Raw genomic sequence first — 72,089 nt, forward strand, 5'->3', positions numbered from 1 at the left:
CTAAGTTCCCTTCCGGGTACATAAATTTCTAGCCTGGGGTTTATAGAGAGGGTTTTCTCTTGTCGATGCCCTCAGTTTCCGAGGGTGGTTTAAACTAAAATGTTTTAAGTTGCTATCACATTTTCTGTTAAATTAATTCTAGCCTTAACAAGCGGATGATATTTGTCACATGTAGGCTTGTAAGAACCGAGTAATTGGTCGCCTTTGGTTTATTAGATATTTTGGAAGAAAAACTTGCTTTGCTATTGTGAGGAAATGGGGAGCTATATCATTTACTATATGATTTATGACTTATGCTCTGAGTAATCTTCGATTTAATATATATGCACTCCTTATTTTGTCTGGAATTTCCGTCTGGAGATCTGTATGCTAAATCGTTTGTCTAGAAATGGCTACTCTTTGATTGTGTATGATAAGATGGAAATTTCATCCCTGCTTACATGATAAGGGTTTGATATTGTGTATATAATCTTCTGAAAAGAAAATAGTTGTTATATAAAGGAAGGTCATTTTCGCTTACTTCCTTCTTGGTTTTCTTTTCCGCATGTCCTAATATATTTAGACAGATATGTAATCTTGTTTTTTTTCAATAGTTCTTGTTTTTACTGCATTTACTGGGTCGACACCTAAACAAATGCCTCTGTTTTATTTTACCCTGGGTTCAGTTTTTTTGCAATATTTACCGAAAGGTTTAGGCACACTATGATATTTGTAGTTTCACTATTGCCACATTGGAAAATTCGACGACAATTTCATTAAGTGTATGTACTATTAATGAGTAAAACATACCGAGGTTCTGACTATGTTTACTGCAATTTTCTATTTGACATAAAGGTTCTTTATCTCTTATCTACAAACTTGGAGGTGACAATGCTATATGCACAAGTAAAAGTGAAGGTCCTACCTGTTGTCACTGCTCATCTGGCAAGAGACACCAAGGGTTCCAAGCCAGACTTCTATAGGGTCAGAAGAAGCTTAATTATTTGATGGAAGAAGAGCAAAGTTATTCTAAGAGAGAGCTACTCCACTGTAGTAATGAAGAAAACAACATGTAATGCTAAACCACACCATAACCTAACTAACCATCTAAACAGCTATGCTAAATAGAATTGCTAAATCAACACTAACCTAATGCTGCTATCTGAGTTGCAGAGGTAAAGAGCATTAAACTAAACTAAGCTGTAAGCAAAGGATCTAAAATAAATCTATTTTCAAGCGGAAGAGCAGTCGGAGATCGAAATTGGTGAAAGGAGGGCGTAAGGATGCAGTAGTGCATAGGGACTGTTGGATCGATCAACGAACAGAAGATGGACAGAGAAGATCTTATCGTGGGGGCTTAAGTGAATAGATGGATGAACAGGGTTAATGAATAAGATGAACTGCGGATATCTTATCGCAGGCGATTTAGTGAATAGGTGAACGAACAAGGTAATGAAGTAGATGAACGACGAATATCTTATCGCGAGGAATTAAGTGAATGGATGGACGAATAGGGTAGCAAAGCAGATGAACGACGAAGATCTTATTGTGAGGAATTAAGTGAACGGATGGACGAACATGATTAATTGGCAGATGAACGATGGAGATCTTATTGCGAAAGAAACATGCGGAAATGATGGAGCAGGTTTTCGGAGGTGGTAAGCAGTTTCTCACACTCCATCAAAGCTGTAAGCTGTAATTTGAAATTTCACTCAATTAGCCTAACTGGGTGACACGTAGCACGGGAAAACCACTTTTATCGTGTGCTCTCGGGCGGATAACGGTTGTGCTAGAATTTGCGCGAGATTGAGCAATCGCCGTCGGATCAGGCTAGACAGATTGATGGTGGAGATTGTCCAAGCTAGTTGGCGAGCGAGTGACGCGATAGCCGTCAGATCAGGCTAGACAAATCGATGGTGGAGATTGGGGTGCATAAAGTATTGAGGTGACGTGATATCCATTGGATCAAGAGACAGATCGACGGTGGAGATTAGAGCACATAAAGTAAGTGGAAGACTTCACGCGCGATGGTCATTGGGTAAACTAATGAATCAGATGGTGATTGGTCAGGTTTGTTGTGGATCAGATGGTGAGGAAACGATGCATGAAGAACATGCTAAAGGAGGTTTCAAATGAAAATTACAGAAAAACTAGTGAGGGTGAGGGTGGACCAAGAGTGAGCGAAAACAATGATAATGAAATGAAACAAGTAAATGCATCAAGCACCAAACTCCAAAGCTCATGTGAGAACTAGAAACCTGTGTTTTTTGGGTTGCTAAAGGGTCTCTTCCTCAAGTCATGGTCCCAGAGGGAGGAGGTGAGGCCGAGACACCTGCAGACAACCTTATGGTGATCTTTTTCTCCTAGCTAACCTGCTAATTGAAAAGAAACACAAATGGAAGTAAACTAAAGAAAAACCGATCTACTCTACACTGTTGTAATGGGAATGAAACTAGTTAAGCAAATGAACAAAAAACCAGGAAGCTATGCTATACTGCTGTAATGAAAATGCAACTACTTAAGCAAATGAATAGAAAACCAGGAAGCTACTTAAGCAAATGAACAGAACCAGAAATCTATGCTAGCATACATGTACAATAAAGAGGAGCTTTGGTTGCTTGGGTTGGGCCCTAACCCAAGAGCTTCAGCCCTCTGAGTTAACTCAGTGCTGGCTCAAAACAGAACTCATCTTTATTATAAAAACCATGGATTACATAACAAATTTTCACAAGTCTTGCAGCTCAAAAATAAAGTAAAGTTTTACAATAAGAATCTGAATCCTACTGAGGTCCTAAGCCTCTCTACTTATACATCTGAAGTCTCCAACGACTTCCTTCCAATTAGGGAGGCTCGTCTCCTCACTCAAGATAAACTAGCTTCTGTCACTTTCACTTGCTCAGATGTCTTCTAGTCCTCATGATTTAGTTGTTTGCACTCTGAGCTGATGGAGGAATATTCGAATGGAGTGGTAGTAAATGAGGATGATTTACCTCCTATAATTCCCCTCCCTTATCCCATTCGATTTTTTACCAAGGTATTTGCCACAATTCCTTGCTTTTATCCTTTATTACTGTATGTTTCCCTGCTTTTATCCTTTATTCCTACATTAAATGCACATTAGACCACAAAGAAAAATATCCAACTCTAACTCATCTCATAAACAAAATATAATAAAAAAGTATGCAATAAGTTGTGAGAATAGTTAATTTGACTAAGCTAATAGGTGAATTAAGGCCAATTAAGGCCCATATAATTACCCAATGATGAGGCTCATCATCACCCACTACTGAAAGTGTTGCTCATCCTCTAAGTAACTTAGTCAATGTCCATGTCCTTCATGGCTCTTGTAGCCTCTCTGACATTCCATGCTTCTGATATGGTCTTTTCTTCTTGTTCATAGAAGCCTGCTTTCCTTTCTACTTCTTCCCACTCCCTCTTTTCCACTTCTTCTTTTCTCCCTTCTAGCATCCCTAGGAGTAGTGGTCGACTGAGTTTTAGGCCTATCCAATTGACCTTCAACCTTTGCATTGATTGCTTATACATAGGTGACCTGTTGAGTGCCTCTCTCAACCTTTGAGTTAAGTGATATTCTCTGATCTTCAAGCTGTGTGGCAGTGTGTTCCATCTCCTTTAACAGGCATGTATATTATCATCTCTTAGCAGCCTAAACATATCCTCAAAATGTGAAATTGCTTGCTCTTGGGCAACAAGATATCTAAGTGCTAGCTGAGGATCATTTGCAATTAGATTATGGGTGCTGATTAGGGCCATGAGATTTGATTGTTCAACTCTGATGAAAAGAGGTTAATTTTGCTCTCTGGCCACTATTCTTTTCATCTCTGCAGCCCTTGACTTCCCACGGTTCATCGATGATGCCAAAGCCATAATTGTAGATCTCCTAGCTTGGCATTAGGATCCAAAATATTCATGTCTGTGAGGGCCATGTTGTCCAAGTAGAAATTAGCCATTTTGGCCCTATCCTCTAGTGCACTTTGATCATAAAGATCAATAAACTACCTGCAGTCCTAAAATGGCATGCTACCCCTTTGTGCTAGTGTTTTAATTTGAAATTGCAACCATTTTTCTCTGAGGTAAAGAGCATAGGATTTAGCTGGCATCCTACACTGGATGGCCTCTAAGGAGAGGTTGGCCAAACATGCTAGTTGGTTTTCCTTTTCCTATAGTTGTCCTCTCAGGAGCCTCTGGAGACACCCTAGGTGACTCCTCCTCGTGCTCTTCCCCTTTTGTTTCAATGCCTTCTTCCTCTTTGACAGAAGGACTAACATAATAGATGAGGGTTTTGATGTCATCCTCTGCTAATAAGTCTCTGAAGACTGGCCATTTTATAAGGATCCTAAGGTTTTGGAGGGCATCCTTAATGAGGATTTTGATCAAACCATGGTGAGCCAACTATTGGGAATTCCCTTCCTTTACTTTGTTGCTGGAGTCTATGAGTGATTGCATCAAGAAATAGGGTATGCTAAGTATTTGGTGAACTGGTGTTTCTACCCCAAATCTTATTTCTTCAAGCATCCTAAAATGAGGTAGCCATAAACAACACTGTATCTACCCTCATATGAGATATATTTGATGAGTTGGTAGCCTACCTCACTCCATGGGTATGGTAGACTATCCCTCCTTAATGCATTTTTATCCTTTGTGGGTTCTTCACCTTTTAAAAAGAATTTCCTTTTTGCCACCTGACTATCTGCTTTGTCTTCTTTTCTCCATGCAATTCCTAGGGGAAGTGTGGTGACCCTACTGATGAACTCTAGGGTGAGATCTATAGTGAGCCCTCTAAGTATAACAGTGGCATGGATTCTGCTGTGTGGAGTGAGGGAATGAGCAAATTCTTGAGAAAATATAGTTTCCCGTGTATGTAATCCACTAGATTTTTGGAGGACTTCTAGTTCATTTGCTTGTAAATGGGGATGGATTTTTAGATCCTACCTCCTTAGAATGGTGGCAATGGACAATTCTCTTGATATTCCCTCTTGAACCCCTCTCTACCTATCCTGTAGACTGCCTCTGTGTATCCTATGGACTGCTCTTGTAGACTGTTCTTGTAGGAATTCTCTTGCAGAATGATGGATACTTGCTTCCAGTGGGTGGCTAGAGTTATGAGAGCTACTTGAGTGAGAGAGTTTCAAAGAGGTGGAATGCATGAATGCGTGCAAATGATGTTTTGTTTCCCTTTATACCACCTCATCATTCCCACTCCTTGTAATCAACTCCCGCGGTTGTTAAATCCATAGTTAACCACTTCTTGTCCTACTCCTCCTCTATTCTTTGAGTTGACTGCAACCATGTGTGAGAGGACACCCTGCTTTGTATGTGATGACTGAACAAAGGTGTCCAAGTTAATTGGGCACCTTTTCACTTACAAACCAGCTACCTTGTAACCTTTACAACTTTTGATCAAATGATGCATATGAGTGAGTGAGTGGGATACTTACCTATGGTCTCGATGCCATGATGTAGTTTGTCAAGGATCAGAGGTGTTGCGTTGTTCATTTGCTGCATGGTCATTCTACTTCTTCCTCTACTGCCTGCTGATGGTTATTAGATTTTGCTGGTATCTGTGACTGAAGATCTAATGTTGTTACTGTTGAGGAGCTCCTGGATCATCCTAGTGAATACTTTGTAGCTGATGATTGATATTCTGTGGGATAGGGTGATGGTAATGGTTGAGGTGATTGGTTAGATCATGTCTTGTATGAATTTTGGGGACCTAACCAATCTACCATTCAAGGGATCCTGTAGAAAACACAATCTTTACCTGAATTAAAGCAATGAAGTGAAAAACAATGGAATTGATGGAGGGATGCATGGTAAGGAGTGGAGGAGATGAATATATGTGAGGCAGGGTTCCCTTTGGATCTTCTCTTTTCTCCTTGATTGTCTTTCTCACCCACTTGCAAATAACAATTATGTCTTTTTTCTTTTTTCTTTTATTATTATATTTTATTTGAAAAACACCTAGGCTGCCTCAGAGAGGTTTTCATCCTAGATATTTGCCCTGGTTCCTCAAGGAAGTTTTTCACCCAAGGATCTTCTTAGTGTTTTCATTTTTCTCATCCTTGGGCCGCCTAACAAGGTTTTCAACCCAAACATGGGACTCAGCCACCTCATGGAGGTTTTCACCTGAATCCTTATTCTTCTTTTCTCTTTTTTAGTGACCTGATGAGAGAGGAGATGGAACTTGCCCCACCATCATCAATGTCTTATTGATATTGTCAATGAACTCTTGTTTTGATAAAGGCCTCTTGTACATTTTCAATTGGTGTCCATTAACTAGCAATGGAATGGCTTCTTCATCTATAGTTCTGATTTGCACTGAAGCATTGTCATGGCATCTTTCCACCACATAAGGTCCGAGCCATCTTGTCCTTAGCTTGCCCTTGAAGTCTTTATACCTAGAATCATATAACAATGCCCAGTATCCCTCTTGAAATTGCTTCTCCTTAATATGTTTGTCATGCCAGATCTTCCTCTGAATCTGAACTATCTCTATATGTAGGAGGGCCTACATTCTGAATTCATCCAAACCATTCAAATGGAACAATATTTCTTTTTGTGCATGACTGAGATCCAAATCTAGTTGGGCTGCCATCCTCAATGTGTTATATTCAAACTCAATGGACAGTAAAGCCTTTTTCCCATAGACCATTTCATAGGGTTTAAATCTAGTGGGTGGTCTTCCATGTTGTATTATAGTCCCAGGTGGCCTCAACTAGTCTCTCTGCCCAATCCTTCCTGCTGCTGCACACTACCTTGGTTAAGATGTTCTCCAGTTCCCTGTTGGTCACCTCCACTTGCCCATTAGCTTGTGGATGATAAGGAGTGGAGGTCCTATGCTTTATTTTGTGATGGCTGAGTAGTTCTTCAATCATGTTGGAGGTAAACTAGCTGCCTTGGTCTGTGACTAGCTCTCTAGGGTACCCAAATTTGTAGAATATATTCTCCCTTAGGAACTCAACCACCTTCTCTTCTGTGGATGCCTTAATTGCCTTAGTTTTAGCCCACTTAGTCAAATAATCAGTGCACACAATGATGTACTGTTTTCGCTTTGAAGGAGGTTTGATAGGCCCAATGAAGTCCACGCTCCACTTGTCAAATGGCTCAAAAGCCACTTGATGTTGTAAGGGGAATTTCATCTCTTGGAGTAGGCTTTCCCATCCTCTTGCACCGATCACACTGACTAATGTATTTTTTCACATCCTGATGAAGAGTAGGTCAATAATAGCCCGCTTGCAACACTTTGAATGTTGTCCTCTTTGCTACAAAGTGACCTCCACAAGGTCCATCATGACAAGTCAGAAAGATGTCAAAAACTTCCTCTTCCCTTACACACCTTCTCAAGATTTTATCTAGGCCAAGTTTGAATAGATTGCCCCCAATCTAGGTGAATGGGGCGCTTTTCTTGACTATCTTGCTCTTTTCTTTGGAGGGCAAGTTTGGTGGGAACTGTGCTGATACCAAATAGTTTGCTATATCAGCAAACCATGGGGAGAGTGTTAGCACTCATAATGAACCTCAAGGCTGAGAAGAGGTAATTTTGAGGTAACCAAAGACCAAGCTTTTGCTCTAGCAACTCGCCCTGCTAGACCAGAGAGGGCTCTCTCTTTGCCAACTAAGGGTGGATGAAATAAATGAATCTTAGGCTAGCTATGAAGAACAAGGATTTGGTTGAAAATTGTGGGTTGAAAATAGCAAGAGAAGGGACCATTGGGCTATGGAATCGAGGCTAGTTTCTGTCGACAAACTTGGGGCAAAGTAAGTGCAATGTTCAGCTAGATTAAAGACATAATGAGAGAAGAAAAGAGGAAAAAGGCCGCTGCCCTGCAGGCATCAATCAAGGGATGGATCTACAGTGACAACTTTAGAAGAAAGAGAAGCACAAGGTTACTCAATAGAGCATCTAACAGAGGATGGATACTGAAAAGATAACCACTACATTAAACAACATAATCATTGTGAAAGGAGCATAGTGCGTGGATGGATTCCTAACATTTCCCTTAGAGAATGATGTAACGAAATTAGTAGAAAAAACAAAGCATGGAAATGAATTACAAGAAAAACATGCTGCACAGTAAACACCGTGATGGATCCTAAGTTTAAAGGGCAAAGGCTACTCCAATAGAATAATATTTAGAAAAGTTTAAGCTTTACACAGTCCAATAGCAACTTTCCTATGTTGAAAAATTTGAACCCTTTACACTCTGAAATTCATAAAATATATACAATTAGCCCATCCCTGAACTAAGGGAGTCAAGCTCAACCATCTCCCTAAAGATAGAAATAATTGCATTAAATTTGGCATTCCCTGCTAAGAATAGGGACCAAATTTCTGAAAATAAGGGTCAAAGATGAACTTGTATCTCTTGAACCCTAACACCTGTTACAAAACTAAAAGATTTTTTTTAGATAAGGTTATGTTTGAGAAAAATCTCTCTCAAATTTTGGAAATTTAGTTACAGTTGCTCGGAATCTTTACCACAAAATAATCTCTAAAACAGGAAAGCATTAGATATTTAAATATGTAAAAATAGGCTGTAAAGATCTAGTCAAATATTCCAATTCATGACACCTGTGAATAAACCGAAAGAGTTTTTTGTTATATTGCTTGTGGTTGACAAAAAACTCCTTGGGTTTCTCAAAATTACTTTCTAGCTGTTATAAAATGACGCCAAAATACAATGACTAAAACAGTAAAACAAATGCAAGAGTTGTTTTGTTTTAATCTAGGCTTCAAATCTCACTGCATATATCCCACATAGTAACACCTGTTCATAAAATGAAGGAGGTTTTTGTTATTTTGTATGTGATTGAAAAAATCTCTTTCATGTTTGTAAAATTCATGTCCATTATTTCAGATCCTAATTTTCCAGTGAACTTGTCCCTATGTGCAGCAAATGACCTCAAAACCCCAAAAAATCATGCCAATCACTTCCTTCATAAATCAATAATATTGAAACTAATGCTTCCACAGATTATATCTCACATAATCGACCATAGTTCATTAGATTTGTAGCTATAAGCCATGAAAAAGGTGAAGGAAGTTTTCACAATGTAAAATTATAAGAAAACATGCATCATGCATAACCAATAATCAATCATTCATTTCGATCACATATTCTGATCCAGGAACCAGTTTCGGGTGTGAAATATACCATTGGAAAGATCTTTCCAAGCTTCTTTTGATGAACATACTTAGGATATGGTTTGCACTAAAACTCACGCATAAAACATCTCTGAAAACTAGACCTAGTAAGATCCCATTTTGATCCCTGGTGACAGGCTGCGAAGACTGGAACTAACATTGGCCTTATTGGGGATGGAAGCTCCTTGGAGGTGTCAAGAACACCGTAGACCAAGTGCCTCATCCATTGGGAAATACAGTCACAAACAACTGCAAACCTGAACAACTTATACCAACAAAAAAACACACATACTACAACTTGTACATTAGGAAACTAAAACAAATGCCGAAAACTGAAATGCTGCTTTGGGCAGCTTATTTATGTACAACCCTACCCTACTTTGCTACAAATCACTAGATCAAGTGATGCTGTAATGCCAAATTAACCAATCAAGCAATTGTAGCAATGATGATGCTTGGCAGTGCTTGAAACAGAACATAAATGTAAATGCTGATAGCCATATATGCACAAACTGAGTGTGGCTGTGTAAAAGGAAATCTGGCTTTTTATTCAAACTGATTTTTTTTTCCATATATGCCGCAACAGGATTAAAGAAACCAGACTCTGTTTGCTACCCTAACTCGTCAATACATGCTTCTAGCTGCAAATTATTAATGCAAACATCCAAGGGCAACCTTACCTTTCCTTCCTTCTGCTAGAAAAGGTCCCCAAAGAATGGGACTTAACAGTCCATATCCTAGGATTGTATTTGGGTTTCCAATTCAGTTAGATCTTCTTCAATTTTGATGGCAAACTCTTGCAAAAAATGGAGCTTAACTTCATGGCTACATCGACAAGACTTCAAATAAGAAGAAAGAGATGACGCAAAGTTCTCATCTACCTCATCATCTGTGCACATATCTTCCCATTATATAAAGCCTTGAATAGAGGCCGCCTCTATTTCTAACTCTTCCTCTTTCTCCATCCATGTTTCATGAAATATATGCCAAAAATATTCAAATGACTTAATAGATCTGATAGGAAAAATTTTGATCCATTGTCTACATTTCCCTTGAAACGAATCATAGAACAATTTGATAAAAATATCCTCTTTTTTTACTCTAAAAGATTCTATCAATGTTTTTAAATTTTCTACATGTTCAAGAGTCAAAGTCAGATCTTCCCCATTGAATTTAGGGCCATTGCTCAAAAAATATGAATCTTTCCGTAATTGATTAGGAAAACCAGGAAGATTAAAAAAATCAATACATGAATACCTTGAACAAATAGAAACAACATCTAAGTCCTTCATTTAGTGAGTGGAGCCACCATCAATACTTTGAAACTAGGGATTTTAAACAATGGAGTCGTCAGGTAGATGTTTTCAGCCTTCATATGTGTCTAACTGCTGTCCACCATCATCAACTAGATCTGCAACTTGAACGATCTTTCCCAGAGAAGATCTGTCACCTCGTCCCCGACAACGGCGCAAATATGTTAGCACTCATAATGAAGCTCAAGGTTGAGAAGAGGCAATTCTGAGGTAACCACAGACCAAGATTTTGATCTGGCATCTAACCTTGCCAGACCAGAGAGGGCTCTCTCTTTGCCAACTGAGGGTGGCTGAAATAAATGAATCTTAGTCTAGCTATGAAGAACGAGGATTTGGTGGAAAATTGTGGGTCGAAAATAGCAAGAGAAGGGACCATTGGGCTATGGAATCGAGGATAGTTTCTGCTGGCAAACTTGGGGTAAAGTAAGCACAATATTCAGCCAGATTAAAGATATAATGAGAGAAAAAAGAGGAAAAAGACCATTGCCCTGCAGGCATCAATCAGGGGATGGATCTACAGTGGCAACTTTAGAAGAAAGAGAAGTAGAGGGTTACTCAACAGAGCATCTAACAGAAGATGGATTCTGAAAAGATAACCACTACATTAAAAAACATAATCATTGTGAAAGGATGTTGGGTCCCTATAATACTAGTGATTACCCCATTAATATTGTAGTTGCATCCCTTCTTAATATTGTTGTGCCCCTATTAACCCCATATTGTTATTACTGTGCCCCATAGAATCCCTCTATAGTTATTTTTGTGGCTTTATATTATTATTGTTAGGTCGGTTGGGTTATATTGTGACTCCTTAGACTCCTATATATAGAAAGGAGGTTTTGTCATTTGAATCATCCAAGAATTGTTCATTTATGTAATGTAAAGGAGGTTTCCCCCTCGAATAGGCTGAATTCTAAGGTGTTGATCTATCTTTTCTATCTTTACTTGAGCTGGTTTCATAACATTTGGTATCAGAGCTTTGGATTCTAGGGTTTCGCTACTCCAAACAGGTCATTGTGGCATTTTCGCTATAACTTTTTTTTTCTGTGACATTTCAGAAGCTAAAAAAAAACCCATTTGAGAAGAAATCGTACGGAATCTCGGGTCCGAATTTCAGAGCTGTTAGCCCTACATTTGCGGAGATATGATCTGAGGAAGTTGGTCTTCTTGCAGACTCCTGAATTTCATTCCAAACAGGTGACCTGGGGAAAATCGTCATAACTTTCTCTCTGAGCATATGATTGAAATTTCGTAAGAAGGTACAGAAAGAGGACAGATTTTAGTTTCTTGTATGTATTTTTCAGAGCCAAAGGTCGAAACAGTGACTCGTGGCACGTCGTACAAATTCGCTCTATTGAACTAGTCTATAATCAGGTCACTGTGGGAGGTTTTGCATAACTCTTCCTTGGAGAATCCAATTTGGATCAGATTGGTGGCATTGGAAAGAGGACACAGAGGACTACTACAGGTCACAATTTCAGAACTGGATGATTTGAAAGTACAGAGATACATCAGAGGCAATATCGAGCTCCTACAAAGTGAAAAAAGGTATGTAGATTCTTTTAAATTTTTGCTTAAAATTGGTTTGAAAATTTGTTTTGAAAGAATTCAAAGGGCATAGTAGAGCATTATTATCAGTAACGGATGCCCCGAGGAAAGAAAATGCAAACACCTAGTAAGAAACCTGAAAGCCCTAGCATGACTCATGAAGAAGAGGAAGAAATGCTACATGATATATCAAAATTACAAGAAAAAGTGCAACAAATGTCACGCTCACAAAAGCTAACAGAAGCTAATATAAATGGCGTGGAATCTAAGATAAAGGGCATGGAAGCTAAGATAGACGCTTTGAAGATAGATTTGAAGAGAGACAGGGCAGATTTGAAGACAGATTTGAAGACAGACATGGTAGATTTGAAGATAGATTTGACAAATTTTCTACAAGAAATACTTACTAATGGTGAAAAGGTTGTAAAGGAAACTCATGATGCGAACAAAATAAATGTTAATCATGATTTCATAGACTCTAATGTGGGATCGAAGACCCACCATATTCCTAAAATCGATATGAGGAAGTTTGATGGCAAGGATCCCGCAACATGGATATTACAGATGGAGCAATTTTTCGATCTCAATAATGTGCAAAACACACAAAAGGTACATATTGCAACTTTATATTTGGAACCAAATCAGTTTGTATGGTATCAATGGCTTTGCTCTCATAAACAAATTATCACTTGGGAAATTTTTACGGAATAATTGACAACACATTATGAGGATACAAAAAGCAACAATTTTTTTAGCCAATTGATAAGTCTCAAATAAAAGAGTTCAATAATGGAGCACATTGAGGAGTTCCAAAAATTGAACATAAGGGTAAAAAATATTCCAGAGGAGCATAGGATTGATGTGTTCATAGGGTCTTTAAAGGATAATATCCAACATGATGTTTGCCTTTGGGAACCTGATTCATTAGAGAAGGCATTCAGGTTAGCAAGAAAAATGGAAAGCAAAATTATGGCAACCAGGAAGCATACCACTCACAACTATAAAGATGGAAGTGTTGTTGCTCCTAGTCTTCCACAACCTATAAGGTTGACACCACAACAATTGGAAGAGAAAATAGGAAAAGGGCTTTGTTACAGTTGTGATAGCAAATACACTAAAGGTCATAAGTGTGCCGAGAAGAAATTATTCTACATAGATTACAAAGAGGAAGAAGAAAAGGAGCAAGAAAGGTCAAAAGAAGAGGATATACTCCAGGAACAAAGCCTAGATAAAGAAGAAATGAATTCGACCATATCTTGTAATGCATTGGCTGGAATTACCACTCCTCAAACCATCAAGATAGAAGGACAAATCAAGAAGAAAAAGGTAATAGTGTTGATTGATTCAGGAAGTACCCACAATTTTATTGATTGTAAGGTAGCAAAAGAATTGAATTGCTTCCTATATCGAGCACCAGAGTGTCAAGTGATGGTTGCAAATGGAGGAACAATAAATTACTCTAGAAAGTGCCATAATATCAAGCTATCGATGGGAGAATATGGATTGACTAGCCCAATGCTTTCCATTCCAATGGGAGGTGCTAATGTTGTACTAGGAGTCCAATGGCTACAATCCTTGGGTACAATAGTTTTTAATTTTCAAGAACTTTTCATGAAATTTTCTGTGGAAGGAAAGGAAGTTGAATTAAGGGGTATTGCAGGGAAACCAGGAAAGATAATTAGCTCTAACGGTATGACAAAGCTTCTAAAAAAGGAACAAAGGGGTGTAATTGCACAATTATGTTTGCTAGATGTTTCCACATTGGAATCATCTATTTCTCCAGATCTCCAAAAAGTCTTGAACAATCATTCCAAGGTATTTGAGACTCCCAAAGGTCTCCCACCTATTCGTGATCATGATCATGCTATTCATCTGATTCCAGGAAGTGTTCCTCCAAATATCAGGCCGTACAGATATCCCTACGCCCAAAAGAGTGAAATTGAGTGTATGGTTGTAGAAATGCTAGAGGCTGGTATAATTCAACCGAGTCAAAGTTCTTTCTTTGCTCCAGTAGTATTAGTGCACAAGAAGGATGGATCATGGTGCATGTGTCTGGATTATAGGGAGCTCAACAAGCTCACTATTAAAGATAAGTTTCCCATTCCTGTCATTGATGAATTACTGGATGAATTGCATGGATCAATTTACTTCACCAAGTTGGATCTTCATTCAGGATATCATCAAATCAGAATGAAGACTGAAGACATTCCAAAAACATCGTTTATAACTCATGAGGTTCATTATGAATTTTTGGTCATGCCTTTTGGCCTTACCAATGCACCTTCAACATTTCAAGGTTTGATGAATTCCATTTTCAAACCATTCCTTAGAAAATATGTGTTAGTATTTTTTGATGATATACTAATCTACAACAAGTCTTGGAATGATCATGTTGAACATGTTGATAGGGTGTTACAACTATTGGAGGGGAAACAATTATATGCAAAAAGATCCAAATGTTTCTTTGGAGTACAAGAGGTGGAATATCTGGGTCATATTATATCTCATGAAGGAGTTAAGGTAGACCTTAGCAAAATTAAAGCCATTAAGGAATGGAAAATTCCCACATCCATAAAGCATCTGCGAGGATTTCTAGGGTTGACAGGGTATTATCGCAAGTTTGTTAAGAATTATGGGAGAATAGCAGCACCCCTAACAACATTATTGAAGAAAGATGCATTTTCATGGACTCCAGAAGCAACAAAGGCCTTCAAACATCTTAGAGACGCAATGTGCCAAGCACCAGTCTTAGCTACACTAGACTTCACAAAAACCTTTATTGTGGAATGTGATGCTTCAAGAAATGGAATTGGTGCTGTTTTAATGCAAGATGAAAGGCCCTTTGCTTTTGAAAGTCGACCAATCAAGGGAAAGTTTTTACACAAAGCTATTTATGAGAAGGAAATGTTGGCAATACTCCATGCACTTAAGAAATGGCGACCCTACCTAATGGGAAGACACTTCAAGGTAAAAACATATCATGATAGCTTTAAATACTTTTTAGAACAAAGATTATCCTTTGAAGAGAAACAAAAGTGGGTCACAAAGATGTTGGGTTATGACTTTGAAATCATCTACAAAAAAGGGAAGCAAAATGTGGTGGCAGATGCACTCTCAAGAAAGGACGAGGACGTGGAAGCATTGTTGTGCGCCATTTCTATTATCCAACAAGATTGGATAAATGAAGCAAGGGAGGAATGGAAGAATGATGAAGAAGTGTGGACACTTATTCGAAAGTTACAACAAGATTCCAGTACGTCTGATACATTTAGCTAGCAAAATGATTCTTTATGGTACAAAGATCGCTTATACCTCTGTAAGAATTCCCAACTAAAACAAAAGATTCTATGGAATTTCAAACTTCTCCTTTAGGAGGGCACTCAGGATTTTTAAAAACTTACCACAGGGTTAAGAAGGAATTTTTTTGGGATGGCCTTAAATCAGATATTGAAAAGTTTGTGGCAGAATGTTTGGTTTTCCAACAAAATAAAGTTGAAACAATTAAGACCCCGGGTCTATTACAACCTTTATCCATTCCAAGCCAACGTTGGGAGGAGGTTTCAATGGATTTTATCACAGGTTTACCCAAGTCTGAGGGAAAGAGTGTCATCATGGTGGTAGTTGACAGACTTACCAAGTATGCATGTAGGTTTTAACCCTGTACAAAAATTACCTGCATACGAATTCTTAAACAAAGAAAATAAACAATGCGAGAGCATAACCCATAAAACACATATGCACAGAGATTTTTACTTGGATCCCAAAACCGGGACTACCAGCTTGATTTTTCATTATGTTCCTTTCAATGTTACAATACATATTTATACATGCCGAAGCATCCAATACCATGGACTAAAAACCATCGCGTCCAATACCATGGACCGAAAACCATCGCGTCCAAAAAAACATGTGCGAAAATCATGCACAAAACCATAGGTGGGTCCGCCCAACCTAACATATGGTCCAAAACCAAAATTTTTTGGGGCGCTGCCCCGGACCCCATAAAGTGGGGTTACGGGTGCCCTTCAAACCCCCTATTAACTATGTGGAAAGAATATAACACAACCCAACAATCTCCCACTTGTTGTTTTCTTTCCACAGGGGGCCACATGAGAGCTTAGTCATTTTTTCAGCCCTGAGATTCCCATTGCTTCTCTACACCAAGAGAACTTCTCAGAGCTCACAGATTTTGTCAATGCATCTGCAGTATTCTTCAAAGTGTCCACCTTTACCAGCAACAACTTTCTATCTTCTATCATATCCCTCACAAAGTGATATTGAACATCAATGTGCTTTGTCTTTGAATGATAAGCAGGGTTCTTTGCCAAGAAAATTGCGCTTTGGATGTCACAGTCTATTCTTATAGCTCCCTGTACTAACCCCATACTTGAACACAATCTTTGCAACCAAACTGTTTCCTTGCTTGCATGAGTGGCTGCCATGTATTCTGCCTTTGTAGTTGATAATGCCACTACAGATTGTTTCTTACTCATCCAACTGACTGCACCTCCAAATAGGTTAAACACATACCCACTTGTAGATCTTCTCTGATCTAGATCTCCAGCCCAGTCTGCATCAACAAAGCCATGAATATCCAGCACTCTGTCCAATCCTAGTCTTCCTTGGTAGCACAAACCATAATCACTAGTGCCACGTAAATACCTGAAAACCCGCTTCACTGCTGTCCAGTGCTCCTTCCCAGGTTTTGACATAAACCTGCTCAATACTCCCACTGCATGTGCAATGTCTGGTCTAGTACAGACCATTGCAATCATCAGGCTACCCACTGCACTTGCATATGGAACACAGGATATGTCCTCTTCCTCTTCTTGTGTCTTGGGACACTGTTCAGCAGATAACCTCACACCTACAGGAATAGGAACCTTCACCGGTTTACTATCCTGCATATTAAACCTCTGGAGTATTTTCTTGACATACTTCCTCTAGTTTAACCAGAGCTTCCTCTTTGACCGATCTCTTTTAATTTCCATGCCCAAATTATAGTTTGCAGCACCAAGATCTTTCATGTCGAATTTGGAGGACAATTGGGTCTTCAAATCCTGAATAATTTCTTTGTCATTTCCAACCAGCAACATATCATCCACATACAAGACCAAATAAATAATACGGTCACCAATTAATTTAAAATACACACAATGATCTGCTTTGCTTCTGGTGAAGCCAAGTCCCCGTATAAATGTATCAAATTTCTGATACCACATCCTTGGTGACTGTTTTAACCCATACAAAGACTTCTTTAACTTGCATACCAGTTCTTTCTTACCCTTCACCGCAAAGCCTTCAGGTTGCTTCATGTAGATTTCCTCTTCCAAATCCCCGTGAAGAAATGTTGTCTTCACATCCATCTGTTCTACCTCAAAATCAAAAGCAGCAGCAACAGATAAAAGTAATCTAATAGAAGTTACCTTGGCAACAGGAGAAAAAATATCACCAAAATCAATTCCCGGCACCTGGGAATAACCTTTTGCTACCAACCGAGCTTTGTATTTCTCCACCTTTCCTTCTGCATTTGTCTTCTTCTTGAACACCCATTTGCTGCCAATGGGTTTCCTTCCAGCCGACAACTCCACCAGATCCCAAGCCTCATTTTTGTGCAAAGATGCCATTTCATCGACCATGGCCTCTTTCCAGAGTTTTCCATCCTCTGAATCCATTGCTTCCTTCACAGTTCTGGGATCATTATCAGTAACAGACAAAGCAAAATTTGAACTGAAAGTAGATGGACTATACCTTTCTGGTTGCCTTCTTTCTCGAACTGATCTTCTCACAGCCGGAGTTTGTGGCTCTTCATCTTCTGATTCCTCCTCTGCTGCAGAGTCTGATTCTTCCTCCTTTGGCTCAAACTCTATCTTCTCAGGTTCCTTTAGTTGGACTTCATGTTGAATAACATCTTTTACCTCTCTGAACAACACATCTCTGCTGTACACAACCTTCCGTGTGACTGGGTTCCAAAGCTTATAACCCTTTAAACCATACTTATACCCAATAAAGATGCACTTTTCAGATTTACTATCCAACTTGGTTCGTTTCTCCTTTGGAACATGTACATATGCATCACATCCAAATACCCTTAGATGTGAAAGAGAGGGTTTCTTACCAGTCCATACTTCTTGTGGAGTCTTATCCTCCAATGCTGATGAAGGTGATCTGTTGATCAGGTAACATGCAGTATCCACCGCCTCTGCCCAGAATTCCTGTCCTAACCCGGCACCACTGAGCATGTTTCTTTCCCTTTCCATCAACGTCTTGTTCATTCTTTCTGCGACTCCATTTTGCTGAGGTGTATATGGAGTAGTCTTCTGCCGTGCTATACCACACTTCTTACAAAATTCTTCAAATTCCTTGCTGCAAAATTCTCCACCATTATCTGTCCTCAGCACCTTTATCTTCTTCTCTGTCTGATTTTCCACCAGAGCCTTAAATTCTTTAAACTTGTCAAAGACTTCAAATTTCTTCTTAAGAAAATATATCCATGTATTCCTTGAGAAGTCATCTATGAATGATACATAGTACATAGACTTACCCAGTGATGGAACCTTCACAGGTCCAAACACATCACTGTGCACAAGCTTTAATATCTGGTTCGTCCTCTTACCACAAGAGGGGAAACTCACCCGATTCTACTTCCCATATACACAATTTTCACAGAAATCAAAATCCAGAGAGCTATTATTCATACCTTCTACCATACCTTTACCATGAAGTATTCAAAGGCCCTTCTCTCCAATATGTCCAAGCCTTTGATGCCACAACATGGTCTTCTCTCCAGAGACCACTAGATTCTCTACTCCATTTTCAGGAACCATAGAACTATTGCACCCATCAACAACAATGCTACCTTGCAGCTTGTACAGAGTTCCAATCCGAACTCCCCGCATTAATATCAGTGCTCCTCGAACCATCTTGCAGGTATCTTTCTTGAACACTGTCTTTACACCTGCATCATCCAACTTGCTTACAGAAATCAGATTTCTGGCCAATGCAGGAATATGTAGAACACCCGGAAGTGTTCTAACCCTTCCACCTTGCAACTTCAACTTTACTTTTCCCCGACCAATGATTCTAGCCTTCCTATCATCTCCTAAGAAGACATCACCACCATCGTATTTCTCATACTCGCAAAACCACTCTCTATGGGGAGTGAAGTGAAAGGATGCACCTGAGTCAATCAACCATGCCTCATGATCTACATGTGTACTTGAAGAAGCCAAGTACACATCCCTACCTTCATCTGAGGTGGTTTTCGCCTCTGTAGAAGGAGCATCATCAGATCCCTTTCCTTTATCAGGAGCTTTAGATTTACAATCCCTTCTGAAGTGCCCTTCCTTTCCGCATTTCCAGCACACCACCTTTGTAGGTTTTCCTGGAGATTTAGATCTCCCACTCGATGACTTATTTTTGTTTTTGTTCTTGGACCGTCCTCGTACAGACAAGGCATCACCATTCTGGTTGTCCATATTTTTTCGTCTCATCTCCTCCGTCAGCAAGGCTGAGACTATTTCATCAAACTGCAAAGCAGTTGCATTGCTACCTATTGCAATAACCAGAATATCCCACGAATCTGGTAGAGAACACAACAGACTGATGCACTTATCTTCATCTGAAATTTTAATATCAACAGATAATAACTGACTTACCACAATATTAAACGCATTCAGATGCTCTGTCACCGAGTCTCTATCTTTCATCCTCAGGTTATACAGCTTTTTCCGCAGGAACAATTTATTCACCAGAGACTTAGATTGGTACAAAGTCCCTAACTTGACCCACAAAGCCTTTGCCGTAGCTTCCCTGATACATTCAGCAATACTGAATCTGAGACACACAATCGTATTGTGCTCTTTGCCTTTCGATCCAACTTCTTCCATTCTTCATCGGTCACTCCCGATGGTTTAGTACCCATATCTACCGCGATCCACTGATCTTTATCCACCAACAGATCCTCCATCTTGAGTTTCCACAACTCAAAATTCTAACCATTGAACTTCTCAATCTCTATCTTTCCACTGCTCGCCATCTTCTTTCACCACCAAAATCGATCGCGCAGATCTCCCACTGAACAGGGTCTACCACAGGCCCGAGCGAAACTCCTCAGCAACAAAGGCGTCCCCTTGAAGCCAAAACAGCTCTGATACCAAATGTAGGTTTTAACCCTGTACAGAAATTACCTGCATATGAATTCTTAAACAAAGAAAATAAACAATGCAAGAGCATAACCCATAAAACACATATGCACAGAGATTTTTCCCTGGATCCCAAAACCGGGACTACCAGCTTGATTTTTCGTTATGTTCCTTTCAATGTTACAATACATATTTATACATGCCGAAGCATCCAATACCATGGACCGAAAACCATCGCGTCGAAAAAAACATGTGCGAAAATCATGCACAAAACCATAGGTGGGTCCGCCCAACCTAACATATGGTCCAAAACCAAAATTTTCCGGGGCGCTGCCCCGAACCCCATAAAGTGGGGTTACGGGTGCCCTTCAAACCCCCTATTAACTACGTGGAAAGAATATAACACAACCCAACAATGCACACTTTTGTGCATTATCACATCCATTTAAAGCCAGTACAATATCTACTACATTTATGGAAACAATTCAAAAGCTACATGGAAACCCAAAGATTATTGTAAGTGACAAAGATCCCATTTTCACTGGAAATTTTTAGACATAATTATTTTCTTGTCTTGGTACTCAGTTAGCTCATAGCTCATCTTATCATCCTCAATCTGATGGGCAAACTGAGATAGTAAACAAATGTTTGGAAGGATATCTTCGTTGTTTTCAATCTGATAAATAGACACAATGGGTCAAATGGTTGCCTCTGGTTGAATGGTGGTATAAAACTTCCTTCCATACAACAACAAAAATGACCCCATTTATGGCACTTTATGGATATCAACCACCATCCATCACATCATATTTAAGAGAAAATTCTAAGGTTCAAGTAGTGGAACATCACATCGAACATCAACAACAAGTCCTCCAACTCTTAAAGGATAACCTCGTGTTGGCACATAATAGAATGAAACAACAGGCAGATCAACATCGCAGCAAAATAAGTTTTGATGTAGGTGATTGGGTATTTCTACGGCTACAACCATATAAGCAAATGTCCCTCAAGCAAGCTAAGAAGGATAATAAATTGTCACCAAAGTATTATGGTCCGTACAAGGTGTTGCAAAAGATTGGTACTATGGCATACAAATTGGAGCTTCTTGTAGCTTCTCGATTGCACCCAATTTTCCATGTTTCATGTTTAAAGAAGGTTATAAGCGACAAGCTCCCAGTTCAAACAATATTGCCAGAACTTCACAAGGAAGGAAAAATTATATTGGAACCGGAAGCAGTCACAGAAACAAGAACTCGACAGCTACGAAATCGATCAATTTCGGAGTATCTTATTAAGTGGAAGAACTTATCCGCTGAAGATTCCACATGGGAGGATGAGAATTTTATACAGAAGCATCCAAAACTACTCAAGTGTTGAGGAAAACACTTTTTGGAAGGAGAGGGGTATGTTGGGTCCCTATAATACTAGTGATTACCCCATTAATATTGTAGTTGCATCCATTCTTAATATTGTTGTGCCCCTATGATCCCCATATTGTTATTACTGTGCCCCATAGAATCCCTGTATTGTTATTTTTGTGGCGTTATATTATTATTGTTAGGTCGGCTGGGTTATATTGTGACTCCTTAGACTCCTATATATAATAGGAGGTTTTGTCATTTGAATCATCCAAGAATTGTTCATTTATGTAATGTAAAGGAGGTTGCCCCCTCGAAGAGGCTGAATTCTAAGGCGTTGATCTATCTTTTCTATCTTTTCTTGAGCTGGTTTCATAACAAAGGAGCATCGTGCGTGGATGGATTCCTAACATTTCCCTTAGAGAATGTTGTAACGAAATGTGAAAAAAAAACAAAGCATGGAAATGAATTTACAATAAAAACATGTTGCACATTAAACACTATGATGGATCCTAAGTTTAAAGGGCAAAGACTGCTCCAATAGAATAATATTTAGAAAAGTTTAAGTTTTACATAGTCCAATAGCAGCTTTCCTCTGTTGAAAAATTCGAACCCTTTACAGTTTGGAATTCATAAAATATATACAATTAGCTTATCCGTGGACTAAGGGAGTCGAGCTCAACCATATCCCTAAAGATAGAAACAGTTACATTAAATTTGGCATCCTTGCTAAGAATAGGGATCGAATTTCTGAAAATAGGTGTCAACGATGAACTCGTATCTCTTGAACCATAACACCTGTTACAAAAATGAAAGAGGTTTTTGTAGATAAGGTTATTTTTGAGAAACAACTCTCTCAAATTTTGGAAATTCGGTTTCAGTTGCTCGAAATTTGTGCCACAAAATAATCTCTAAAATAGGAAATCATTTATATTTAAACCTGTAAAAAGAGGTTGTAAAGATCTAGTCAAATATTCGAATTCACGACACCTATGAATAAATGGAAAGAGGTTTTTGTTATATTTGTCATGGTTTAAAAAACCTCCTTTTGTTTCTCAAAATTACTTTCCATATGGTATAAAATGGCACCAAAATACAATGACTAAAACAATAAAACAAATGCAAAATTTGTTTTGTTTTAATGCAGTTTTCAAATCTCACTGCATATCTCCCACATAGTAACACTTGTGCATAAACTGAAGGAGGTTTTTGTTATTTGGTATGTAATTGAAAAAAACATATCTCACATTTGTAAAATTCATGTCCATTGCTTCAGAAACTGATTTTCCAGTAAACTTATCCCTGGGTGCAGCAAATGACCTCAAAACCCCAAAAAATCATGCCAATCACCTCCTTCATAAATCAATAATATTGAAACTAATGCTTCCACACATTATAGCTCACATAATCAACCATAATTCACTGGATTTGTAGCTATAAACCATGAAAAGGTGAAGGAAGTTTTCACAATGTAAAATTATAAGAAAACATGCATCATGCACAACCAAGAACCAATCATTCATTCTGATCATATTTTCTGATCCAAGAAGTGGTTTCAGGCTTGCAATACACTGTTGGAAATATCTTTCTGAGATGCTTCTGATGAACATACTTAGGATATGATTTACACTGAAACTCATGTGAACAACATCTCTTAAAACCAGGCATAGTAATAGCCCATTTTGATCCCTGGTGACAGGCTGTGAAGACTGGAACTAACATTGGGCTTAATGGGGATGGAAGCTCCTTGGAGGTTTCAATAACACCGTAGACCAAGTGCCTCATCCATTGGGAAATACGGTCACAAACAGCTGCAAACCTGAACAACTTATACCAACCAAAAAAACACACATACTACAACCCGTACATTAGGAAACTAAAACAAATGTCAAAAACAGAAATGCTACTTTGGGCAGCTTATTTAGGTACAACCCTATGCTACTTTGCTGCAAATCACTAGATCAAGTGATGTTGTAATGCCAAATTAACCAATCAAGAAACTATAGCAATGATGATGCTTGGCAGTGGTTGAAACATAACATAAATGTAAATGCTAACAACCATACATGCACAAAATGAGTGTGGCTGTGTAAAAGGAGATTTGGCTTGTTATTCAAACTGATTTTTTTTTCATATATGCCACAACATGATCAAAGAAACCAGACTCTATTTGTTGCCCCAACTCCTCAATACATGCTTCCAGATGCAAATTATTAATGCAAACATCCAAGCGAAACCTTACCTTTCCTTCCTTTTGTTGGAAAAGGTCCCCAAAGAATGGGACTTGACAATCCAGATCTTGGGACTGTATTGGGGTCTCCAATTCAGTTAGATCTTCTTCAATTTTTATGGCAACCTCTTGCAAAAAATTGAGCTTAACTTCATGGCTACATTGACAAGACCTCAAATAAGAAGAAAGAGATGAAGCAAAGCTCTCATCTACCTCATCATCCATGCACATATCTTCCCATTCTCTAAAGCCTTGAATAGAGGCCGCCTCTATTTCGAATTCTTCCTCTTTCTCCATCCATGTTTCAAGAAAGATATGCCAAAAATCCTTAAATGACTTAATAGATCTTATAGGAAAACTTTCGATCCATTGTCTACATTTCCCTTGAAACAAATCATAGAACAATCTGATAAAAATATCCCCTTTCTTTACTCTAAGAGATTCTATAAATGTTTTTAAATTTGCTACATGTTCAAGAGTCAAAGTTAGATCTTCCCCATTGAATTTAGGGCCATTGCTAAAAAAATATGCATCTTTTGGTAATTGATTAGGAAAACCAGGAAGATTATAAAAATCAATATATGAATACCTTGAACAAATAGAAACAACATCTAAGTCCTTCATTCAGCTAGTGGAGCCACCATTAATACTTTGAAACTTGGGATTTCAAACAATGGAGTCGTCAGGTAGATGATTTCAGCATTCATATGTGTCTAACTGCTATCCACCATGAGCAATCAGATCTGCAACTTGAATGATCTTTCAGAGAGAAGATCTATCACCTCGTCCTCGGTAACGACGCCAATATGTTAGCACTCAGAATGAACCTCAAGGCTGAGAAGAGGCAATTCTGAGGTAACCACAGACCAAGCTTTTGATCTGGCATCTAGCCCTACCAGACCAGAGAGGGCTCTCTCTTTGCCAACTGAGGGTGGCTGAAATAAATGAATCTTAGGCTAGCTATGAAGAACGAGGATTTGGTTGAAAATTGTGGGTCGAAAATAGCAAGAGAAGGGACCATTGGGCTATGGAATTGAGGCTAGTTTCTGCCGGCAAACTTGGGGCAAAGTAAGTGCAATGTTCAGCCAGATTAAAGATATAATGAGAGAAGAAAAGAGGAAAAAGACCGTTGCCCTGCAGGCATCAATCAGGGGATGGATCTACAATGGCAACTTTAGAAGAAAGAGAAGCACAGGGTTACTCAACAGAGCATCTAACAGAGGATGGATTCTAAAAAGATAACCACTACATTAAACAACATAATCATTGTGAAAGGAGCATCGTGCGTGGATGGATTCCTAACATTTCCCTTAGAGAATGATGTAACGAAATTAGAAGAAAAAACAAAGCATGGAAATGAATTTACAAGAAAAACAAGTTGCACATTAAACACCGTGATGGATCATAGCAGACCATAGTAGACCATGGAATCAGAATGGCAAAACTCCACAGTAAGCATGAGCTTCCACAATCGTTTTCTCTTCTCTTTGCACGATCTGCTTGTTTTTGTCATAGGGTTCCCTCTGTCAATCTTGAAATTAATTTGTCAGTGTGGAGGTTGGGTATGTTTTTTCATTTATATTCATTAGCTTCAACAGCTAAGTTTTTCACTTATTGTAATTATATTTTTATTTATTTTAATAATACATCATTTTCAGTTTTTATTTGTGCATTACCATCAAATTTTATTTATGTTTATATTTTGTTAATTTTTTTCATTCTCATCTTGGTTTTTCACATCAGATAATCAGAGTAATGTTGTGTTTTTGTTGGATATGCTCATTTCCTATTTTTATTTTTTATTTATTATTTATTTATTATTAATTTTTTTGTTAATTTTTTCTTATTAATTTTTATTTATTTATTTTTTAACTTTTATTTATTTTTATTTTTTTCAATTTTTATTTTAAACTTTTTTTTTCAATTTTTTTTTTCTTTTAATTTTTAATTTTTTGTATTTTTAATTTTTCAATTTTTTTTTGGGTTAATTTTTTTGTTATTTTTATTTTATAAGTTTTATGATTTTATTTTTTATTTTATTTTTTTAATTTAAATATTTAACTTATTTTTCAATGTTTTTTTTTAGGTTATTATTATTATTATGTGGTTGTATTTTTATTTTTATTTTTGGCTTAAAAAATCTTTTATAGATGTGTTTTTTTTGGTTTAATTTTCAAATTTTTTCTTTAGATTATATGCTTTTTTGAAATATTTTCTTCTTTTTTTTATAATTTTTTGTTTAATTTTTTTTTATTTTTACAATTTAATTTTGTTTTTTTTTACATTTTTCTCGATGTTTTTTTTGCTTTTTATATATATTTTTTATTATTTGAGTTTTTTTTGTCATGTTATTAATTTTTTTTTTTTAATGTTTTATTACCAATATGAAAATCACAAACATTTAAAAAAAATATTGACACTTAATACATTAGAAAAGTTAAAGTGTAAAAAATAAACCCTTTAAACAATAGGGTTGATGCTGCATCAATACTTTTAAAAATCGAGATGAAAATCACTAATATTTAAAAAAAGTGTTCATACTTGATACACAAAAAAATTTATAGTGTTAAAAATCAATCTTCTAAAAAAAAGGGTTGATGATGCATCAACACTTACCAAAATCAGCATGAAAATCACTAACATCTAAAAATAAATGTTCATACTTGATACATTAGAAAAATTAAAGTGCCAAAAATATGCTAAAAAAAATTGTATTCTCGCATCACCACTTTTCAAAATCGGGTAATTTTTTGCTATCTCAAAAAAACGAGTACCAGTTCATTTTCTCATTTGATCGGTAACTATGTTCACATGAAACGAGACCATCGAGACCCTCAATGCCTTAAATATTTTGTTGTTTATGATCTACTTCATCATCTGTAGCTTGGAGTTCTAATTGAATCTTAGGGACAATGTGGCCCTAAAAGTGACCCACATAATCTTCAACATAGAATTGAGCTCGTGAGTCCCCAACATTACCATGTCCTCTACCACCCCATTGGCTATGAGTGCACTGGTGGGTGATAACAGTGAGGGAAGGAAGAGATGGGCTAGGCTAAGGTGTCCTGATCAGGTGCTCAAAAAAATAGCTCAAAATTTAAAGTTGAAAGATTGGTGTGGAACCTGGACGACTGCGTAGTGCTCGCCATCCTGAATTCAGCACAACTCGCTATGCGCGAAACAGACACCATATGCTCCTAGAATCATGTTCTGTTCACATTCCCAAGCAAGCAAATTTTTGTAAAAATTTGACAGCTTAGTCAGTAGTTCGTACTGCTAACGTGGCGTTAACTGTGCAGGCTTTTGTGGTAGGTTGACTACTCAACATTATTCGATGAATCATATTGTGCCAAGTGGTACGTTCTTATTGGATGAAATTCAACGATTTTTCATTGGTTGGATTGGTGGCCAACCATGGGCTAACATGTGGCCTAGTGAGAGGCCGCCACGTAGTAACCCAGGGGCCACCAAAATTATGGGTAGAGTCCAGGCAGCAGCGATGGGGGTCGAACTGGCAACCTCACAACACAATTCCAAAGCCTCCACGAATATGCCATAGCATTAGAACTTAGCCTTATAAGTTCTTCGCGTATATTTAAATTTTATAAGCATGCCATTTGGGGGTAGGGCCTGGCGTAGTGGTTAGCCCTTGGTCACACCACCACAACGCAACCACTGGCGAACAGGAAAGGGGGCTTGGCTGGCAGGGGCGGGCCGTTGGCCTTAGCTTCGGGCACGTGGTCCCAATGTGCCCAAATTGTTCAGATTATAGGCATTGGAGGCTAATTAAAGCGTCTAACAATTTTGCTCGAAAATCAACGAAATAGTCGCTCTGTTAGTGCATTTTGGGGCAAATTTGTAGAATGGTGCCAAATTTTTGGGAATTTGCTTTGCGATTAGCAAAAAACTTGGAAAAGCCATAACTCCTTCAAGTTTTGACCAAATCAGGAGCAGAAAGAGGCTACATAGGCATTTTTGGGCATTATAGAGCTAATGGAACAAGTTTCAGATCTTTCTAAGCATTGTAAACTGAGATATTCACAATTGTTAGCATAATAGAGAGGGCCAAGCCATTGGAAGCTGAACCAAGGAGACGTAGCCTAGGAGGGGTGAACTCCTTCATCATGTATCGTTGTTATATTGTTTATGGTGATGTTTATGTCTATTATATGTTGATATTCAGTCATTTGTTTATGTTAATTTGCAGGGCAAAAAAAAAAAAAAAAAAAAAAAAAAAAAAAAAGCAACAAAAAATGCATGTTTTAAACTTGCAAATGATCTCATGAATCCTTAAGCACATTTAACATATTCTAAAAAGCAATTTAGCACAGCAAAACTAATTTTTCCAATCAGATCAAGTTTGGTATCATAGCTCTTGGTTTTCTTTGTGCAAGAAGGATTTAATTGTTTGTAAGTGAATGTCGTGCTTACAAGGTTGAAGCTCAAGAGAGGAGAAGGGAAGCTGGTTGAAATCCCTGAAGTTGGGTCAAGTAGAAGGAGTGCAAGGTTGCCACAATCTCCACCACCAGTTCTTCCTCAAGTTGCAGTTGAGACTTCAGTGAGAATGTCTCATGAAGGAGAGCCTACAAATATGACAATAGATGGGAAGGTCTTTAGGAAGGTTTTCTTTGATATGACAGAGATGGTGAAGGTCCTCTATGAAGAGACGAATACCAGACTGTAAAGTGAAAGCTCCAAGCCTCCAAAAGGAGAAGGTTCTTCAGGAGGAGAAGGTAATGGAAATGGAGGTAACCTCCACCCTCTCCACCATATTCTTCATCTTCTTCTTCACAGGCATTTTCACCCTCTTCCACTAATACAACCCTTACTCATACTCATCAACATACCTCAAAAGGAATTGGTAAATCACTCCTATTAAAACTTGATGTTAAATTTGAACTGCCCATGTATAATGATGAAGTGAATGCAGAGAAGCTTGACAATTGGGTTTGTCAGTTGTAGGTCTATTGCAGAATTCAAAACCTTCAAGAGGATGGCATAAAGATTCAATTAGCTTCCTTGAGGCTAGAGGGTGCAACACTAGTATGGTGGGAATCAAAGACACAAGAAGAGATTAAAAAACACGTTAAAATATCAATTTATTTGTCTGATTTCATTGCTGCAATCGAAAGACAATTTTACCCTCTAGCTTATATGAAGAAAGGCATCATGAATTGGTAGAACTTTAGATAACTTAAAGGTAAACATGTGCAAGATTGCACCCAAGAATTCAGAAAAGGATCTCTAATGTTAGGTGTATATTTGCAATCACAAGATACTTTGTTGAAGTACATAGGGGGTGTTAGGGTGTGAAGTCAATTTTTTGTCATTTCAGTAAGTCTTCGAATAAAAATTTGGTCACTGGTTGTTGTGTTTAGGTAACTGCCGCTCTCTTCACTTACTCATGGTCTTCATCACTCATCATGGTTGTTAGTGTTAGTACTTGCAACCTTCCACCAGTGATCAAACATGCTCTTACAAAGTGGTCTTTGGGTGTAAAAGTCAAATTTTTTCAGTTCAGTGAGCCCTCAAGTAAAAAGTTGGTCACTGGGTATTAGGTCTAGGACTGTTTTCATTCCTTCCAAAGTTTTCCAAGTACTGGTCCATGTCACCCCTCAGCTGAGTGTACCATCATTCAAGGAGTTGTTATCATTATTACAGGTTCCAAACTATAATTCGTAAATGAGTGGGTCATCTTTTACCTTATTGCCTCAGTTGTGATTTTAAGGCTCATTTCCCTCTCCTAGGGTTTTAAGGCCATTTTTCTTGGTTCCATGAATCCCATGGTAAAATATCAACAAAACTTATATCCTAATGCTCATATACCTTCCCCTACCCTTCATAGACCTTCTTAAACACTTCCCATCACTTTTATCCCTCAAATTCACCATTTTCCCACACACACTAGCCTATTGTTAGAACTTGACGTTTTTTTAGGCTAGGCCTATGTTTTTCTCTTGAAGTCAAATGAATCAGTGCCCTTCCTTTTAGAGGCAAGTTGTTAGGGTTGCCTAGATTCTAGTTTCTTCTTCAGCTTTTCATGGATTAGTTCCTCAACTTAGGGATTTGATCCCTGAGGATGGGGGGAGGTAGAATTGAGGTCTATATATTATTTTTCTTTCTCATTGTAAATGGTTGGATTCAGTGGGATTTCTTAGGCTTTGATAGACATCATTTTGTACCAGTTACAGTAGGAGATTAATGAAAAATTGCAGCTATTTCTTTGGGATCCATGTCGTATGATGCTTATGTTAGGTCCCTATAATACTAGTGATGCCCCCATTAATATTGTAGTGTATCCCTTATTAATATTGTTGTGCCCCTATTGTCCCCATATTGTTATTACTATGCCCCATAGAATCCCTCTATTGTTATTTTTGTGCCTTTATATTATTATTGTTAGGTCGGCTTGGTTATATTGTGACCTCTTAGACTCTTATATATAGAAAGGAGGTTTTGTCATTTGAATCATTCAAGAATTATTCATTTGTGTAATGTAAAGGAGGTTGCCCCCTCGAAGAGGCTGAATTCTAAGGCATTCAACTATCTTTTATATCTTTTTGTGAGTTGGTTTCATAACATTTGGTATCATAGCTTTGGATCTAGGGTTTCGCTGCTCCAAATAGGTCATCGTGGCATTTTCGCTATAGCTTTTTTCTGTGACATTTTAGAAGAGAAAAAAAAAAAAAAAAACAAGTTGATATGAAATCACACTGAACCTCAGATCTGAATTTCAAAGCTTTCGCACTATATTTGCAGAGATATCATCTATATTTGTGGAGATATCATCTGAGGAAGTTGGTCTTTTTGTGGACTCTGAATTACATTCCAAACAGGTGACTTGGGGAAAATAGTCATAACTTTCTCTCTGACCATTAGATTGAAATTTCATAAGAAGGTACAAAAAGAGGACGAACTATAGTTTCTTTATATATTTTTCAGATCCAAACGTCGAAACAGTGACACGTGGCACGTCGTACAAGTTCACTCTACTGAACTAGTCTATAATCAGGTCACTGTGGGAGATTTGGCATAATGCTTCCCTGGAGAATCCAATTTGGATCAGACTGGTGGCATTGGAAAGAGGATGCAGAGGGCTACTGCAGGTCGCAATTTCAGAACTGGATGATCCGAAATTACAGAGATACATCAGATTAAATATCAAGCTCCTATAAAGTGAAAAAAGGTGTGTAGTTTTTTTTTAAATTTTTGCATAAGCTTGGTTTCAAAAATTAGTTTGAAGGAATTCAAAGGGCATAGTAAAGCATTATTATCGGTAATTGATGCCTCGAGGAAAGAAAATGCAAACACCTAGTAAGCAACCTGAAAGCTCTAGCATGACTCATGAAGAAGAGGAAGAAATGAAACATGATATATCAAAATTATGAGACCAAGTGCAACAAGTAACACTTGCACAAAAAGTAACAGAATCTAAGATGGATGGTTTAAAGAAAGATGTAGAAGCTAAGATGGATGGTTTAAAGAAAGGTTTAGAAGCTAAGATGGATTGTTTAAAGAAAGGCGTAGAAGCTAAGATGAATGACGTGGAAGCTAAGATGGATGATTTGAGGATAGATTTGAAGACAGATTTGAAGACAGACATGAAAGATTTGAAGATAGGCATGGAAGATTTGAAGACAGATTTGACAAAGTTTCTACAAGAAATTCTTACTAATGGTGAAATGGTAGTAAAGGAAACTCATGATGAGAACAAAAGAAATGTTAATCATGATTTCATAGACTCTAATGTTGGATCGAAGGCCCACCATATTCCAAAAATTGATATGAGGAAGTTTGATGGCAAGGATCCCGCAACATGGATACTATAGATGGAGCAATTTTTCGATCTCAATAATGTGAAAAACACACAAAAGGTACGTATTGCAACTTTATATTTGGAACCAAATCAGTTTGTATGATATCAATGGCTTTTCTCTCGTAAACAAATTATCACTTGGGAAATTTTTACAGAAGAAATGATAGCACATTATGAGGATACAAAAAGCAACACTTTTTTTAGCCAATTGATAAGTCTCAAACAAAAGGGTTCAATAATGGAGAACATTGAGGAGTTCCAAAAATTGAACATAAGGGTAAAAAATATTTCAGAGGAGCATAGGATTGATGTGTTCATAGGGACTTTAAAGGATAATATCCAACATGATGTTCGCCTTTAGGAACCTGATTCATTAGAGAAGGCATTCAAGTTAGCAAGAAAAATGGAGAGCAAAATTATGGTGACTAGGAAGCATACCACTCACAACTATAAAGATGGAAGTGTTGTTGCCCCTAGCCTTCCACAACCTATAAGGTTGACACCACAACAATTGGAAGAAAAAAGAGCAAAAGGGCTTTGTTAGAGTTGTGATAGCAAATACACTAAAGGTCATAAGTGTGCTGAGAAGAAATTATTCTACATAGATTGTAAAGAGGAAGAAGAAAAGGAACAAGAAAGGTCAAAAGAAGAGGATATACTCCAGGAACAAAGCCTAGATAAAGAAGAAACGAATCTGACCATATCCTGTAATGCATTAGCTAGAATTACCACTCCTCAAACCATCAAGATAGAAGGAAAAATCAAGAAGAAAAAGGTAATAGTGTTGATTGATTCAGGAAGTACCCACGATTTTATTCATTGTAAGATAGCAAAAGAATTGAATTGCTTCCTATATCGAGCACCAAAGTGTCAAGTGATGGTTGCAAATGGAGGAACAAGAAATTTCTCTGGAAAGTGCCATAATATCAAGCTATCCATGGGAGAATATGTATTGAAGAGTCCAATGCTTTCCATTCCAATGGGAGGTGCTGATGTTGTAGTAGGAGTTCAATGGCTAGAATCCTTGGGTACAATAGCTTTTAACTTTCAAGAATTTTTCATGAAATTTTATGCGGAAGGAGAGGAAGTTGAATTAAGGGGTATTGCAGGGAAACTAGGAAAGATAATAAGCTCTAACGGTATGACAAAGCTTCTAAAAAAGGAACAACGAGGTGTAATTGCGCAATTATGTTCGCTAGATGTTTCCACATCGAAATCATCTATTTCTCCATATCTCCAAAAAGTCTTGGACAATCATTCCAAAGTATTTGAGTCTCCCAAAGGTCTCCCACCTATTCGTGATCATGATCATGCTAGTCATTTGATGCCAGGAAGTGTTCCTCCAAACATCAGGCCGTACAGGTATCCCTATGCCCAAAAGAGTGAAATTGAACGTATGGTTGCAGAAATGCTTAAGGCTGGTATAATTCAACCTAGCCAAAGTTCTTTCTCTACTCCAGTAGTATTGGTGCACAAGAAGGATGGATCATGGCACATGTGTCTGGATTATAGGGATCACAACAAGCTCACTATTAAAGATAAGTTTCCCATTCCTGTCATTGATTAATTATTGGATGAATTGCATGGATCAATTTACTTCACTAAGTTAGATCTTCGTTCAGGATATCATCAAATAAGAATGAAGATTCAAGACATTCTGAAAACAACATTTAGAACTCATGAGGGTCACTATGAGTTTTTGGTCATGCCTTTTGGCCTTACCAATGCACTTTCTACATTTCAAGGCTTGATGAATTCCATTTTCAAACCCTTCCTTAGAAAATTTGTGTTAGTATTTTTTGATGATATACTAATCTACAGCAAGTCTTGGAAGGAGCATGTTGAACACGTTGACGGGGTGCTACAACTATTGGAGGAGAAACAATTATATGCAAAAAGATCCAAATGTTTCTTTGGAGTACAAGAGGTGGAATATCTAGGTCATATTGTATCTCATGAAGGAGTTAAGGTAGACCCCAGCAAAATTAAAGCCATTAAGGAATGGGAAATCCCCACATCTGTAAAGCATTTGCGAGGATTCCTCAGGTTGACATGGTATTATCACAAGTTTGTTAAGAATTATGGGAAAATAGCAGCACCTCTAACAATATTGTTGAAGAAATATGCATTTTCATGGACTCCAGAAGCAACAAAGGCCTTCGAACCTTCGAATATCTTAAAGAGGCAATGTGCCAAGCACCGGTCTTAGTTACACCAGACTTCACAAAAACCTTTATTGTGGAATGTGATGCTTTTGGAAATGGAATTGGTGTTGTTTTAATGCAAGATGAAAGACCCATTGCTTTCGAAAGTCATCCAATCAAGGAAAAGTATTTACACAAAGCTATTTATGAGAAGGAAATGTTGGCAATACTACATGCACTTAAGAAATGGCGACCCTATCTAATGGGAAGACACTTCAAGGTAAAAACGGATCATGATAGCCTTAAATACTTTTTAGAACAAAGATTATCCTCTGAAGAACAACAAAAATGGGTCACAAAGATGTTGGGTTATGACTTTGAAATAATATACAAAAAAGGGAAGCAAAATGTTGTGGCAGATGCACTCTCAAGAAAGGATGAGGATGTGGAAGCATTGTTGTGCGCCATTTATTTTATCCAACCAGATTGGATAAACGAAGCAAGGGAGGAATGGAAGAATGAAAAAGAAGTGTGGGAACTTATTCGAAAGTTACAACAAGATTATAGTACATCTGATACATTTAGCTGGAAAAATGATTCGTTATGGTACAAAGATCACTTATACCTCTGTAAGAATTCCCAACTCAAACAAAAGATTCTTCTAGAATTGCACACTTCTCCCTTAGGAGGGCACTCAGGATTTTTAAAAACTTACCACAGGGTTAAGAAGGAATTTTTTTGGGATGGTCTTAAATCGGATATTCAAAAGTTTGTGGTGGAATGTTTGGTATGCCAACAAAATAAAGCTGAAATAATTAAGACACCGGGTCTATTACAACCTTTATCCATTCCAAGCCAACGTTGGGAGGAGGTTTCAATGGATTTTATCATAGGTTTACCCAAGTCTGAGGGAAAGAGTGTCATCATGGTGGTAGTTGACAGACTTACCAAGTATGCACACTTTTGTGCATTATCACATCCATTTAAAGCTAGTACAGTTTCTACGGCATTTATGGAAACAATTCAAAAGCTACATGGAAACCCAAAGATTATTGTAAGTGACAGAGATCCCATTTTTACAGGAAATTTTTGGACAGAATTATTTTCTTGTCTTGGTACTCAGTTGGCTCATAGTTCATCTTATCATCCTCAATCTGATGGGCAAATGGAGATAGTAAACAAATTTTTGGAAGGATATCTTCGTTGCTTTGTATCTGATAAACAGGCACAATGGGTCAAATGGTTGCCTCTAGTTGAATGGTGGTATAACACTTCCTTCCATACTGCAACAAAAATGACCCCATTTATGGCACTTTATGGATATCAGCCACCATCCATCACATCATATTTAAGAGAAAATTCTAAGGTTCAAGTAGTGGAACATCACATCGAGAATCAACAACAAGTTCTCCAACTATTAAAGGATAACGTCGTGTTGGCGCAGAATAGAATGAAACAGCAAGCAAATCAACATCGCAGTGAAAGAAGTTTTGATTTAGGTGACTGGGTATTCCTACGGCTACAACCATATAAACAAATGTCCCTCAAGAAAGCTAAGAAGGATAATAAATTGTCACCAAAGTATTATGGTTCGTACAAGGTGTTGCAAAAGATTGGTACTATGGCATACAAATTGGAGCTTCTTGCAGCTTCTCGAGTGCACCTAGTTTTCCATGTTTCATGTTTAAAGAAGGTTATAAGTGACAAGCTCCCAGTTCAAACAATATTGCCAGAACTTGACAAGGAAGGAAAAATTATATTGGAACCAGAAGCAGTCATAGAAACAAGAACTCGACAACTACGAAATCGATCCATTTCAGAGTATCTCATCAAGTGGAAGAACTTATCCGCTAAAGATTCCACATGGGAGGATGAGAATTTTAAACAGAAGCATCCAGAACTACTCAAGCGTTGAGGACAACACTTTTTTGAAGGAGAGGGGCATGTTAGGTCCCTATAATACTAGTGATGCCCTCATTAATATTGTAGTGTATCCATTATTAATATTGTTGTGCCCCTATTGTCCCCATATTGTTATTACTTGTTGGCATTATGATACATATGTTGTACTTGATGGCAACCCACTCATCTCAGATAATAAATTATAGTGCAGCAAATTTATTTGATAAATTATAGTGCAACAAAGTTTCCTCCATGTAGAGAAAAGTTCACGCACTTATATGCAGAGAAAAGTTTATTTCATGTAGAGACAAGTTCACGCACTTTTATGCAGAGAAAAGTTTATTTCATGTAGAGAAAAGTTCACACACTTTTATGCAGAGAAAAGTTTATTTCATGTAGAGAAAAAGTTCACGCACTTTCATGCAAGGAAAAGCGCGTATATGTTGGAGAACTTACCTTTGGTCCATGGTAGTTAGTCCTTGGTATTTGAACCTATGAGGAAAAGCACGTATATGTTGGAGAACTTACCTTTGGTCCATGGTAGTTAGTCCTTGGTATTTGAACCTATGGTTTTTGGTACGCACTTTCATGCAAGGAAAAGCGCGTATATATTGGAGAACTTACCTTTGGTCCATGGTAGTTAGTCCTTGGTATTTGAACCTATGGTTTTGGACCATGGTACCTCGTCAAAAGTGTTGATCTCACGCAATTTCATGGTTGGTTCATGGTATTAGTCTGACAGTTTTTGATCCTATGGTTTTGGCCCGTGGTGTTGCATCCAAAAGTGTTGATCTCATGTACTTTCATGGTTGGTTCATGGTATTAGTCCAACAGTTTTTTGATCCTATGGTTTTGGCCGTGGTATTGTGAAAGGCCTAAGGCTATAAAAGAGGAAGGAGATCATTTGGCAAAGCAAGATCTGATTATCGAATATCTGATAAAGTGCTAGATCTGGAATATTGTGATTGGGTTTTGGTGCAGATCTGGATCTGAATGAAGAAGGAACCTGAGTGTAAGGAGAAGGATAAGTTCTATTGATGGGTCAAAATCTTAAGGCTAGAATAGTGGTATCTCTATATGATTTTGATCTGTGATATGTGGCATACGCTTGATCTATAAATCTAATAATCTGGGTCTGAATTATTGATGCATGTTTTATTTTACACATGTTATGATCTGGGTATGTCTGATGTAACAACTGCAAAGTTATAAGGAAATATTTGCAGATCTGTATGCGGGTTGGCTTTGGTGAAATCAGAGATTGATGATGCAAGTGTAGTCGATGGGTTTTTGATGTTCTTGGATCCAGTTTGAAAATTTATGAAAAGTGGTCCTTGAAAGAAAAGAAGTAGGGGGTTGTAGCTCCCTTCCAGGAGAGACTGGAAAACGAGAGAGAGTTGTAGCTCTCTGCAGGTTGCAGCCTGCGTACTGGTAAAGGACTGCACCAGTACAAAACCATTGTAAAAGGAGTTTCTAATTTGAAAGAAGATAGAGACATATTGCAGCAGGTGGTTTTCACCCACATTGGGTTTCCACCTTACATCTTGTGTTCTTTGGTGTGACTATCTGTTTTATTTGTTCATGCTCATTATTTTATGGTAGTGACATGCAAAAATAATTCAAAGAATAAATAAGGAAGATTTATTAAAAGAACTTGATAATACTGATTCACCCCCCCTCTCAGTATTATTTCCAACAATTGGTATCAGAGCAGGTCCTTCAGAGAAGCTTGATCGCTTGAAGGAACATCATTCATCATGAGCAACTACGAGAGGGAAGCATCAATCAGGCCACCAATTTTTGATGGGACAAACTTCAATTATTGGAAGGTAAGAGTTACTGCCTATCTTCAATCTCTTGGTACAAAAGTTTGGGATATCATAGATACAGGCTACACTTTTCCTTCAGCTACTCCTACAGATACGGCCGAAAAGAAGAAATATGAAACAAATGCTAAAGCAGTCAATACTCTGCTGGGATGCTTATCTCAAACAGAATTCGTGAAGGTTATGCAATATAAATCCGCAAAAGAAATATGGGACAAGATTGTCTTGAGCTACGAAGGAGATGAACAGGTAAAACGTGCTAAACTTCAAACCCTCAGGATTCAGTATGAGAATCTCAGAATGTATAATGATGAAAGTGTGGCTAACTATTTCCTTCGGGTAGATGAGATTGTTAATTGCATGAAAAACTTGGGTGAAGAAATAAAAGAGGCTATTGTGGTTGAAAAAGTTCTAAGATCATTGTCCCCCAAGTTTGAATCTAAAGTGTCTGCAATAGAAGAAAAGGAAAATCTACGAATTCTTACTATGTCTCAGCTACACGGAATTCTAACTGCTTATGAAATGAGAAAGGGAGGTCCATCAGATAGAAGAGAAGCTGCTTTCAAGGCTTTAGGCAAAGGAGACTATTATGAAGCAAGTCACGTGCCAGAAGAAGAAGAAGAAGAATCAAATTTTGTCAGAAATCTTCAAAGGGGAACTGGAAGGTTCAGAGGTAAGTTACCTTTTAAATGCTTTGCTTGTGGAAGAGTAGGTCATTATGCTGCAAAATGTCCTCATAAGGATAAAGGAAAGGAACCTGCTAGATGGAACAAGAAACAGATTGCAAATAAGAAAAGCTACTACACTCATGAAGATAGTGATGGTCTATCAAATAGTGACGAAGATGAACGAGGTAATGACTATAAACTCTTAATGGCATTTGAAGATGATGATTACATGGATGCTATAGATGTGGATAGCTTTTGTGAAGAAATTTCTAGACTCAAGACATGTATAGAAGAAAAGAATAGGATCATTGATACTCTACAACTTCAAATTGATGAAAAAGAAAAATATCTTGAAAAGTTAGAAGGCGAAATTGTTGGTCTTAGAAAAGAGATTGAGAAAACAAAGGCTATTAATCTTAAGTTTGTCAAAGGATCTGAAACTCTGGATGAGATCATCAATGTACAGCGCTCTCCTCTAAACAAGACAGGTCTGGGCTATAATGGAGAAACTTCTCAAGCATCCACCTCAAAGAGTTATCTTGATGCAGCAAGAAGGAATGAGCAAAAGCACAATGGAGATCACCAAGTAAAGCAGGGACCAATTACAAACAAAGACTATCAGACAAATCAGGGGCAATCTGTCTTAAGGATGAACAAAAGCTACAACCAGCCACAGGTAAAATCCTCTCAATTTGCTTCAAGAATGAATGACAATAGAAATTGATTTGATAACCGCAGAAATTTCTTCAATGGACAATGCTTTTCTTGCCATAACTTTGGTCACAAAGCAGCTCAATGTGTTGCATATAAAACGATCATGACTAGAGAAGCTCAAAAACAAAGAAGTATGACCGGGATTACAAAAAGGACCTATAACAACTTTTCGGTTCTTGAAAATGAAGTTGAATGTTCTATTTGCAATAACTTTGGTCATGAAGATTCTGAATGCAGGAGCAGGTTTTAGCAGACAAAGGAACAAGCCTCAAGCACCAAAACATGGAGAATAAAGGAACCACAAACAGAAAGATGTGGGATAGCATTTTATGCAGAGGGACAGGAAAATCTATGGTACATTGACAGTGGATGTTCGAAGCATATGACAGGTGATAAAGAAAAACTTGAATCATATTCTGCTCTAGAAAAAGGAAAGAAAGTTTCTTTTGGAAATGATACTCCTGCAACTATAAAAGGAAAAGGCACTGCTCAGTTAAAAGAAAAGGTCAAAGCTGGAAATGTTTTGTATGTTGATGGATTGAAACATAATCTTCTAAGTGTCAGCTAGATGTGTGATCAAAGAACCGAGGTGATATTCAGATCAAATGGATGTCTTGTTCGTGATCTTGATACAGGTAAAACAGTGATCAAAGGTAAAAGAACTCCAAATAATCTATACATATTTGAAGAAGGACAACAAAAATGCTATCTGAGCAAGGATGATGAGCACTGGTTATGGCACCGGAGGTTGGGGCATCTAAGCTTTTCACAAATAAGGAAAGCATGCAAATATCAGGCAGTTCGTGGTCTTCCAGATATCAAAGTTCCAGACAACACCATATGCAAATCATGTCAGTTTGGAAAGCAAACCAGAACTACCTTTCCGGAAAAGGAAGGATCAGCTAGCATGCCTCTTGAGCTAGTACATACAGATACATGTGGTCCATTCAGGAAAAGGACACCTCGAGGAGAAGAATACTTGATATTATTCATTGACGATTTCTCCAGGTTTGTCTCGTTAGGACTTATGAAGCACAAAGATGAAGCATTCGAAAAATTCAAATCCTTTAAAGCCTTGGTTGAAAATGAATCAGGATACAAAATTAAGTGTCTTAGATTCGACAGAGGTGGGGAGTTTACCTCAAATGAATTTTTCGATTTCTGTGAAGAACATGGGATAAGAAGAGAATTCTCTACAGCTATAATTCCTCAGCAAAATGGAGTGGTGGAAAGAATGAACAGAACTGTCCAACAAATGGCTCATGCTATGCTTGATGAATCTGGAACTCCCGCAACTTTCTGGGGTGAAGCAGCACATGCTGCGGTTATTATTCTCAACAAAACAAATGTCCGAGTGAACAACACTCAAACCCCTCATGAGCTTTGGTATGGTGAGACTCCTTCGGTAAAGCACTTCAAAATCTTTGGGAGCAAATGCTATATTAAAAATAATGATGAGCAACATGGCAAACTTGAACCTAGAGCAGATGAAGGCATCCTTCTTGGTTATTCTCCACACAGCAAAGCATACAAGTGCTATAATAAAATACTTGGAAGAATTGTTGACAGCATTGATGTAGTGGTTGATGAGAAGGGAAACATTCCTAGGCAAGTAAATCATGAAGATATCGAAGAAGATGAAGGCCATCCTCAAAGACAGAATGATGAAGAAGAAGAACCTCAAGAAGAACTAGAGGAGCAGATAAGGATAGAAGAGAAGACTCCATCCAGATATGTTCAGAAGAATCATCCAGAATCTCAGATTTTGGGACAGAAAGAAGCAGGTGTACAAACAAGAAGAACAATTGCAGAAGCTTCAAGCTATTTGGCATTACTCTCTTCCACTGAACCACAAAATGTGAAAGAGGCATGCAAAGATGAATGTTGGGTCAAAGCAATGGATGAAGAACTTGAGCAGATCGAAAAGAACAACACTTGGGAGCTGGTTCCTAGACCAAAGGATAAGAATGTTATAGGAACAAAATGGGTCTTCAAAAATAAATTGAATGAAAATGGAGAAGTAATTAGAAACAAGGCCAGACTTGTTTGTAAAGGGTATGCGCAGTAAGAAGGAATAGATTTTGAAGAAACTTTTGCTCCTGTTGCAAGACTTGAGGCCATCCGAATGTTCCTTGCTCTCTCAAGCTTTCAAAACTTCAAGTATTTGGACGTGAAATCAGCCTTTCTGAATGGAGACTTGGAAGAAGAAGTATACATTGAGCAGCCAGATGGTTTCATTCTTGGAAATGATCCAAATCTTGTATGCAGATTGAAAAAGGCTCTCTATGGCCTCAAACAAGCTCCAAGGGCTTGGTACTATTGTTTGGACAAATATCGTCATCAACAAGGTTTTTCAAAAGGATCAGCAGACAGCAATCTTTATATAAAAGTTGAAAATGACAAATTGCTGATACTTGTTGTGTATTTAAATGACATTATCTTTGGCAGCAATGAAGAAGCTATGAGTCAAAGCTTTGCCTTGGTGATGCAGAAAGAATTCGAAATGTCCTTGCTGGGAGAACTGACATATTTTCTTGGTTTGCAAATCCAACAAAATGAAGGAGGGATCTTCTTGTCTCAAACCAAGTATCTCAAGCAGATTTTGAAGAAATATGGTATGGAAGAAGCAAAACCAGTATGTACACCCATGGTCACAGGATGTAACCTCAGTGCAAATGATGAATCAGCAGCAGTGCATCAACCAACTTACAGATCTATGATTGGAAGTCTACATTATTTGACAGGTACCCGACCAGACATCATGCATGCAGTGGGAATAGTTGGAACATTTCAGGCAAATCCAAAGGAAACTCATCTTCAGGCAGTAAAGAGAATCTTCAAATATCTTCAAGGGACTCAAAACTATGGCTTATGGTATCCTAGAGATACAAATCTCACACTTCATGCTTATACAGATGCAGATTGGGCCGGAAGCGTGGATGACAGGAAAAGCACAAGTGGTGGTGCATTCTTTATGGGTTCTAGATTAGTATCTTGGTTCAACAAGAAATAGAGTTCGATTGCCTTGTCTACAGCTGAAGCAAAATATGTTGCTGCTACATCTTGCTGCACTCAACTCCTTTGGATGATGCAAACCTTGCAGGATTTTCAAATCACTTGTACACCACCCATCTCCATCTTATGTGATAATACAAGTGCAATCAACATTTCAAAGAACCCAGTCATGCATTCAAAAACCAAGCACATACCAATCAAGTATCACTTTCTCCGGGAACAAGTGCTTGAACAAAAGGTCAAGTTGGATTATGTTCCTTCTAAGGAACAGGTTGTTGATATACTCACCAAACCATTGCCTAGGGAGACGTTTGAATACCTCAGGCAAAAGCTGGGGGTTGTTGATGCATCATCTTGTTGTTGAATCTCTTCTGATTGTTGGTTGTACGCAAGGTTCATCTGAAGTATATGCGTACATGTGCTGGGTTGCGGATTGGTCAAAGATCGAATGGCACAGGTTCAGGGGGAGCATATCATGCATTGTTGGCATTATGGAGGAAGTACAGAAGGAGATCATGGATGCTGGTCTGAATATTGTTGCAATACGTCTCTATCTCTTTCATGGTCATGGATTATGGTTCTTCTTTGCAGATCTGGTTTATAGTCAGGGGAAGCATGTTCTTAGGGGGAGCATAACCCTTTGCCCTTGATGTCAAAGGGGGAGAGTGATTGGTTGTTGTTGCCATCAAGTCCAAAGGGGGAGATTGTTGGCATTATGATACATATGTTGTACTTGATGGCAACCCACTCATCTCAGATAATAAATTATAGTGCAGCAAATTTATTTGATAAATTATAGTGCAACAAAGTTTCCTCCATGTAGAGAAAAGTTCACGCACTTATATGCAGAGAAAAGTTCACGCACTTATATGCAGAGAAAAGTTTATTTCATGTAGAGAAAAGTTCACGCACTTTTATGCAGAGAAAAGTTTATTTCATGTAGAGAAAAGTTCACGCACTTTTATGCAGAGAAAAATTTATTTCATGTAGAGAAAAAGTTCACGCACTTTCATGCAAGGAAAAGCGCGTATATGTTGGAGAAATTACCTTTGGTCCATGGTAGTTAGTCCTTGGTATTTGAACCTATGAGGAAAAGCGCGTATATGTTGGAGAACTTACCTTTGGTCCATGGTAGTTAGTCCTTGGTATTTGAACCTATGAGGAAAAGCGCGTATATGTTGGAGAACTTACCTTTGGTCCATGGTAGTTAGTCCTTGGTATTTGAACCTATGGTTTTTGGTACGCACTTTCATGCAAGGAAAAGCGCGTATATGTTGGAGAACTTACCTTTGGTCCATGGTAGTTAGTCCTTGGTATTTGAACCTATGGTTTTGGACCATGGTACCTCGTCAAAAGTGTTGATCTCACGCAATTTCATGGTTTGTTCATGGTATTAGTCCGACAGTTTTTGATCCTATGGTTTTGGCCCGTGGTATTGCATCCAAAAGTGTTGATCTCACGTACTTTCATGGTTGGTTCATGGTATTAGTCCAACAGTTTTTTGATCCTATGGTTTTGGCCCATGGTATTGTGAAAGGCCTAAGACTATAAAAGAGGAAGGAGATCATTTGGCAAAGCATCTTCTGAATTATCGAATATCTGATAAAGTGCTAGATCTGGAATATTGTGATTGGGTTTTGGTGCAGATCTGGATCTGAATGAAGAAGGAACCTGAGTGTAAGGAGAAGGATAAGTTCTATTGATGGGTCAAAATCTTAAGGCTGGAATAGTGGTATCTCTATATGATTTTGATCTGTGATATGTGGCATACTCTTGATCTATAAATCTAGTAATCTGGGTCTGAATTATTGATGCATGTTTTATTTTACACATGTTATGATCTGGGTATGTCTGATGTAACAACTGCAAAGTTATAAGGAAATATTTGCAGATCTGTATGCGGGTTGGCTTTGGTGAAATCAGAGATTGATGATGCAAGTGTAGTCGATGGGTTTTTGATGTTCTTGGATCCAGTTTGAAAATTTATGAAAAGTGGTCCTTGAAAGAAAAGAAGTAGGGGGTTGTAGCTCCCTTCCAGGAGAGACTGGAAAACGAGAGAGAGTTGTAGCTCTCTGCAGGTTGCAGCCTACGTACTGGTAAAGGACTGCACCAGTACAAAACCATTGTAAAAGGAGTTTCTAATTTGAAAGAAGATAGAGACATATTGCAGCAGGTGGTTTTCACCCACATTGGGTTTCCACCTTACATCTTGTGTTCTTTGGTGTGACTATCTGTTTTCTTTGTTCATGCTCATTATTTTATGGTAGTGACATGCAAAAATAATTCAAAGAATAAATAAGGAAGATTTATTAAAAGAACTTGATAATACTGATTCACCCCCCCTCTCAGTATTATTTCCAACATTACTGTGCCCCATAGAATCCCTCTATTGTTATTTTTGTGCCTTTATATTATTACTGTTAGGTTGGCTTGGTTATATTGTGACCCCTTAGACTCCTATATATATCAAGGACGTTTTTTCATTTGAATCATCCAAGAATTGTTCATTTGTGTAATGTAAAGGAGGTTGCCCCCTCGAAGAGGCTAAATTCTAAAGCGTTAAACTATCTTTTCTATCTTTTTGTGAGTTGGTTTCATAAAAGCTTAGTTCATTTTTTCTTATGTTTTCACATGTTAAATTGTATTGTTGGCATTCATCATTTCATACTCTTTATGTGAATGTATATAAGTCTGAAAGGCAGAATCCATAACTTTTATGCTCTGTTTTGGGTAGACATTTCACAGTCTGTGTTTTCTTCAGTTTAGGAAGAATCCACGAGGTTTACATGCTCTTCCTATCTCCTCACTTGTCTTTTCACCTCATCCATCAAACCCTAAGGTTTTGATCATTGTGCCTACCTTGCCCCATCAAGCACCCTGCAATTTTGACCTAATCTTCTTTGCCCTAAACTGTTTGGCTCCTCCTGATCCAGCAAAACTGTCACACGGAATCTGTCAAGGGTGCGGACACGACTGACCTTCCTAGAAGTCTAAGACGTTCTAATGACAAACAAGACAAAATGGAGTGATCTTTCTCTAAATACACCTTTTACAACATGAAAACTACAAGTGTTTAGGCTTACCTTATTCCAAAACGCTGTTGTTGAAGTCCGTTCTTGACGATCCGGATGAGCTCCTCCTTCAAGTCAATTCCTGCAACCACAAACAATCAAACAATTACCAAGCACTTGCATTTCATATAATAAAACATATATTCAACGTGCAGACCAAGGAACACATGAAATAACTCATTAACACAAGCTATTGAGAAAAATAAACCAGTTTGTATTAATAACGAAACAAAGAAACTCTTACAACCTGGCCTTGGTGTTGTGCAAGTTCCTCCCAGGGTCCATCAAGGGTTTTCCTCTACTTTGACAAAGCTCACCCTCTCCCAAGTAGAATCAAGTGAAGACAATCTCTCCTCACAAAGGCTCTAATGGAAGACCTAAATCCTGCAGCATTTACCCAAAGAAAATGTATAGCTCCAACCTCTCCTCCCTCTGGCTCAATGCCTTTATTTATAGTGCTGTAAAGAGGTTATTCAGGTCCACCATCAATGGGATAATCCCCCTCTTTGGGTGGGATAGCTCCCTTATTGATGGGATAAGTTCCCCCTTAATAGAGATACATGAACCAACTGGAGGCGCATCCATTTCATCAAACCGACCTCTAGAAAGTTCTAGAAGTAACCACAAGTAACTTTTTTAAGATGAAACTTGCGCATTTTGCCTTTTACAGAAGGACGCACCTGTCCTTTGACATACAGAGCGTCCAAAGACGCAGATTTTGTGAACATTGTGAGCGTCCCCGCAGCTAAGGCTTGAGAGAACCTGCGTCCCCAGAGATAAACACATTTTTTACAAGACTTTCTCTCTTCTTTGAGTTTGAGATGGATAACAGAGGCATAAGACTTGCCTAAGAGGGTAGCATGACTGTTGATTTGAGCCATACTAACTGTAAGTAGTCATGGTGACATTTTTTAGTGTAACAGATTGCCCCCTAAAGTGCGAAGCCTGGAATAGATTAGGGTTTTGTAATTCTAGGAAGGGTGAAGCGCTTTATCATTTCAAGGATTGTCTTGTGGATGGCCTGGTTGGAACCTGCAATTTTCAACACAAAATACATGTATAAGATTATATCATCACTGAGGTAGGCATTCCCATACTCAGATTCAAAACTTTAACTAATAGACTAACTACTCTGATATAGGAATGATCTTGCAGTACATCATTTTTATAGACTTTTGTAGACACAGTATGGACGCAGCCATCTGTTTATGATTAGTCTACATAGATAATGAATACAAAACTCCTCGCAGCCTGGATGGTAGAAACTAGATCCAGGGTCTTCACTTCCACTTCCCGAATTGGTACGATTCTAGCCATGTGATTAAATGATTTGATGTCGAACATGTTAGAAACCACTTGATTACCAGTCGATTATGTAAACTGTTAACAAGCGTGAGAGAGACCACCAATAATGTCAATGGTTCTCAAAGTACCAAGCACAACCCGTGAAATGTGAATAGATGTTTTGATGTCGAACACTTCACGGAATCCTTTGATCGAAAGTCAATGATGTAAACTGACGTCAAAGGCGAGAAACCTGCCATTGATGCATGCAGACTTCAAGGTACTGTCGATTCCTAAGTCATCTTTCTAGATAATGTGTCGATGTCGATAGAAAGCGACCCGTTGCAGGAAAGCCCGCAACACGAAATCATTGTTCAAGTTGAAGAAATGTTGCTGTAAGGACTGACTCAGGGATGGTCAAATGGATGACAAGTATTTTGCAGATGAAAGTTTTGCTTGCAGACCTCTTTAACACATAACGACACGACAGATGGCTTGGTGACGAATATCTCAAAGTTAATCCCCGGAACCTGGTTAAAGACTTTCAAAGTGGTTTGATCAACTGTGAGGTAAAAGATTTCCCAACCCAGGTGAATGAGACAGTGTCATGTTCAAGAGCGGTGATAAAGTTTCTTTCGAGACAAAAGGTAACAAACAGGTTCATTCTTCTCTCTTTTCCCCCACCATTTCTGGCAAGTACCTCTTTATTTTTAACAAGCTTGAGGAGGATAACATATGCTTGATTATAAGCTCATCCTTCGGACGAGTCCAACCTAGTTTAAATTCGAACCCTAGGAAGGAGTGGTTCGTTCCTGTTTGTAATTGAACAGGTCCTCTACTGTAAAAGTTTAACGAGCCCAGTATAGGAGAAACTCGGCGTTTTTCAATTTTAGAGAGACTGAAAAACTTAAGAAGACTCCAAGTTGAACTTTTTCGTAGATTTGTGTCCCTCAAGCCCGAAAAAGTATAAAATAATACCTGGGGGAACCGCTTAGTCTTGCGACCAAGGAGTACTTTCATAATTAGTGCCACTGACCTGAAAAGTAAAAAGCGATCAAGGACACGTCGTTTTATTTCCGTATCGAGTTTGAAACGACAAAAACCCGGCAAACTTTTCCTGTTTTTACGGTCAGAAAAGGGCTATAAGGGGACCGTCTTTTAATTCCGTTTTAACGAGTTTAAAAGAAAAACTCGGCAATCTTTTCATGTTTTAGGAGTCTGAAAAGGGCTTAAAAGAGAACTCTAAGGTTTCACTTTTTCGTAAATTTTAACGAGTTCGAAAAAGGGATAAAAATGTACTCATGGTTTTCACTTTTTCGTAAATTTTAATGAGTTTGAAAAAGGGATAAAAATGTACTCATATGCCCGACTTTCAATTTAATTTACGAGCAGGAAAAGACGGAAAGAACTCGGCATTTTCATTTGTTTTACGAGAATGAAAGATAGCAAAAGAATCTCGGGATTTTCATGAGTTTAACGAGTCTTGAAAATAACCGAAATTGACTCGAGATAGGTTTCATTTTTACAAAAGCTTGAAACAGATAAAAACTATGCTTCAAAGTAGTTTCATTTTTACACAAGCTTGAAACAGAGAGAAAACTGTGCTTGATGCCCCCTAAGCATAACTGTTAGAGCGCATGCCCCCCCCCCAGCTTCATTTCATTCAACCAGTTGGATGAAATGAAGGTTGAGTTACGAGATCATTTGAAAGACTCGACCTAAAACTATAAGAAAATTATACAAAACAACTGAAATAACTAACCTAAATATACTTAACATCTACGAGATCTAGTCAATCTCTCGACTCAAGTAGAGGAGGATTTGTTTCATTTTTTAACGAGCTTGACACAGGAAAAGAACTATGCTCGGATTCGGTTTCATGTTTACGCAAGCTTGAAACGAAAAACTATGCTTGTTATAAGTTCACATGCCCCCGGCATTATGACGCAAAACGAGGTACATGCCCCCCAAGCTTCATTGCATTGAATGAGGTGGATGGAATGAAGCTTTACTTTCGAAATCTTGGAAAGACTTGAAAAGGGAGTTGTTTCATTTTTTAACGAGCTTGACACAAGACAAAGAACCATGCTCATAACTACTCTCTACAATCTACCTAACAAAACTCTATTCTAAAAACCTTGATTCATTTTTTAACGAGCTTGACACAAGACAAGGAACTATGCTCTAAAATCCTTGATTCATTTTTTAATGAGCTTGACACAAGACAAGGAACTATGCTCTAAAATCCTTGATTCATTTTTTAATGAGCTTGACACAAGACAAGGAACTATGCTCATTACTACTCGCTACAATCTACCTACTTAACCTACCCTTGTTTCATTTTTTAACGAGCTTGACACAAGACAACGAACTATGCTCAAAAAGTTCGCATGCCCCCAGCATAATGATGCAAAGCGAGGTACATGCCCCCCAGGCTTCATTGCATTCAACCGGCTGGATGAAATGAAGGTTTACTTTCAATATTTAACTTGAAAAGGAGTTGTTTCATTTTAAGGAGGTTGACACAAGAAAAGAACTATCCTCAAAACCCTTGTTTCATTTTTTAAACGAGCTTGACACAAGATAAGGAACTATGCTCATAACTACTCTACAATCTACCTATTTAACCTACCCTTGTTTCATTTTTTAACGAGCTTGACACAAGACAAGGAACTATGCTCATCAAGTTCGCATGCCCCCAGCATAATGACGCAAATCAAGGTACATGCCCCCCAGGCTTCATTGCATTCAACCGGCTGGATGAAATGAAGGTTTACTTTCAATATTTAACTTGAAAAGGGAGTTGTTTCATTTTTAAGGAGGTTGACACAAGAAAAGAACTATCCTCAAAACCCTTGTTTCATTTTTTAAACGAGCTTGACACAAGATAAGGAACTATGCTCATAACTACTCTACAATCTACCTATTTAACCTTATTCTAAAATCTACCTGATTCATTTTTTAATGAGGTTGACTCAGTAAAAGAACTATCCTCATTCTAGCCTGTTTCAGTTTTTAACGAGGTTGATACAGGAAAAAACTATCCTCGTCCCTGATTCATTTTTTAACGAGGTTGAGACGGGAACAAACTATCCTCGTAACCCTCTGATCATGGCTTCCAACTGGAAGGAAGACATGTCAGTGGACACACCTTGATCATGGCTTCCAAAAGGTCTTCATCAGAAGGAAGAATACTTCTCTGGAAGGAACACATGTCAAGGGACTCAAAAGGGATAAGAACATCGTGTTCAAATAATCCCATAGAGTTTTCCATGTCAATTACCGGATCTAAATCAACAGTGAGAGGCTCACTTACATCGGTAACTGAAAACATGGGACCGGTTGCCACATAATTAACCCGTGGCGGAGTAGATACCACTTTAGAATCAGGAACATTTAGGGGGGTCATATTATTGGTAGTTGAAACAAGACTAGGGAACGAAAGCTGGTCTACAGTCACAATACTGCCATTGTGAGGGAAAGACATCACGCGAAAGAGTGTCGATACGACAGCTTTCATTGCATAAACATAGTCTCGCCCAAGGAGTAAATTGAAATCCAAGGGACCTCGAACTACCATGAGATCAATACAGACAGTTTTACCTTCCAAGGTAATAGAAAACTTAGGAAGGATCCCTAAAGGTTCACTAATGGTTCTGTTAAAAGCTTTCAGATTCTGCGTAATAGGTGCAAGCTGAGGGGAACCCAAAGCTTTCCAAACAGTTGAGGATAAAATACTAACAGAAGCAGCTTCATCTACCTGAGTACGATGTATGTCCCTACCACCCGCCTTGACAATGATTTGGAAGGGGATGGAGGAAGGAAGACGAGGTTCTGTCAGTCTATTCCAATCAAAGGAAAAGACCTCAGTGCTTGGAGGGGGTTCTGTAGAAACAGGTGAAATGTCCCCCGGCATAGAAGAATCTGATGTAACAAGAAGAACATCAGCGGTATGAAATTTACTCTCGAAAGGGAGAGTGTGATCGACTGAATGTGAAATTGAATCGACCACTTGATCAACTAATTGATCATCAACCTGAGTGACATGAGTTTCACTCTCCAATGGAAGAGTGTGATCGACCGTTCTTGAATTTAGATCAATCACTCCGTCGGTTGACGGTAGGTTGGGAGAAAGTTTACGGTAACCAATTGGAAATTCTTGCTGTGGAACAGTAAGTTTTTCCAATAATGTTGAGGCTTCATCCATGTGAGGGCAAATGTGAGTTTGATGACTCCCTTTGCATAACTTACAAGGAAACCTAACTTTACCCTTTTTCCCAGGAACCTGACTATCACTGGTTGATGGATCAATAGAAAGTTGATGAGATTTTTCTGACCATACTTCCAAGACCTTTGGTATACCAGGACAATTGACAAGGAAGTGGTCACCCTTACAAAGCCTGCAAGGGTATTTGGGTTTACGGTGCATGTCGGAATTTTCCTCAACACAACTAACACTTACAACCATGGTTGGTTGGTTGACTTCTTTCTTATCTTGCTTCTTCTTCTTCTTCTTCTTCTTCTTCCCTTTCTTCTTCTTCTTAGCCTCCTGGTTACTAGCATCAAGGCTTTTACCAGGCAAAGAGGAAGAAATGGAGGAAGAAAAATTAGGCGAAGAAGGTAAAGGGTCAACAGAAGGTTGTTGATGTTGAGATGGTGAACTCTGTTGAGGTGAAGCATCCGGTTGAGATGGAACAATTGGAGTACTTTGGGCCAACGAAGTTGAAAATAACCATATCGGTAATCCTATTGTAAATCCAGGTAATGACAAAGTAGCCATATAAGGAGGACCAACATTTCCAAAGTAAGGAAAAGTACTAGGATTCTCATTAGGAGGGGTTCCTAGGTTGATAAATTCCGGAACATTTGCCATTATATTCAACTTCAGTGAATTTTATTAACAATTTATAACTAAAACTAAAATTAACAATTCACAATTCACACCTAACAATTTAAATTCACAATTCACACCTATGTTCTCTAAAAGTAAAAACAAACAAATTAACACACACTATCAAATCTAGGAGTCAAACCACACACAAACAGTAGCCTTCCAGACCGAAAACACTAGTTGGTGATGAAATCCAACATCGCCGAATTCAGTACAGAAGTGGTGGGTGGAACAGTTACCCCGGCAACCTGCTTAATGAATAGACTGGACCAAGTTCCTCCACTTTTAACCGTCTCGAGTGAAGTGAACCCCCCAGAAAATCCAAGTGAGTATAACCGACGTCTGCTCCAGGTATAGTGGGATCTTCCCTCCACCGTCACCTTGGGTAGAATCCTAAAGATTATGGTCACTAAGGTTACCAACGGCCACAAGTACACCTGGGGGAACAGTCTAAACTCCGACAGCACGCAAGGGCAGAGTAGCAAGCTCAATCCCCTTACCGGCTCCTTGACAGTAATCCAAGGTTTACCGATAAGTGACCCCTGGCTCCTCGACAATGGTTAATTCGAGGTTTACCGTTTGTAATACGTACTGTCTGGCGTCGTTCCCAACGAGGGAGGATGGATCCCCTCACTGGTTCAGACACGAGCTCGTGCTTCTCCTTTAAGAGGAGCTTTCCCAGAGTGTAAATGTAACAATTGGATTTGATTCTATCACAAGATCAGCTACTTGTTTGGTTTTACTGTCTTGGAGAGTTAAGTACTCACCTACTCCAAGACACTAGCCTAAGCTATGTTGGTGCTACTATACCTAGCCTAATATCAGTTTCTAGATCTAGTCAATTTGGCTGAGATCCTTACCGAGAGAGCCTTCTCTTGGCCTAGTAGGGGTAGCTATTTGGCTAAGCATGGTTTTTGGTTACCCTGGCATTTCCTTTCTTCAGCCTAAGGTTCAATCCAGGTGCTAACATAGTGGCAACTATATTGGGGAAAGAGTTGACAAATTTTCTCCGGGAAAGATCATCAAAGTTTAGATCTGATTGCTGATGGTGAACAATGGTCAGATGCATGTGAAGGCGGAAATCATTCACCTGGCGACTCGAGTGTCGAAAAATCCCAAGGTTCAGAATTTTTATGGCAACTCCACTCTTCAAGAACTAGTAGCCTAAAGAATTTCTTCGTGAACTCATTGTTATCAAAATGGATTCGTTTGCTAGAAAGTATGCTCCCATGAGTCGAGATCACATTCCAGGTTTCCCAAATATTCCTAAGGTAGATTGGCAAAGGAATTTGCCTATGTTTAAAGATGATGATAGGAATGATGTTGTTTTACATCTGGTTAGATTTCACATGCATACTCGCAAGTTGAAGGTTGATTTTCCTGAAGACTGCTTGATGATGATATTCATGGCCACTCTGGAAGGTGAAGCCCGATCTTGGTATGAAAGTTTGCTGCCTTCTTGTATTTACTGTTTAAAGGATTTTCATACCATGTTCTTTGAAAGGTATAAAGAATCTTGTCAATCCTTAATATTAGTTCAGAACTATTGTAAACATGTTTATAGTTTTATTGAAAATCTTGAGAAATTTTATGAAGATGATGACTTCATGGATGATGAGATCATGGAAGCCCTGTATGAAAATCCATTTCAGCAGCATAAAGAGAGCTTAGAGGATACTTATCAAGATGCTCAGGAAAATTTGCAGCAGGTTCAAGATCTTAGTACAATTGAAAATGATGGAAGACAAGGTCTTATTTCAGATCTGCTCATAGCAAAAGACAGTATGCAGGAAAATCAAGTTCCAATTTCAGATTGTGATAAAGTCAAGTTGGCTATTTCAGATCTAGATTTAGATCATGATGATGAAGAGTACCTTGCTCTGAATCCCATGAAGGAGAGATCTATTGTTGAGATCATCTGGAATGCAGAAAACAAAGTTATTGAACCAAGTGTTTTCATTTCATTAGAACAAAGCCTTCACGAGGAGGTAGTCCAGTCCTTTTATGAAAAACAAGATGAGATCTTTGTTCAAGTAAGTGAAAAATCTTCTTTGGATAACTTAGTGGTAAATGATAGAAGTGTTAGTTTTGAGTTTCAAGACCTATATGAATTTTTCCCTTGTATGATTGATGAGAGCGATAAGAAACATGACAATCTGGTTGCGATGTTATCTGAAGATGATCAACAATGTATTCAAATTGAAGAAGACCAGGGAAATGAGGGCTGTCATTCAGATTTTTCTTCTCATATTTCATGTTTTGAATTGTTATTTCAAGAAGATATTTTCTCACCTATTTGTTCAGAAATTTTTGAAGACTGCGAACACACTCTTGCTGAGGTACATTATGAAGAGAGATTAGATTCAAAAGAAAAAGGTACCTTGTTTCTTCTAGATGAGCGAGAGGTAATTTTTCATGTTTTTCAAGATCTAGTAGCAAGTTTATTGTAGTCAACAGTGAAGGTAATTATTGCAGTATTCAGTGATGATGGAGATCATTGTCAGCTTTGGTTTTGGCTATCAAATTGTAAATATTTATTGTGCCCAGAAATTTTGATTGAGAAAATCAATCGAGGAGCCATTTGCTTGATTGGTTACACTGGCATTTTGATATCGCCTGACTGTACATATGTATTTAGAAAGCAGGTGGTTGTCATCAGGATTTGAAGCCCTCACGTCTCAGTGATTTGTTTCCATCAATAAGTTTAGTAAGATTTTTATTTTAGTAAGTATTGAGTCAAGTTTTTATGTTGAGTTTTAGCAATTAGTCAGTTTTCTTTAGTTTTTTAACATATTGGCCCACATGGTTAGGCACTTGGTCTATGATGTTCTTGACACCTCCAAGGAGTTTCCATCCCCAATAAGGCCAATGTTAGTGTCAGTACTTGCAGCCTTCCACCAGCGATCAAACATGCTCTTACAAAGTGGTCTTAGGGTGTCAAAGTCAATTTTTTTCATTTCAGTGAGTCTTCAAGTAAAAATTTGGTCACTGGGTATTAGGTCTAGGACTGTTTTCACTCCTTCCAAAGTTTTCCAAGTACTGGTCCATGTCACCCCTCAGCTGAGTGTACCATCATTCAAAGAGTTGTCATCATTATTACAGGTTCCAAACTATAATTTGTAAGTGAGAGGATCATCTTTTACCTTGTTGCCTCAGTTGTGCTTTTAAGGTTCATTTCCCTCTCTTAGGGTTTTGAGGGCATTTTTCTTGGTTCCATGAATCCCATGATAACAAAATCAACAAAAATTATATCCTAATGCTCATATGCCTTCCACTACCCTTCATAGACCTTCTTAAAAACTTCCCATCACTTATTTCCCTCAAATGTACCATTTTCCCACAAACCCTAGCCTATTGTTACAATTTTGACATTTGTTTTAGGTTAGGACTGTGTTTTTCCCTTTTGGACCCCTTACCCTCAATCAATATTTGAAATTCCACTTTCCCCTGTTTCCTAACATCCCTCCCTACCTCCCAAAATTTTCGTAAGAATTTAGAATCCCCCATCCCCTTCATTTCCCTTAATTTCTACAAATCCCTTGTTTTTCCTTCACTAAACCCTAATTTCCTCTCCCATTGAGCTAGGGTTTGCTATGGAATCAAAGATATCTAAGCAGAGGAGGAATAAGGGATATTAGTAGGTATGAGGCCATTTCATATCATCAACATCATGTCTCCATCATTTTCCAAGAAGTCGTTTCAAGGGACAAGTCATTCACCACACATAAGGGCCGGGTTTTCTTCAAACTGTGTTTCTGACCAAGAAAAGATGAATTTGACAAAAGTGAAAGAGGTTGTTGTCCATCATAGAACAAGGAATAAAAGACTTCATTTTTTACACAGGTTTCATGGTTTTGGAGAAATGTCAAAAATACAGGTGCCACAAGAGAGTTGTTGCACTTCTGGAGTGACCTTGGGAAAATCCCGTTTTCTCCTAGCTAGAGTGTCCAAATGACTTGCTCGATAAGTCAAATGAAAACTAGACTAGAATATGTTTCCAATGAAATATCATGAGCTTAATTTGGAATTTAGGAAGACTTCCAAAAGTTTCCTGCAACAACACTCTGGATGTTTTCACCCTCATTCTGTATTTGTTGACCAATTTTGGGAGATTAAGTTTTTGACAGGTGAAATGAGCTCCAAATTGAAAACTAAAGGCAGATATGGAAAGTAGACTTGACAAGATTTCAAATGATCTATCCCAAGCCTAATTTGGACATTGGGAAAGCCTCCAAAAGTGGCTTGCAAAAAGTGGTGCGCATAGCCTTCTCGTGCTGCGCATAGGACAATTTTCTGTTGAATTGGCTCTATGTGCACCAGCACTGGTGTTGCGCTTTTCCTAGGAGCATCCAATGGCCAATAGAAGACTACCATTAGATTCCTAATGATGTAAGCATGCTCCCTCTGCATTTTCTAAGTTTTTGGAGCAAAACTGGTTGGTCAAAAGGTCAAAAAACACCCAAAAAATGACTTTTCTGCCCTCTTTTTGACCATGGCACTGTGCATAGAAGAAGTCTTGGGAGAATTCGTTTTTGAGGGGTCAAATAAACTCCAAATGGGAAACTAAAGGCAGATTTGGAAAGAATACAAGACGAGCTTTCCAATGAGCTATCATGAGCTCAATTTGGACATTAGGAAGGCCTCCAAATTGGCCCTGCAAAAGATGTTGTGTATAGCCTTCTCGCGTTGCGCATAGGACAATTTTCGGCTAAATTTTCACTTTATTGTGCCATGACTATAATTTTAGGGTTTTCTCTCATGGATGATGTTTTTACTGATGTAAATGGTGAGTAGGCATGCAAATAATATGAATATTAGTTACTTGAGGGGAGATTCATTGGATCAAAAGTTCTCTTGAAGTCAAATGAATCAGTTCCCTCCCTTTTAGAGGCAAGTTGTTAGGGTTGCCTAGATTCTAGTTTCTTGTTCAAATTTTGATGGATTAGTTCCTCATCTTAGGGATTCGACCCCTGAGGATGGGAGGAGGTTGAATTGAGGTCTATATCTTCTTTTTATTTCTCATTGTAAAGGGTTGGATTCAGTGGGATTGCTTAGGCTTTGGTAGACATCATTTTGTACCAGTTACAACAGGAGATTAATGAAAAATTGCAACTATTTCTTTGGGATCCATGTGGTATGATGCTCAGTTCAGTTTTTCTTATGTTTTCATGTGTTAAAATATATTTTTGACTCCATTTCATCATTTCATACTCTTTATGTGAGTGTATACAAGTCTGAAAGGCAGAATCCATAACTTATATGCTATGTGTAGACATTTCACATTCTGTGTTTTCTTTAGTTTAGGAAGAATCCATGAAGTTTACATGCTCTTCCTAGCTCCTCACCTATCTTTTCACCTCATCCATCAAACCCTAAGGTTCTGATCGTTGTGCCTACTTTGCCTCATCGAACACCCTGTAGTTTTGACCTAATCTTCTTTGCCCTAACTGTTTGGCTCCTCGTGATCCAGCAAAACCCTTCAAAATCAAATCAAACCATGTACTACTATACCTAGCCTAATATCAGTTTCTAGATCCAGTCAATTTGGCTGAGATCCTTATGGAGAGAGCCCTCTCCTAGCCTAGTAGGGCTAGCTACTTGGCTAAGCATGGTTTTTGGTTACCCTGGCATTGCCTTCCTTCAGCCTGAGGTTCAATCCAGGCACTAACATAGTGGTGACCATACTGGGGAAAGAGGTGACAGATCTCCTCCGGGAAAGAGCATCAAAGTTCAATTCTAATTGCTAATGGTGAACAACGATCAGATGCATGCAGAGGCTGAAATCATTCACCTGGAAACTCGAGTGTCGAAAAATCCCAAGGTTCATAATTTTTATGGCAACTCCACTCTTCAAGAACCAATAGCCTGAAGAATTTCTTGGTGAATTCATTGTTATCAAAATGGATTCGTTTTCTCGAAGGTATGCTCCCATGAGCTGAGATCACATTCCAGATTTCCCAAATAAAATTCCTAAGGTAGATTGGAAAAGGAATTTGCTTATGTTCAAAGATGATGATAGGAATGATGATGCTTTACATCTGGTTAGATTTCACGTGTGTACTTGCAAGTTGAAGGTTGATTTTCCTGAAGACTGCTTGATGAAGATATTCATGGCCACTCTGGAAGGTGAAGCCTGATCTTGGTATTAAAGTTTGCCGCCTGCTTGTATTTACCGTTTAAAGGATTTTCATACCATGTTCTTTGAAAGGTATAAAGAATCTTGTCCATCCTTAATGTTAGTCCAGAACTGTTGTAAACATGTTTATAGTTTTATTGAAAATCTTGAGAAAGTTTATGAAGATGATGACTTCATGGATGATGAGATCATGGAAGCCCTATATGAAAATCCATTTCAGAAGCATAAAGAGAGCTTAGAGGATATTTATCATGATGCTCAAGAAATTTTGCAGTAGGTTCAAGATCTTAGTACAATTGAAAATGATGGAAGACAAGGTATTATTTCAGATCTGCTCATAGCAAAGGATAGTATGCAGGAAAATCAAGTTCCAATTTCAAATTGTGATAAAGTCAAGTTGGCTATTTCAGATCTAGATTCAGATCATGATGACGAAGAATACCTTGTTCTGAATCCCATGAAGGAGAGCTCTGTTGTTGAGATCATCTGGAATGAAGAAAACCAAGTTATTGACCCAAGTGTTCTCATTTCATTAGAACAAAGCCTTCACGAGGAGGTAATCCAGTCCTTTTATGAAAAACAACATGAGATCTTTGTTCAAGTGAAAGATATTCTTTGGATAACTTAGTGGTAAATGATAGAAGTGTTAGTTTTGAGTTTCAAGACCTATCTGAAGTTTTCCCTTGTATGATTGATGAGTGAGATAAGAAACATGACAATCTGGTTGCCATGTTATTTGAAGATGATCAACAATGTATTCAAATTGCAGAAGACCAGGGAAATGAGGACTGTCATTCAGATTTTTCTTCTCATACTTTATGTTTTGAATTGTTATTTGAAGAAGATATCTGCTCACCTATTCGTTTAGAAGTTTTCAAAGACTATGAACACACTCTTGTTGAGGTACATTATGAAGAGAGATTAGATTCAAGAGAAAAGGGTACCTTTCTTCTTTTAGATCTACGAGAGGTAATTTTTCATGTTTTTCAAGATCTAGTAGCAAGTTTATTGCAGTCAGAAGTGAAGGTAATTATTGCAGTATTCAATGATGATGGAGATCATTGTTAGCTCTGGTTTTGGCTAGAAAATTGTAAATATTTATTGTTGTCCTGAAAATCTAATTGGGGGAATCAATTGAGGAGGCATTTTCTTGATTGGTTGCACTGGCATTTTGATATTTCCTGATTGTACATATGTATTTAGCAAGAAGGTGGTTGTCATCAGGATTTGAAGCCCTCACGTCTTGGTGATTTGCTGCCATCAATAAGTTTAGTAAGATTTTTATTTTAGTAAGTATTGAGTCAAGTTGTTATGTTGAGTTTCAACAATTAATCAGTTTTCTTTAGTTTTTGACCGTATTGGCCCACATGGTTAGGCACTTGGTCTATGGTGTTCTTGACACCTCCAAGGAGTTGCCATCCCCAATAAGGCCAATGTTAGTTTCAGTACTTGCAACCTTCCACCAATGATCAAACATGCTCTTACAAAGTGGTCTTAGGGTGTCCAAGTCAAAGTTTTTCATTTTAGTGAGTCTTCAAGTAAAAATTTGGTCACTGGATATTAGGTCTAGGACTGCTTTCACTCCTTCCAAATTTTTCCATGTACTGGTCCATGTCACCCGTCAGCTAAGTGTACCATCATTCAAAGAGTTGTCATCATTATTACAGGTTCCAAACTATAATTTGTAAGTGAGTGGGTCATCTTTTACCTTGTTGCCTCAGTTGTGCTTTTAAGGTTCATTTCCCTCTCCTAGGGTTTTGAGGGCATTTTTTTTCATTCCATGAATCCCATGATAAAAAAATCAACAAAACTTATATCCTAATGCTCATATACCTTCCCCTACCCTTAATAGACCTTCTTAAACACTTCCCATCACTTATATCCCTCAAATTCACTATTTTCCCACAAACCCTAACATATTGTTACAATTTGACATTTGTTTTAGGCTAGGCCTGTGTTTTTCCCTTTTGGCCCCCTTACCCTCACTTAATATTTGAAATTCCACTTTCCCCTATTTCATAACATCCCTCCCTACATCCCAAAATTTTCGTAATAATTTAGAATCCCCCATCCCCTTCATTTCCCTCCATTTCTACAAATCCCATGTTTTCCTTTCACTAAACCCTAATTTCCTCTCCCATTGAGCTAGGGTTTGCTATGGAATTAGAGATATCTGTGCAGAGGAGGCATAAGGGATATCAGTAGGTATGATGCCATTTCATATCATCAACATCATGTCTCCATAATTTGTCAAGAAGTCATTCTAAGGGACAAGTCATTCACCACACAAAAGGGTCGGTTTTTCTTCAAACTTTGTTTCTGACAAAGAAAAGATGAATTTGACAAATGTGAGAGAGGTTTTTGTCCATCATAGAACAAGGAAGAGAAACCTCCTTCAGGTTTTACACAGGTGTCATTTTTTTTGAGAAATTTCAAAAATATAGGTGTCAGAGGAGAGTTGCTGCACTTCTGGAGTGACCTTGGGAAAATCCAATTTTCTCCTTGCTAGAGTGTCCAAATGACTTGGTTGATATATCAAATGACAACTAGACCAGAATAGCGTTCCAATGAACTATTATGAGCTCAATTTTGAGTCTAGTAAGACTGATGAGCCCCAAATTTGTTAACTTGTTGGGCTCATTTGGCCTAATTATCCTTGTTCTGTCCTTGTTCAATCCTTCATTTTTCATAGCTTATGCATTATTTTTCAGTATGTTTATGTCATTTGTATGAATAAGGGTAGTCGCTCTTCCTAGGTGGCTAACACGTGCTCATTTCAGGTTTTTTGACACATGTTGGAGCAAAACCGAGCAATCATGGGCTAGAAGACAGCCAAGCTTGAGGTGAGGATTCGTAGAGGGGTTGTCTATGGCATTAAATAGCCCTTCCTCGGGATCTTCACCCCCAACTCCGAGCTCCAAAGGCCACCAAAACTGGATCTAGAAGGCAACCAAGCAGATTTTGGATGGGGTTGTCTACTCACAGTTTGGAAAGCCAAGTCCCATAGATTTAGGAGGCCAGCTAGGGCCCTCTTGGTGTATAAATGTTAAGGCATCATCCTTCGTAAGGGAATTTTGAAACCATTGCATATTTTGCACTACAGTGCTGTTAGCTTTACTTTGTTCTCTTGTAGCCATTTTGGCATAACTCTTGACTTATGACTATTTTTTGATAATGAGAAGTAGTCTGATTTTATATCAACTCTGAGTTTTCTATAGGAGCCATAGCTCTCAGGGTTGGGCCCAATCTGAGAGCCTAGGGCTTCCTTTTTGTACTGTTACCTTTCCCTTATGCATCGTTGTTTTCCTTTTATGCATTTGAAACGTATTTCTGTTGGGTAGATTTAGTTGTGTTGGTTAAATAAAGTCATTGTTTATGAATAGAATTGCTTCAGATGTTTAAAATAGATTGGTAGGATAATAACAGGAAAAAAGCTCCAAGAAAAGGGTCAACAACACTCTCAATTTCACCTCATCCTTATTGGATCAGGGGCTAGAATTGAAGAAACAGTGCTGCCCCAACAAAAACACTAGTTTGCTTGACCATGCAATCCTTAGTGTACTGTTTTCATTTGCAGAAGTTAGTTATGGGTTCAGATCTCTAAAATGTTTCTTTGCATGATTGATGTACATGGTTTTCTTTCCAAATAAAGCTGTTGTTCATTTGTTTTATTGACAGTTAGATTAGATTAGCTAGGACTTTGATTATTTGTAAGACTTTGTTGATTCGGTTAAATGTACACTGTGCAGGGCATCTCTACCACTCTCTCATACGCCTAAGCTTCATCAGAGCCAGTTGTTCCATCTCCTAGCTAGGTTCCTCGTCTCACACCTGTCCTTTTGCCCACGTAACCCTACCTTCTTGCTCCATCATTGTCTTGGCCTTCTTTAAGCCAAGCCAGCCTTCTACACCCTCTCACCACTCCATCCACCAGTCCCTGGGTCACTCCAGGCCCCTATCCTACCTCCCTATCCATTCATGCATCTTCCCTCACTCACCCATCCTCTAAAATCCACTTTTTAAACATCCTGTAGAAATTTCTGAACATCCTGTAGAAATCTCTGAACATCCTGTAGAACCCCTGCAGACTTCCTGTAGAAGCTCACAAATGAGGTTTCTTGATAGCCAAACTTTGTGAAACTCTCCGAAAGGGTGTTAGGGACTCCTTAGACCCTCTCTGAACCTTCCCAACCTTTTCCAAGCATTTCTCCTCCTTGATCCACCCCTGCACAGTAAAAAGACAGTTAAAAGCACATGCATGATAATTCTAATAACTTATTCAAAAATACAAAAAGATGTTTTCTTCAGGTAGAGGTAGTCTAGACACATGTATTTTACCTTCATAGAAGTAATGGCATCCCTTCCAGTAGTTTTCATTCTCTCCTTTGCATCAGTAGGACTAGCTGGTAGAATTAGGGTTTGCTAGGGTTTGCGTTACTTTTTGGCTTTCAGTTTCTTTCCGCAAGTAGATTAGCTTCCTTTGAGTTATCTTTCATCCATCAGTTAAAAAGCTTCCTCTAAGAGCTCATAGAAGTTGGCTTAAGCCCCTAGCAGACTTGTGCCAGCTAACCAAGTGACAGTTGCGGCAAGAGCTAGTACTTGTGCATACAGCACCGTCGCTTCCAAGTTTGTTACGAACTACCGGGTTGATAAAAGTAAAGAAGGGAGTCCCAGGAGTTGCAGCATTATTGCTGCAATACTGGAGCCCACCATCTTTTTGGCGCCGTTGCTGGGGAAGCGTCAGAGTATTAGTGATTGTTGCTTTTCTTCTATTTTCTCCTACAACCTTCTGCTAAGTAGTTTATTTCATTTCATTTCCGCAAAAGTAGAGTAGATATTTCCTGCTTTCATAGATTAGCATTTCAATTCTGCAATTTCAATTCTGCAAGTGTAGATTAGCGTTTCAATTCAGCAAGCGTAGACTAGCATTTAATTCCTGCAATTTCATTTGAGCAAAATAGATTAGTCCTTTCATGCTTTCATTTCAATTCCACATTTTCATTTCAACAAGATAGTTAGTTGCAGTTCAATCTATTTTAGTTTTGCAGGTACTAGAAGAAAAAAAAACAAAAGAAATCAAAAGTCTTTCCATTTCATGCCTCGTAGGAACAGAGATAAAACCGGCAAATTCTTACCCAACAACCCCACCACATCACTGAGTCAACCTTCTCTCTTCTCTGGTGATAGTGAGCAAGAAGAACCTATGGGTGAACTTCGTGAGATATACAAAGATCCTATAACAGAAGAAGAGTTAGAGAACACTCCATCTGAAGCCATGGCTGAAAACCGAAACGGTAGAAGAGAAGATGAGAGAATAGAAGGTGCCTTTCCCACCCGAGAGACCAATGGAGACATGAAAATGAAAAACATAAGCCCCTCCGCTTTACCTCACTTCCATGGATTGATGACTGAAGACCCTGATACCTTCCTGTTTGAGTTTGTTGTCCTTTGTCGAACTTATGACTATGCTGAGGATGAGCAAAAGTTGAAACTCTTTCCCTCTACCCTCAAGGACACAACATTATGCTGGTTCATGGGGTTACCTGGAAACAGTATCACCACTTGGGCTCAGATGCAGCAAGCTTTCAATTCCAAATACCGGGACTACTGTAGATCTAAGGAAACTAAGGAAGAAATCTTCCGGATTACCATGGGAAGCGATGAATCTTTAGAAGACTACGAGGAAAGGTTCCAACTCAGTTATAAACGGGCCAGGTGCACACTTGACCTAGAATCTCTGAAGCTGGTCCTGCTCCGAGGAGTCCCTGAAGACCTTCTGGACACCCTTAACATGTTGGTTGGAGGAGACATCTACCAACTACCTTATGAGGACATAAAGACCGTGTTTAGAAACCATTCTAGGGCGGCCTGAAAGAGAGGTAGGGGGATCAGCTTTCAGCTAGTACCACATTCTCCAAGCATGAGTTTTCTAACTAGATGGAAGACCTCAAGAGTGAGATGAGACAAACTATTGCCATGCAACTTGATACCTTCCTAATTCGGCAAAAGAAAGAGGAAGCTGAGAGGGCTTTGGCCATTTTTTGTCCTAGATGCACGAGGAAGCATCCCAAGAATGAGTGCCCATTGCACTCAGTAGAGGTATGTTTCGTTTGTGAGGAAGACCACCCCACCAACCAATGCCCTACCTTGCCTAGATTTAAAGCCATGTATCTAGGGGCTGAGGTGGCTACTGAACCTCTCTACTTCCTCAACCAGAGGAGGCCACATGGACCCAGACCTTACCAGCAGGGGATGTAAGGGACATCCCAAGCTTATTATAACCCCATCCAATCCACTCATATACCTTCTTGGGCCCCCCTGCTCATCCTTCCTTAGTCCACACCTCCTCCGTGGTCTTATCCATCTCCATACCATACTCAACCTCCTTCTCATTCGTTTACACTCACATGCCTAGCCACAACCTCAGTGGAATGCACCTCAACCGGGGTGGAGGCCCCAGTACAAAACTCCCCCGCCATTTTGCCTCCACCACCAGCTCAACCACAACCATTACCTCCTGCTCCTCCAAGACAACCCCAGATGCCTGCTCAACCGAACCCAAACCCCAACAACAGACAGGCCTAGCAGGTATATACTGGGGAGACAACATGCCCTACCTATGCTGTGGAGATCCAGGAGATCAACCTGCGATCTGGGAAGGTCCTTCCAGAGTGCCAACCTCCTCCCCTAGAGGAGGAGGAAGAGAAACAGGAAAGTGAACCCCAAGCCATTCCACCCTTTCTTGAGCGACTCACAATAACCACACAACCCAACCCAGAAGAGAATGAGCTTCTGGGAGAACTCAAGCAGTTGTGTGTGAAAATACCACTTCTCCAGGCCATAAAAGATGTACCGATATACAACATATTGATTAAGGAGAAGTGTTTCAGGCACCCAGGCAGGCGAAAGAGAGATGCCTCAACCATCAATGTCATAGGACAACTGTCCGATCTCATGTTGCGGCAAGTAATCTGTCCAAAGTATTTGGACCCTGGGAGTCCTGTAGTTGATGTCCACATCAATGGCACCATCATACCCCACACCTTGATTGATCTAGGGGCCGCCATTAATGTGATGACCAGGGACACTATGCTTAAGCTCAACCTTCAGAATTCCTTAAGGAAGACCTCGACAGTGCTGCAATTGGCAGACCGCTCGACCGTGACTCCCGAAGGGATTGTGGAAGATGTCTTGGTCTCTGTTGACTCCTGGGAGTACCCTGCGGACTTTTTGGTCCTTCAGCCAAAGGAAAAACTCATGGATATCCCCTCATTTTGGGAAGGCCTTGGCTGGCTACTGCGGATGCTTACATCAGCTGTCGAGCAGGAAGCATGACCATAAAAAATGGGCCTATGTCCAAACAGTTGGTCCTATACCCTCCTGCCCAACCTCTGCTAGAACATGACTTACCCCTCTAGTTGGAAGAAGGAGAAGAGGATGAGGTCTACTCTGCACCATTATGCACAGTAGAGGCCACCAGGGAGGTCCTCAAACCGAGGATGATTTGATTGAGAACTTAATCCAAAATCCTCCCCCTGGTGCACTATCCTTGGAAGAGTTGGTGGAAGATACCCAAGCCAATGCTTTAGTGGACCTATGTGCGACTGATTCGACCACTCCCAGAGTTAAGAATGTGGAGTTTGGCCCTGAAAGAACTTTAAAGATCAGCTCCTCTCTCTCTCCCTCTCAGGAAAAGGAGCTATGTAGCCTCTTGACCCACCATTTGGAGGCTTTTGCCTGGAGCTACAAGGAAATGAAAGGAATCCATCCCTCGGTCTGTACCCATCATATTTACATTAAGGAGGACTACAAACCAGTCAGGAAACCTCAGAGGAGAATGAATCCAACCCTTAAGGACATTGTTAAAGATGAAGTGCAAAAATTGTTGGATGCAGGATTCATCTACCCCATATCGGATAGCGAATGGGTTTCCCCTCTGGTGCTGGTACCCAAGAAAAATGGGAAGTGGAGAATTTGTGTGGACTACAGAGAACTGAACAAAGCCACCAAGAAAGACCACTTCCCTCTGCCTTTCATAGATCAAGTGTTGGATGGACTGGCAGGAAAGAAGTTTTTCTCTTTCCTAGATGGGTTCAACGGGTATAATCAGATCCAAATCAGCCCGAAGGACCAAGATAAGACCACCTTCACTTGTCCATGGGGTACCTTTGCCTACCGAGTCCTTCCCTTTGGGCTATGCAATGCCCCTGCCACTTTCCAGAGAGCTGTATTGAGCATCTTTGCCGAGTTGGTTCATGATTCGGTGGAAATCTATATGGATGACTTTACTCCTTACGGGTCTAGCTTCCAAGAAGCCTTGTCCAACCTGGGAAAAGTTTTAAGCAAGTGCATTGAGATGAACATGTCCCTCAGCCCTGAAAAATGTGAATTCCTGATGACTGAAGGGACTGTGTTAGGACATACCATTTCTCGCCAAGGATTACAGGTGGATCTTAATAAAATTGCTATCATCAAAAAGGTTCCACCTCCTCAGAAGGTAAGAGATGTTTGGAGTTTCTTATGCTTAGCGGGATATTATAGAAGATTCATTAAAGACTTCAGTAAGCTAGCCTCGCCTTTGTTTGGCCTCTTAGCAAAAGATGTTGAGTTTAAATGGACTGACGACTGTCAGAGGGCTCTAAATGAATTAAAGGATAAGTTGGTGTCCGCCCCAATTTTGAGAGGCCCAAACTGGGCCCTACCTTTCCACATCCACACTGACACCTCGAACAAAGCCATAGGGGCAGCCTTAGGACAAGTTGAAGAAAAAATTCCATATGCCATATACTTTGTCAGCAAAAACTTATCCAAAGAAGAAATGAATTACACTGTAACTGAGAAAGAATTCCTGGCCGTGGTCCATTCCCTGAACAAGTTCCGACACTACATCATTGGCTATCAAACATTTGTACATACTGACCATGCTGCAATTAGATATTTAATGAATAAGCCTGATGTGAATGCTCGTATTATTAGATGGTTACTTTTGTTGCAGCAGTTTGATTTGACTATCGTTGACAAACCAGGTAAAGAAAATGTTGTTGCTGACTTCTTGTCTAGATTGGATTTGCCTGCAGGTGAAGAAGGAACAGTGGATGACCAGATGCCAGATGAACATCTGTTTGCTATCTCAGTACTCTCTCCATGGTTTGCTGATATAGCAAACTATCTGGTCTCAGCACAGTTCCCTCCGCATCTATCCTCAAAGGAGAAGAGCAGAATCGTGAGGAAGAGTGCCTCATTCACTTGGATCGGGGGCAACCTATTCAAACTTGGCCCCATTTAGATCTTAAGGTGTTGTGTAATGGAGGAGGAAGTCTTTGACATCCTCCTAACCTGTCACGATGGGCCTTGTGGAGGACATTTTGCAGCCAAGAGGACTGCCTTCAAAATTCTACAGGCAGGCTACTATTGGCCCACTCTTCATCAAGATGTCAGAAGATATATCAGCCAATGTGACCGATGCCAAAGGATGGGGAAACCGACTCCAAGGGACGAAATGCCTCTCCAACCTCAAGTGACTCTTGAGCCATTTGAGAAGTGGGGTATGGATTTTGTGGGTCCTATCAACCCTCCTTCAAGGCAAAGGTCTTACATCATTGTGTGCACAAACTATCTGACAAAGTGGACGGAAACCAAGGCAATCAAAGCAACAACAGAAGAAAAGGTGGCTGAGTTTTTAAGAGAAAACATCTTCTACAAATTTGGCTACCCAAGAGAGTTAGTCACCGATCAAGGAAGCCAGTTCACCTCCAACTTAATTGAAGACTTGCTCGCTCATCACAAGATCAAGCATAGGACTTCCACCCCATATCATCCTCAAGCAAATGGGCAGGTGGAAGTCACCAATAGAGCATTAGAAGGGATTTTGACTAAGGTGGTGAGCAGCAGCAGAAAGGATTGGGCAGATCGCCTTGGTTGAGGCCACTTGGGCCTACAACACCACTTGGAAGACCACAACCAGTTTCACACCTTATGAGCTGGTCTACGGAAGAGAGCTTTATTGTCAATCGAGTTTGAGTACAACACATTGAGGATGGCAGCTCAGCTGGACCTAGATCTCAGCCATGCTCAACAAGAAACGTTATTGCAGTTGAATGGGTTAGATGAACACCGAATGCAGGCCCTCCTCCACTCAGAAGTGGTTCAACTTCAGAGGAAGATATGGCATGACCGGCACCTTAATGACAAACAATTCCAGCCGGGAGATTGGGCGCTGCTGTATGATTCCAGACATAAGGATTTCAAGGGAAGCTGAGGACAAGATGGCTAGGACCATATGCAGTGGAGAAGTGTAATGACAATGGTTCTGTCCTTATTCGGACCATTGATGAAGAAGCCATCTCCATGCTCGTCAATGGGCATCGACTAAAGATCTACAGGAAACCTCTTTTGAGGCAAGAGTTCATCAAAATTGTGGAAAAATCAGTGCTGGTCATAGAGAAGGATTCTGCCTTTGTTTTGGGCACACCCTGAAAAAAAAAAAGATCCTTGGGTGAAAACCTTTCTGAGGTGCCCAAGGCAGATGGTAGGGGTGAAAACCTCATTGAGGCGCCCCTGTTGTCTCTCTGAAAAAAGAATTGGAATAAAAAGATCCTTGGGTGAAAACCTCTCTGAAGCGCCCAAGGCAGATAGTAGGGGTGAAAACCTCATTGAGGCGCCCCTGCCGTCTCTTAAAAAAAAAAAACAAAAAGAAAGAAAAAGAAAAAAGAATAAGGAAGAAATAGAAAAAAACAAGTTTAATCTCTGGAAATTGTTGTAGGTTGCAGGAACACAATGCAAAAAGGAGGCCTCTCAACTCAAGGACAAGGGTCCCTACCAAGCTACCAAGAAACCTCACATACACTCCCTCCATGAAAACTCATTTTTTCCAAGGTTTGGACACAATATGGTCATGGTTTAGCCTTCTACAGGAAGCTACAGGACTTTCTACAGGAAGTTCTGTATTTCTACAGGAAACATCCTGTAGAGCCTTTGGGCGGGCCAGGATTGATTTTGGAGAAGGATTTGAAGCTTGAAGTCCATTGAGGAGGCATGCAACCACTCTTTTCTTCCATCCTCCACTTGTTTCACCTCCTTTCACCACCATTGCTGCCATCTGGTCGAATATACCTGCACAGTCATACCAGAACCCTGTTTTCTCAGATAATTTTTTTTTTTAAGTGGGAAATAAAGCATGCAGAGGCTCGCACACTTTACCTATCAAGGCGACCTCAGGACCCTGCACCTGTGAACGTGACTCATTTATTTCAGCATGCACCCCAGGAGGAGAAACGACTACAGGATGTCCTACAGGAATCCTGTAGCAGCTGATCCGGCTGGAGCACATACCATGGAGACACCAGCAGCTCATGAAGCCGGTGCATGCAGCATTCACCACCAGGAAATCGGGTCTCAAGGTCTCGTAGCCAGTAGCAGCCAATGAAGAGGAGCTCCAGCACCCGTGCATGAAGCAGCAGCAAGTAGATCCAGCATTCCTCGTCCCGAAACCTGAAAAAACCACATCCACGGCCGCACAGGTAAGTGCCTAACCTTATTTCGTCAAATTACATAAGCTATACTATAAATGTGCATGACTGTGAGAATGGACAGATTGAACAAGTCTGGTAGCCATTCAACTGGCCACCACAACCACTAAGATGGCCTCGTAGGATCCGAATGGGCTTGGTTATGTCGAAAAGACGGGCAATTGACACGTGGGAAGTGTCCAGTCGGGGAGAAGCGGAAATATGACAGGAATGGTGGCAGTGAATGCAGAGGGAAGAATTCGGCAGTCAGGGACATGCCAAGGAATGATGGCTGTGACATCGGCCAACGGATCGACCGGGACAGCTCACCCCCGCGCCATGAATTCTGCAGCAATTCAAAATCGGCCGGTTGAATAACTTTTGATACACTGCAGTCATTTACACTCACAACCGTTTTGCAACTGAGTACGCGTCCTCCTCCTCTGCAAGTTGTTAGCCCGAGTTCTCAGTCTGTTCCAATGTCCTGCTACTGCTCAGACTCCTCCATAACCACCGTAACGTCCTCCAGAAGCCGTGCATGATTTCTACAGGAAGTTGTGCTACAGGGAGCCTGGCATTACGAAGAAGCTTGGACTGTTCACGTCGAGGGTGGCAATTCTCAGTGAGGTAGGCCTGAACATAACTTTCCCATGCAAATAATTCAAAAGGTGGTGAATTCGACGTGTTGAGGGGGTAGGGAAAATGTGAATGCAAGTCTGTCTATGAATTCAAAAGCCGTTTTCTTATCGCTGCATGAAATTGTCTTCGTAGTCTGCATGCGAGATTTTCTCCAGGGTCTTGAATTAAAATCCCTCCTGTAGAAAAATTGAGACACTGTCAAGGCTCACCGGTGAAAAATTGTGAACTTTATATGACTGTGTGCATAACGGAGACGTAGCTCTGCGCTCTGTGTAGAGAAATCCCGAAGTCCTCCTTCTGTACACAAGCAGGCAAGTTTAGAACAACAAAAACAGAGTTTTTTTACCATGCCAGGAGGGTTCATTAGAAAAGAACCTTCGGACTCCAAGAAATTACGGGAAACCCCTGAGGTGGTGGACTTGTTTTCCCGTGCACACTGGATGTCATTCTGTGACAAGCTTCAAGGTCACGATGACGAAATTACAGAAGAATTCCTAAGGTCCTTGAAGCCGAAGTCAAATACATTGGCCATTGTCAACTTCAAAGGATTGACCCTCAGACTCACCCCACAGCTCATTAGCACAGTAACTGATCTACCGATGGGGGTACCCTGGGATAAGGAGGAGAGAAAATTGGGTCAGAAAGCTAAAAAAGAGTTCTTCTTGCCAAAGGAACAATTTTCAGAGGACAAGAATGGAGTTCGAAGAACTAGCCTACAACCGTTCTGGAGTGAAGTCAGCCTCCAAATTATGAAGTATATTACGTGTGAGGGGCGATTTAGCATCGTGTATGGCTATCATTTCTGATTGCTCACAGAACTCAAGCACCAAATGGACCTACCCTCAGAACAAAAATTGAGCATTCCTTACTTCCTCCTGCAATCCATGATTGAGTGTGCCACCAAACTGAGAGAGGGGACACCAGACCAGCTAGCCCATCATGGGCTTATCAAGCTCCTCGTGGAAGATACACTCCACACTTACACTGTCCCTCTCTCCTGGGAAATTTTTCGGAATATGTCTAAGGATGATGACATCCGAATTTTGGCCGAGGAGCTCACTTCCTCCAGCAGCGAGGAGAAGGAGCACACTCAGGTAGAGAAGAAAGCTAAAGGACAAGAAACCCCGGGCAAAACACCAAAGAAAGAATAGAAAGGAACACAAGAAAAAGGCCAAGCTGCCAAAACAGGGGGTGGTAAAATTACACCAACACCCAGGGAGAAAAGACTACAGAGCAGGGTAGAAAGGACTGAGAAAGTCCAAGCTAGTGAGGGCACCCCTAAGGCAGCCTCAGCCAAGCAGGCTAAAACGGTGCCATCTGCTTCTACAGGAAACCAGAAGGCTATTTCTACAGGAAGTTTAAAAACGGCTTCTACAGGAAGCCAGAAACCAGCCACTACAGGAATTTCTACAGGAAGTACAGAAAAAGGACAGCAGAAGGAGAAATCGGCCGAAATTCTAGCTAGGGAGGCAGCAGCTATGCTGGCCATCCTAGGTACCTCTCCCAAGCCAAAGGAAAAACGAAAGAGGAAGACTCCTCTGTATTTTAAAGCAAGAAGGAGTGTGAGAATTAAGACTGGAAGACCCCAGCCTCCATCAAAAGAGCCAATCACAATTGTGGATACCCCTACCACACCAAGGGATAGGTCCCCCTCCAAGGCATCCATTACTTATGAGCGGGGGAGCCCGAAAGCATCCTCATGGAGGGAAAGGATGGAGAAATTGAACTCGGAAGCCTCACTACAGGATGCTGAGGTAGTTCTACAGGAAACTTTGGCTAGGCTGAAGGAAACTGAGAAGATGGAGGAAAGAGCAGCCAAGTCACCACAGGAGGAGGAGAAGACTGATGTCATCATGGAACCAAGCCCCCAGCCCAGCCTAGGCTCTTATTATAACTTTTTGGAGGCCGGCAAAATTATTCCTCAAAAATTCACAATGCCACTGTTTCTAGCATTAGAGGAAGAAAGAGTACGAACCCACACTTGGATGAGGATCGCTAAATCCAAGGGGGTAGCAGATATAGGGCCTCTAGAGGAAAGGCTCAAGGAAACACAAAGGGATTTGGCAAGAGTACGGCATGTGGAAAGCTCCCAACAGGCCAAGTTAAGAGAAGAGAATGATCTGCTTAGACAGCAGCTACAACTACAGGGATAGAGGAAAGAAGAGGACACAACAACCAAGGACACCACAGCAGAACCTCAAGAAAAAGAAGGAATGCAAGCTGATCTTGAGGAACTAAACCGACAGCTACAGGAAAGGGAATTGCAGGCAGGCATAGAGATACAATCTCTAAAACAACAGATGCAAGAAAAGGAGTCACAACTAGCTTGCATGGCCAGTTGGGCAATGGAAGCTCTACAATATAGGAAGCCGACCAAATCCTATGGCCTATACCTAAGGGATCAATGGTTGTAATTCCAAATCAACACATTGGCACAAAGGGGTATCTCCCAAATCCAAAACCCCCAGCAGTTCATGGATTTATGTAACAGCAGTTCATCGGAAGATAAGGCTAAGCTTTCAGAGTTTTACCTTCATAATTTGGCCCTTCCAAACATAACCTTATGGGACCCCAACACAGTAGTAGGGGACATGCAGTTGATGGCAATGGCCTCATGGTTAAACCACGAAGAAAAGAGAGCGGCAGAGGTCAGAAATGTCATGGACCGAGAACTACATGAACCACTTCTGATTAGAGCAGAGCCAGGGGACCCCACAGCATTAATATCCGCTCACCAGCAC

This window comes from Pinus tabuliformis, chromosome 8 (genome assembly GCF_031772625.1).
Source record: "Pinus tabuliformis cultivar Carrire ecotype Pingquan chromosome 8, CPIR1, whole genome shotgun sequence".
NCBI lineage: Eukaryota > Viridiplantae > Streptophyta > Pinopsida > Pinales > Pinaceae > Pinus > Pinus tabuliformis.